The 70839-nt window shown below is 47.3% G+C and overlaps 3 protein-coding genes across 3 annotated transcripts in view; 1 reads left to right on the forward strand and 2 right to left on the reverse strand.

Annotated features, from left to right (window-relative positions):
- Positions 1-936: 936 nt before the first annotated feature.
- On the reverse strand, positions 937-8441 carry Got1l1 (glutamic-oxaloacetic transaminase 1 like 1). The gene is made up of 9 exons (XM_036166918.1): positions 8327-8441; positions 6196-6377; positions 5638-5749; positions 5315-5424; positions 5016-5108; positions 4755-4905; positions 3909-4074; positions 1829-1971; positions 937-1088 (listed from the first exon to the last, which is right to left on the reverse strand). The coding sequence occupies exons 1-9, from the start codon at positions 8439-8441 to the stop codon at positions 937-939; spliced, it is 1224 nt and encodes a 407-aa protein (XP_036022811.1).
- Positions 8442-36071: 27630 nt separating this feature from the next.
- Positions 36072-38336, reverse strand: Adrb3 (adrenoceptor beta 3). The gene is made up of 3 exons (XM_036166916.1): positions 37060-38336; positions 36590-36658; positions 36072-36226 (listed from the first exon to the last, which is right to left on the reverse strand). Exons 1-2 carry the CDS (start codon positions 38253-38255, stop codon positions 36619-36621), a joined length of 1236 nt encoding a protein of 411 aa, XP_036022809.1. The 5' UTR covers positions 38256-38336; the 3' UTR covers positions 36072-36226; positions 36590-36618.
- A 29924-nt stretch (positions 38337-68260) lies between these two features.
- Positions 68261-70839, forward strand: part of Eif4ebp1 (eukaryotic translation initiation factor 4E binding protein 1) — a 16609-nt gene continuing 14030 nt past the window's right edge. The window contains exon 1 of the mRNA XM_036166665.1: positions 68261-68451. Coding sequence (XP_036022558.1) covers positions 68310-68451 — 142 coding nt within the window. The 5' untranslated portion in view covers positions 68261-68309. The remainder of the gene's footprint in view (positions 68452-70839) is intronic.

Consider the following 70839-nt stretch of genomic DNA (forward strand, 5'->3'; position numbering starts at 1 on the left):
AGCTGCCTTGGTCATGGTGTCTGTTCACAGCAATAGAATGGTGACTGAGACAGACATTTGTTCTAGAATATTTGTCCATTGTGAGTGTGTTGCTCTCATTGGTTTAATAAAGAGTGGCCAATAGCTTGGCAGCATTTTCAGGCACAGAGGACACTGGGAAGAAGGAAGGCAGAGATGCCAGGAGATTTGTAGGGAAGCAAGATGAACATGCTATGCTGATGAGAGGCACAAAGCTACGAGTCATGTGAAAACACATAGTAAGAGCTAGTTAGTAATAAGCCTAAGCTATTGGCCAAGCTTTTATAATTAACAAAAAGTCTCCCAGTTGCTTTTTGTGAGCTGGAGGCCCAAAGAAAAGTCTGCCAACAGCCTTTCATCTTTGATCTCTTTCAAAATGAATTCTGGTAAAGTAATTTTAAATGTTTACACATGAATTTTGGATTAGCCTTTTGATTTCTCAAATATGATTGACATCTTAGGGAACGACTTGAGCACAACTTGGCTTGTGTTTCTGGAAGAGACACCAGATGAATGTATACAACTGCACTCACTTGAAACTACGTACATATATGCATACACATGTGTACGCACACACACAGCATACCTCTCAATATCTACTGACTTCTGTTCACTTTGGTACCAACCACATGGCTATGAACTGAACCATGTCCTATGAGGATAATTGTTCTTACACACACACACACACACACACACACACACACACACACACACACACACACCCATCTCCCGGGGATGGAATCCAGGGCTCCACCTATGCTTGGCATGTGCTGCACTGGAGCTCCTCCCCCACCCCAGGCCAGCACATTGCTTCATAAATAAATGAAAGGGTGAGCGTAGTAATGAATAATTAACTCAGTATTTTCTTTCAAAGATGACATGAAGCTTTCATTCCAATCAGGGGCAGCTTTGGGAAGACTACCCCTCTGAGCCCTCTGTGAGCACCACGGCCTCGTGGATGCTCTGCGTGATGTAGTCTATGTTCCTGGAATTGATGCAAGTGAAGTTGATCCGGCTGTTCTTAGGGATATAGATGTGCTTCTTCTTGATCAAGAACTCCACCTGCTGGTCTGGGACAGTCACAGGGCTCATAATCCCTTTCAAACCCAGGCAGAATTAGAGGATAAGAAGTGTCAGCATTGGACCCCAGATGTGAGGATTACATCTGTGTTGTGATTATCTCCCTGTCACCCCTGAGTCATGCAGCTCAGTATACTGGGTTGCTGTGGCTCTACTTTGTGGCTGAATTCTGTTGGTATTCTAACATGGAAGTGAGTTTTCTGTTTTATGCACCAATTCACTTCTGTGCCCAGATGCAGACACATACTCCCACCATCCTCGGTGTCTGCCATGTTGGAGCTGTGACATGCACAGGGCTCTGTGGTCCTGTCTTGCCCCTGAACAATCTTGATCTGTGTATAATAAATTCCATGTGCATATTATATTTGTTCATGTGTTTCTGGGAGAAACAGCTTTGTGTCATCCGTGTTCCCACTTTAAATTTTTAAAGAGTGCTTTTTAACCCTTGAAAACAAAAAGCATCTTGTTTTGTATGTAAGACCCATTGGGTTTTGGTTTTTGTTTTTCTAATGAATGAACCAAGTACTATCCATATACCAAAAAAAAAAAAAAAAAAAAAGTGTCAGTATCAGTGGGGGTCTAGAAAGCTCTCTGAAGCAGCCTCACTTTTCCAAGGATGTGAGGAAAGCCCAGAGCAGAGCTGCCAACTGATCATCCAGTCAGTGCTGCTCAGTGTTAAAACACAGGTCTGGGGTCAGGAAGAGGAGAGTTGTCCTGCTCTGGAACTTACAGTTGAGTCCCAGATAGCCGTGGGTCCCACTCTGTTCGGTGATGTGATTCCAGGACCCAGGGGTCCCCAGGAGCCGGAGCTTCTCCTTCACCTTCTCCTTGATCAGCATGACGTTCTCCACAACGCTTTTTAGACTCTGCTTCCTGCCAAGGCAAGACAGAAGAAACGGGACTGAGGGGTCTCCTCGCTTCCCAGTGTATCTTCCCCTCTTCCTATTTTTTCCACGCCCTGACCCATGTCAGGAAGCACATGGATGGAACCTGGGCTCCGTGGCACCCTTGGTGGGAAGGGGATTTGATTCTGCTGTAGTTTGGGTCTTAAATGTCTCCTCAAGGCCCATGTGTTGAAGGCTGTGTTACTATTGGTTGTGGGAAGAAGTTAGGTCATTGGGGTGGGGGGCCATTAGGACTCCTGCTCCTTCATTACCTCTGTTTGCTTTCTGGACATCAGAAGGTGAACATTTGTTACCCCAAATTCTACTACCACGTGTTGCTTCACTCTAGGATCCAGGGACACTATCAATTGAACTTCCAAAACTGAGAGTGAACACAAACCTTTCTTTTCTGGGGGAAGGGTGTTAATCCTATCAAGTGTTCTCAAGTGCAGTAACAGGAAGCTGAGTGACCCAGGCCCCAACGAATTTAAGCATGCAAAGTAGACTCCCAGGTTTTGCCACCTTAGTTTTAGTGTGTGTGTGTGTGTGTGTGTGTGTGTGTGTGTGTGTGTGTGTATGTGTGTGTGTGTATGTGTGTGTATGTGTGTGTGTGTGTGTGTGTGTGTGTGTGTGTGTGTGTAGGTCAGAGGACATCTTGTAGGAGTAGGTTCTTTCTTTCCACCACATGGGGCCTGGGAATCATCAGATCCTGAGGTCATCAGCCTTGGCAGCGAGTACCTTTTCCTGTGGAGCAATGTGTCAGGCCCAGATCTCTCTCTCTCTCTCTCTCTCTCTCTCTCTCTCTCTCTCTCTCTCCTCTCTCTCTCTCTCTCTCTCTCTCTCTCTCTCTCTCTCTGTGGTGATATTTTATTTGTGCACCCCAATAAAGCTTATCTGGGGATCAGAGGAAAAAGCCAGCCACTATATTAAATATAGAGGTCAGGCAGTGGTAGCACACACCTTTAATCCTAGTATTCAGGAGGCAGAGATCCATCTGGATCTCTGTAAATTCAAGGCCACACCGGGATCAGAGCCAGGCGTGGTGGCAGCACACACCTTTAATCCCACCACTAGTTAACCATAGAGGTCTGGAGGTCTGTACAGAAAGACAGGAAGTGATAGAGCTGGGCAGAAAGAGGAAGTGATGTAGCTGGGCGGAGAGAGGAAGTAAGATGGCAGGGCACAGAAAGGTACATAGGTGTGAGTATACAGGAAGTAACTCTCTTTTGGGCTGAGGATTTCCTAGGGGTAAGAATGTGGCTGACTTCTTTCTGCTTCTCTGATCTCTCAGTTTTGACTCTAATATCTGGCTCTGAGTTTTGTTTTGTTTTGTTTGGTTTGGTTTTTCGAGACAGGGTTTCTCTGTAGCTTTGGAGCCTGTCTTGGACTAGCTTTGTAGACCAGGCTGGCCTTGAACTCACAGAAATCCACCTGCCTCTGCCTCCCAAGTGCTGGGATTACAGGCGTGCGCCACCACCGCCCGGCAAGTTTTGTTTTTATTAATAAGGTCATTTAGCAACTCATCTTCTCTCTCTCTCTCTCTCTCTCTCTCTCTCTCTCTCTCTCTCTCGTGTGTGTGTGTGTGTGTGTGTGTGTGTGTGTGTGTGTTTGCTTATGTGTGTGTGCTTATGTACAAAATAAGGGGTTTCATCTCAGTGCAGTCTGGAAGTGTTCAGATAGCTAACTCATTGGCTTATCTCTAAAATAAAGGTGCCACAGTCCACTCCTGCAAGGCAGGGCAGCCCTTGGCATAGCTAGAGCCTTGACACACGGAAGGCCCTCAGTAAAACTTGATGGATGTGTGCATGAATGCAGAGGCCACATAGGAGAAAAAGAAGCACTCAGGTGGATCCCGTGAGCCAGGCAGTCTGTAGGAATGTAGGAACCCTAGTCACCCTCCCTTGCCCAGTCCCTCCCACCCCTTACCATTCTACAAGCAGAGCAGGGTTACAGAGGATGGAAGTGATAATCCGGGCACCTGTGGCCGGAGGGTTTCCCCACAGAGCCTGGACATTGTTCATCAGCTGCGAGAGGACGCACAGCAGGTCCTGGTTGCTGAGGGCTGCTACGACTAGGATCCCCACTCCTTCATCTGCAGCATTGAGAAGACAGCTTCACCCTCGGTCTCCTCCCTTATGTTCAGAATCCCACCTACAACTCTCCCTCCAACCTTGCAGGAGACACGGCTAAACTGTGGAGCCGCCAGCTCAGCCCAGCCAGGGTAGTATTTGACCGCCACAAGTCCAAGCCTTTTTGCAGAAAGAGTGTCCACAAGCAAGAGTGTGCAAGGAGGAGAGAGCTGGAAAGATTTGCCAAGTACTTCCTCCTCATCTTCCGGCTGAGGAGGCAGAAGCCTGAGAGGTTTGAAATTTTAACTAGAACAGGTATGGGTAACTTGGGTAGCTGGGTTTAGTCACAGAGCCCAATTTCTAGCTCAAGGGTGCTCTTTTCTGCTCACACTGCGGTTCTCTGGAGTACTAGCCTTCTTCTGGGGGGGGGGGGGGGGGGGGGGATAAGTGATGTCGAAACCATCTATCCTTTGGTGGAGGGATAAGGTAGGGCAGTGGAGAAAATATGAGAAAGTGTGTGTGTGTGTGTGTGTGTGTGTGTGTGTGTGTGTGTGTGTGTGTATAAGAGAAAGACAGACAGACAGAGAACATTATAAGAAGCTCATTATTTTGTAAGCTCACTAAAAAAAAGAAAATCACTTGTGTGATGGATATGACAACAGTTTTGTTCCCCATTTCTCTTACCCTTCTGCCCATACCATACCATAAATGCCAAAACTCTTGGACAGAGATTGGCTGCAGAAGAACTCAGACCCTAGGAACACGAAGTACTGTAAGAGTCTGGTGTCTTCTTCCAGGTCACCTGTGGACAGACCTTGACAGGGAACGTCAAAGAATGGGAATATATGCTTGCTCTGTGAGAGAAAAAAGAATCCAAAAGAACGAGGTTGCTGGGGAGAAGCAGATGTGACAGGGGTGGGGCGGGGGGCGGGGAGGGTGGACCATGGCAGGAAGTTGTGCTGACCTTAATGATGGATATCAGATTTGTCCACTGAGTTTGCGTGAACCTGCAGTCAATAATGTTCCCAATCACAAGGATACTGTCAGCGGGGATATGCTGTAGGAAGACACTTGTCTCATCAAGGCACCGCCTCTAACAGTGCGGCGGTGTCACCAGGCATTTAGAGGAGAAATAATCTCTTAGGTTTATTCTCACTAAAAATCCTGGCAAATCCAAGCCAAGCCAAGGCCAACGAGTCAGGGGGAAGAATAGGCATAAACCAGGTTTGTAGAGGGAGACAATTCTGAGTGGGGACCCCCTACCTCCATCAAATCGAAGAACAAGCTGGCGTCTGAGCACAGCTCCTTGGGGTTCCAGATGCAGTATTCATAAACTGTAAAGCCCATGTCCTGGAAGATGAGTCCATACTGTTCTGTGGGAACACAGACCCCAACCAGCTGGGGTCCAGGGAAATGGAGAAACAGGCAGAGATGCCAGAGGGTGGGGTAAGGATTACTGATTGACCGTAGGACAGTAACAAGGAAAGTGTGGGCATAGCTTGGCATAGCTACCATTTTTTCCCTCCTGACAGGAAGTGAGGGTAAGAGTGGAGATTACACACAGGACAGGAATTGGTGACACTCACCCTTTTGACATGAGGCAATACAAACGGTTTTCAAATTCTTACGCCACGTCCTGAGAAACTGGGCCCCAAGCTGGAAGGCCCCACTGTCACCAACAGTGTGCACACCCCCTACCTGTCAGCAAGCAACACGTGAAAGGAATATTTTAAAGGATCGGCGGCCTTACCAGCACACCCCAGACTCAGATTTCTGTCTTACTTTCGGTTCTGGGGTTGGACTGAGGGTCTTACAGCATTCCAGCCCTCTTCTACCCCCTCCCCGACAACTGAGAACCAGACCTCAGGGCCTTGTGCCTGCTAGGCAAGTGCTCTACCACTGAGCAAAATCCCCAACCCCTCTTTTTCCTTTATATTGAAATGATCTACTTATTATAGTTTTCGAACCAGCAGCGGGAGTGGGTGCAGCTGAGTGACTGAATGAGGAAGATTAAGTTCAGATCCCAGCTCGGCTTCCCAGTGCAAAAATCTACAGACTTTCAGAGTCTTGGGAATTGCCTTTGTCAAGGCGGAGGCCCCTGCATGGTCATGCAGCCCTGTATGTATCTCCTCTTGGCGCCTCACCCTTTTCTCTGCAATGGCTTGGCTGTGTTTTCCAAAGAGGAGTTCCAAGGCAGCTTGGATGAATGATTTCATGCCCATCGGGGGTAAGTATTCATAGTTCAGAGAGGGGTCCTGTGAAATCTGCAGGCGAGTCCTGCGCACCACAAGAGAAATCCAGGGACGGCCTTGTTCGGTCATGCAGACTGTGGAGAAAGATCAAGGGGAGTTCTCTATGCCTGGCCTTGGGGTCTCTGGGACAGCGGCCCATAACCCACAAGTCTTGTGTGTGTCTTAGGGCTTTGGAAAGTACCCATGAACACTTATATTTTTCTTCCTTCTTGCTTCTTTCTTTCCATAAAATAGTGATTGTGTTTAAAGATGAAACACCACCTGTAATGCAGATCTTAAAAGGTCTTCTTAATAAAAACAAACCCGGAGTCAGGTATTGGGGTGAATGCTGAAAGATCAGAGAAACAGAACAAGCCACATCCTACCTCACCTTGCCAATTCCTCAGCTGATCCTGTTTCCACAGATTGAAAGCCTCTGAATCCTCATCTGAATGGATCTCAGCTGAACTGGTGCTAAAAGCTTAAAAAAGGCTCTAGTTCCTAATCCTCACGCCTTAATATACCTTTCTGCTTTCTGCCATCACCTCCTGGGATTAAAGGCATGTGTCACCATGCCTGGCTGTTTCCAGTGTACCTTTGAACTCACAGAGATCCAGATGGATCTTTGCTTCCGGAATGTTAGGATTAAAGGTGTGTGCTATCACTGACTAAACCTATGTTTAATGTAGTGGCTGTTCTGTTCTCTGACCCCCAGATAAGTTTATTAGGGTACACAGTATATCAACCACAGCCACCACCACCACCACCAACAACAACAATAACAAGAACCTCAGCTAAGTCAGGCTTGATGGCCCAGGCTTGTCACCACAGCATTAAGGAGAGGAGGAGGCAGGAGGATTATTTTCAGGCCAGCCTGGTCCATAGCTTCAGGCCGGCCTGAGCTATATAGCAAGACATGGTCTCAAAAACCACAAACAAAACAGAATAGAACAAAGGCAGCTGAAACCTATGCATTTTAAAAGTTACAATTTACATACAAAATGAGTTTGACATTCAATAAACAAATTGAATAAAAATTAAAAAAATAAACATTAAACAAAGGTCGTCCTGGCCTTCATGATGGGGAGGCCTGATTCCATATGAGAAGGGCTCTCTGTCTGTATCTGCCCCTCTCTTTCTGTCTGCCTGTCTTCCCTTGTCCTTTCCCCTTTTGTGAAGTATCCCAGGCTGGCCTTGAACTTGCTTTGTAGCTGAGAATGACCTTAAACATCCGATCCTCCACCACTCAGGTGCTGGGGTTACAGGTGAGTTCCATACCTGGTTTGTTTGCTAGGGATTGAATGAAGGGCTTCAGGAATGCTAGGCAAATACTCTATCCATAGAAAGACATCCCCCTAGAAGGCTTAATTTCTTGATCCAACAATGAGAGCATTGGGAAGGGAGGAAGTTCAGTGGTTAAGAGCACTTATTGTCCTTGAAAAGACCTCAAGTTCAGTTCTCAGCACTTACATCACCACCTGTAAATCCAGCTCTGGGGGATGCAATGCTTCTGGCCACCTTGCATGCTTACAGAAACACATTTTCCCTCTCTTATACACATACCTACAGTTAAAAAAAGTCTTAAAACAAAACAAACAAACACACAAAAACAAAAAACCCAAAAGGATGAGAGAGAAGCAACGTGTGGTGATACCTCCAGTACTTGGGAGATGGAGGCAGGACGAGAGTCTGCTTGAGGTCATTTCCAGTTTTGTTGTGAGTTCAAGGCCAGCCTGAACATGGGCTTGTCATAAACAAGGAGAACTGGGAGGAGCGAGGGAGTATGCAGTGGCAGATACAGACACAGTGAGTGATGGAAGAAGACTTGGCTCCTCCCAAATTCCCAGAAGTCCCCAGCAAAGGGCCCAGGGATGACTTGGGACCTTCGCTGCTCTCCTAGGCTCTGGGCAGTTCTGTTAATAAACTAAAGCTTTTCCATCTGCAAGGGCATGGGCCGTCTTCATTCCTCTCCTGGGGCCGCTGCCCACTCACAGCCAGTCAAAATGTGTAGGAACCCTGAAACCCTGAAACGATTGGCCCCTACCTTTGTAGGCCAGGAACATCTTGCTAGGATAATCATCGTGCTTGTAGGTCTTTAGTAAGCTACCTTCCAGCTTCTGGGCTGGGGGTATGTCCCTGAACACAGAAAGACTACTCATAGTTGAATATAAATGTTCAACAACTGCGACCCTGCTTCAGGTCTCTTTCTCCCAGAACTTTGGCAGCTCTGATACAGACACTGGGGGTAATGGGTTGTCAGAGCAACAGAACCTTGGGACTCCCAGTCTCTGTAGTGGCAAGTTCAGGGGTCACAGGAACATTCCATGGCACTGGAGGAGAGTTCTCTGGGAGATTAGGAGGCAGGAAGGACTGATAAAGGACATAGGATTTTCCCAGGCACTTGCCCTGCCTAACTTACTGCCTTCTGTAGGCCCAAGCCACCCAACTGAAATAGCAAGTCAGTCTCTAGAAAGCAGGACAAGGCTGGTATGCCATCAATCTTAATGAATAACATTGCGTGCTTCTGTGTTAAAACCAACAGTGCGATGTCATTCATTAAGCGGTGCTGTTACCCTGTGAGAAAACCCACTATCAGAGTTTTATTAGGAGAAGGAGGGACAGAAGAGAGCATGACCAGGCCTATGGAAGACACATGCAGAGAGAGAAGGTGGGGGTTTAGGGGGGTTGGAGAGGTCGGAGGGGTGGGAGGGGTAGGGGGGAGCAGAAGAAGGGGGAGGAGTCTGTGACCCGCTTCTTATGGATTCCCCTGAACATATACTTATGGGCTTACAGAGCTAGGTCACACATGCCCATAGCTTGCGTGATCACACAGCACATGGATTACATAGGATGTAAGGCCCCTTACTTGGCTACTGAACTGCGTATGTGTGGTCATGTAGCTGGGGGAGTGGCCAGGAATTCCAACAAGGGTTCCCCCAACAGAAGCAAACATCCCATGGCACACGACAGTGCCAATCACTACTTTCTATTTCCATTTTGCAAGGGATTGGGTGAGAGCTCAAATCACACTCCGATGTGAGTGGAGAAAGTCCAATTTTCTTTTCAGTGCTGGGCATTGAACTCAGGGCCTGAAATAATTCTTCAGAGATTCTCAAGATTTAAAAGCAGTTTTCTGTAAGTGTGGCAGCTTGGGTGGAAAGGTATCCTGGCAGCCAAGGAATACCACAAAGTCACTGTAAGTGTAGTAGTTTACAACACTGCTCCAGTGAAGGAGGAGGGTTGCCAGAGGGGATGGTTTCCCCAGCAACGTTGTTACAATTTTGCTCTTCTCTGGAGAAGTGTTCCAGCTCTACTCACCTGCCCTGGAGTGTAACAACTCTGCTCTGCTAAGGGAAAGTTTCCCCAGCGAAAGTGTTACAGTTCTGCTTCGCTCTGGCTCTGGCAAAAGTTGTTACAGCTGGGTTCTGCTCCGCAGCACTGCACAACAAACTCCACTGGAGAGATTTTTTGGGAAGGAAGAATCCAAGAGGGCAGTTGCCTCAGGGTGAGAAGCAGCAGCAAACTGAACAGGGTACAGAGCTTATATAGGGTTCCTGGGGGTGGGGCAGAGCTTTCCAAGGTGGCTTGGGATTGGTGGGATTTCAAGCGCTGGCCCTGGGGGCCAGTCAGAGTCAGGGTGTTTTTTTCTCGGCCCTTTTCACCTTACATTTTCTTCCATGGCTATTCTAAATTTTTTTTAGGGAGCTAAATCTGAGTTTATGAAGAAACAGTTTTTATATACATTTAAGCATGGGCATTTGGCGAAGGAGAAGCTTAAGAAGAAGGATCAACTTTCATTGGATAAGCTGCTTTTGCAGCAGCCAGCGTGACTGCAGAGACAACTGGTCTATGTGTTGAGAATAAGTGACTCTTGGGGCTGGAGAGATGGCTCAGTGGTTAAGAGCACCGGCTGCTCTTCCAGAGGACAAGGGTTCAATTTCCAGCCCTCACATGGTAGCTCACAACTGTCTGTAACTCCAGTTCCAGGAGATCGGACACCCTCACACAGACATATATGCAAGCAAAACACCAATGCACACAGAATAAAATACACCAAGAGGAGAAAAAAAGTGACTGTTGAATACTCAGGTAGAAATGGAATGTCTGTAGCACTCACTCCACAGCTCAGTGGGGAAACATCACAGAAATGAGGGAAAGAATGTTAGAGCTGGAGGATGGGACAGGGAAGGTTGGGATGACTGACTCCCAGGCATGACAGAGCTGTGGCACACTTAAACTCACAACAGCTGTAATTCCCTGCACTAGACAGGACGTTGTGCTGGTTAGATTTTTGTCAACGTGATATACGTCCTCTGGGAAGAGGGAAATGCCTGAGAAAATGCCATCATGAGATTGCCCTGTAGGCAGGTCTGGGTGGCATTTTCCTGATTAATGATTGATGTGGGAGGGCCAGCTGACTTGGGGCAGTGCCATTACTAGGCAGGTGGTCCTGGGTTGTATGAGAAAACAGGTCTAGCCAGCATGAACAGTAAACCAGTGAGCAGCATTCCTCCATGATTTCTGCTCCGTTCCCACGTTCAGGTTTCTGCCCTGTTTGAGCTTTAGTGATGGACAGTCATCAGAAGGTGTGAGCCCAAAAGACCTTTTCCTCCCTAAGCTGCTTTTGGTCATGGTCTTTATCACAGCAAATTAGGATAGACCTGTCAATACCTTGTCATGGGAGGGTGTCTTAGTTAGGGTTTCTATTGCTGTGAAGAGACACCATGACCACAGCAACTCGTACAAAGGAAAACATTTGAGGTGGTGGCTTATAGTTTCAGAGGTTCAGTCCATTATTATCATGGTGGGGTGCATGGTGGCATGCAGGCAGAGGTGGTGCTGGAGGGGTATCTGAGAGTCCTACATGTTGAAGGCAACAGGAAGTTGCCCGAAAGTCACACTTGAGGGAAGCTTGAGCAGAAGAGACCTCCAAGCCCGCCCTCACAGTGACACACTTTCTCCAACAAGGCTGCACCTACTTCAACAAGGCCACACCTCCTAACAGGTGTGTGCCACTCTATTTGGGGGCCATTTTCTTTCAAACCACTACAGACAGGAAGTAGGTTATGAAGCCTCGTTTCTCCTGAAGACTGATACACAGTTATGGCAAGTGGGAGAAGAGAAAGACTTTTGCTTCACTAATGTGTCTATTGCTCAGATACCCATGTTTTTGTAAACAAACCCTCACCCATGCTTCTATAAATATCCCAATGAAATTCACTGATGCACACACACACACACACACACACACACACACACAGGATATGAAAGTAGAGAGGCTAATTGAGAAGAGAAAGGATATTAGTATAAGCAAGAAGGACAAGAAAGGGTAAAGGGGGTGAATTTGGCAAAATACATTATGCACATATATGAAAATGATATAATGAATCCCATTGTTATATATGATTATTATATGTTAATAAAAACATTTAAAGAGAGGACAGCATTACATGCCCTAAAGCAGCGGTTCTCAACCTTCCTAATACTGCAACCCTTTAATAAAGTTCCTCATGTTTTGTGTGACCCCCCCAACCATAAAATTATTTTCGTTGATACTTCATAACTGTAATTTTGCTACTATTACAAATTATGATGTAAATATCTGATATGCAGATGGTGTTAGGAGACCTCGGTGAAAGGGTCATTGGGTCCCCAAAGAGGGTGTGACACACAGGCTGAGAACTGTTGAGCATCTGAAGAGAGGGTCACCCACATTTATCAGAGTGTTATTCTTGGCAGTTGTGGTGATTTGATTGTAATTGGCCCCTGTAAGCTAACAGGGAGTGGCACTATTAGGAGGTGTGAACTTGTTGAAGTAGATGTGGCCTTCTTGGAGGAAGTGTGTCACTGTGGGGGTGGGTGTTGAGATCTCCTGTGCTCAAGTTACACCTAGTACAGTTCACTTCCTGTTGCCTGGAGATCAAGATATAGAACTCTCAGCTCCTTCTCCAGCACCAAGCCTGCCTGCATGCAGTCTTGTCCCTCCATGAAAACGGAATAAACCTCTGAACTGTAAGCCATCACAAGTAAACATTTTCCTTTATAAGAGTTGCTGTGGTCATGGTGGGTGTCTTTTCACAGCAGTAGAAACCCTAAGGAAGAGAGCAGTACAGCAGACAACCCAGTAAACCCATCTTTTTTTTTTTTTTTTCCAAAGATTTATTTATTTAATATGTATACATTGTTCTGCTTGCATGTATCCCTGCAGGCCAGTAGGGGGCGCCAGATCTCATTACAGATGGTTGTGAGCCACCATGTGGTTGCTGGGAATTGAACTCAGGACCTCTGGAAGAGCAGTCAGTGCTCTTAACCTCTGAGCCATCTCCCCAGCCCCAGCTCATCTTACTTTTCTCAGAAGTCTGGAGCACATACTTCTGTGTTTGTTAACCGTTTTAACCGTGGTCTCTTAGTTAGGGCTTTACTATCCTAACTGATTATCTTAACCTTTGAAATATTTATGAGAGTTTGGGGAGCAAAGCCTTGCTTTCTCAGTGACAGGGCAGATGGTAAGCTTTGTCTTTGTTCTCTTTCCCATCCCCCTTTTGCATTTAAGGCCAGACATTGCTTTGTGTTGTAGGCTATAACTGTCAACTCTCCTGCCTCCTCCTCTCCCATGCTGGTATGTACTACCATGTCTTCTCTGGAGGGGAATTCTTTTCTAAACCGAAACTTTTTAAAGATAATTTTTAGTTAATGCTCAAACAGCCTCGTATTTACCACACTGTGTATTTGGAACCTGGGTGAATATTAAAGGGTAAAGAAAATCAGGCAAAAATGATGTCGTGACTGTGGTACAGTAAAAAACTATGTGTTGTTCAAATCTTAGATGGTCTTACATGAAAAAACCTGGAGCTAGATATTGGGGTGAAAGCTGAAATATCAGAGAAGCAGAGCAAGCCACAGCCAACCTCATCTTGCCAATTCCTCAGGCCATCCTGTTCCCTCAGACTGAAAGCCTGTGGGTCCTCATACGAAAGGATCCCAGCTGAACTGCTTTAGTTCCTGTTTCCTGTGCCTTGTATACCTTTCTCCACCCAGCCATGTCACTTCCTGGGATTAAAGGTGTGTGCCACCACTGCTTGGCTCTGTTTCCAATGTGACTTTGAACTCACAGAGATCCAGATGGACCTCAGCATCCCAGTGATAGGATCAAAGGTGTGTGCCACCATTTTCTGGTCTCTATGTTTAATCTAGTGGCTGGTTCTGTCCTCTAACCTTCATGCAAGTTTATCCAGGTACACAATATATAACCACAATTGTGTTGTGTAGCATGAATCTGAAAGAGTCTTATTAATGAAATCAAACCTGAGGCCAGTTATTGGGGTGAATGCTGGAAGATCAGAGAAGCAGAACAAGCCACAGCTACCTCACCTCTCCAGTTCCTCAGCTGATCCCGTTTCCTCAGACTCGAAGCCTTTGAGTCCTCATCCAAATGGATCTCAGCTGAACTGTTACTCGAAAGCCTGAAAGCTTAACCAGTCTAAAGGTTCTAGTTTCTGGTCCTCATGCCTTATATACCTTTCTGCTTTCTGTCATCACTCCCTGGGATTAAAGCCGTGAGTCACCATGCTTGGCTGTATCCTTGAACACACAGAGATCCAGGTAGATCTCTGCCTCTGGAATGCTAGGATTAAAGGTGTGTGCTACCACTGCCTATCCTCTGTGTTTAATATTGTGGCTGTCCTGTTCTCTGACCCCAGATAAGTTTCTTAGCGTGTACAATATTTTGGGGAACACAGTACCACCACAGTGTCATTTCATAGCAGGAGTCCAGGCATGCTAATTCCAATATACTAAAAACGTGGGTTGGGTCAGTGGGCATGGTGGCATAACCTGTCACTAGGATAGAAGAGAGTTTGTCTCAAAACAAACAATAAAATAGAAACACAAGCCTGGTATCAGCTTGTGAGAGAGTGCTTGTCTAGCATGTATGAAGTCCAGTCCCTAGTATTGCATAAACCATGCACAGTGACACATGCTTGTTACTCTGGTTCTCAGGAGAGAGGGAGGCAGAAGACTTAGAAATTCGTGGTCGTTCTCTGCTACACAGACATGGACGCTGTTTTTTCTTTTTTTTAATTAAAATTTTTTTATCCATTTTACATACCAAACACAGGTCCCTCTCTTATCCCTCCCCCCACACCCCCATCACCTCCTCCAAAGGGGTAAGGGTATGTGGAGTCAGCAAAGCCTGCTCATGCAGCAGGGATAGATCCTGATCCCACTGTCAGGGACCCCTCAATTAGACCAAAATACACAACTCTCTCCCATATGCAGAGGGCCTAGTCCGGTCCCTGCAGGTTCCACAGCTGTTGGTCTAAAGTTTGTGAGTTCCTACGAGCTTGTCTTTGTAGATTTCCCTATCATGATCTTGACCCCACACCCCCTTGCTCATATAATCCCTCTTCCCTCTCTTCCACTGGACTCCTGGAGTTCAGCCTGGTGCTTGGCTGTGGATCTCTGCATCTGCTTTATCAGTTACTGGATGAAAGCTCTATGGTGACAGTTATGGTATTCACCAATCTTATCACCAGGGTAGGCCAGTTCAGGCACCCTCTCCACTATTGCTAGTAGTCTAAGCTGGGGTCATCCTTGTGGATTCCTGGGAACTTCCCTGGCACCAGGTTTCTCCCTATCCCCATGATGTCTCCCTCTATCAATATATCTCTTTCATTGCTTTCCAACTCTTTCCCTTTCCCAGCTCAGCCATCCCATTCCCTCATGTTCTCATCCCCCATTCCCTCCCCTCTATTGCTCCCCCATCCCTAGTTTACTCATGGGGATCTCCTCTGTTTCCCCCTTCCCAAGGTGATCCATGTGTCCCTCTTAGGGTCCTTCTTGTTTCCTAGCTTCTCTGGAGCTGTGGGTTGTAGTCTGATTATCCTTTGCTTTACATCTAGTATCCACCTATGAGTGAGTACATACCATGTTTGTCTTTCTGAGTCTGGGTTCCCTTAATCAGGATGATATTTTCTAGTTCCATCCATTTGCCTGCAAACCTCATGATGTCATTGTTTTTCTCTGCTGAGTAGTATTCCATTGTGTATATGTACTACATTTTCTTTATCCATTCTTCAGTTGAGGGGCATTATTTCCAGGTTTTGGTTATTATGAATAATGCTGCTATGAACATAGTTGAGCAAGTGTCCTTGTAGTATGATTGAGCATTCCTTGGGCATATGCCCATGAGTGGTATTATTGGGTCTTGAGGTAGATTGATTCCCAATTTTCTGAGAAGTTGCCATATTGATTTCCAAAGTGGCTGTACAAGCTTGCACTCCCACCAACAGTGTAGGAATGCTGCCCTTGCTCCGCATCCTCTCCAACATAAGCTGTCATTAGTGTTTTTGATCTTAGCCATTCTGACAGGTGTAAGATGGTATCGCAGAGTCCTTTTGATTTGAATTTCCCTGATGACTAAGGATGTTGAGCAATTTGGATGTTGTTTCAATAAGATGATACAAAACAACAGTTCTTGTTGCTTGAAATGCAAAGAAATCAAACGAGAGTTTCCTGTATTATAGTGTGAAGGAAAGGGAGATAGTGAGACCCATTCAGTGGGGTGCAAGATGTTGCACACCAGAAACTGCATCATGCTCCAAATACCTTCTTTCTTTTAACTCCTTCTTTCTTCCTAAGCCAGGCTCTCAATATGTGGCTGGGCTGGCTTGAAACTCACTATGTAGATCAGGCTGGCTTCAAACGAGAGAGAGAGAGAGAGAGAGAGAGAGAGAGAGAGAGAGAGAGAGAGAGAGAGAGATCCTGCCTCTGTGTCCCCAATTCTGGGACAAAAGGCGTGTGCCACTACACCTGGTGTTCTGGGTTTTTGTTTTCTTTTTTCTTCTCTCTCTCTCTCTCTCTCTCTCTCTCTCTCTCTCTCTCTCTCTGTGTGTGTGTGTGTGTGTGTGTGTGTGTGTCTCTTCCTCTCCCTCCCCCCCCCTCCTCCTCCTGCTTAAGGACGTTTTACTTGTATGTTATTTGTGCAAACTTCGTGCCTGGTGCCAGAGCGGGTGTGCAGCCAGAGAGGAGGAGGATAGTTGAGAGCTATCATGTGGATGCTGGGAATCAAACCTGAGACCTCTGGAAGAGGAGCCAGGGCTTTTAACTGCTGAGCTATCTCTCCAGTCCCTGCTCCCCTAGCCGCCCCCCCTCGCCACCCCATCTCCCCTGCCACACACCCCTCCACCCCTCCTCCGCAAACCACAGCTGAGCCGCTGCTGGCTCAGGCTGAGTACCCTTGTTAGTGAACCAGGGAACCTGCGGTTCTCCAAAGCTCGGCAGCGGAGCCACAAACATCTGCTCGCATCAGGTCCGCCCCACTGCCACGGGGAAGGGCCAGAGCCTAGCAGAGGCGGTTCTCGGGCTGGAGCGCTGTGCGCTTTGCAGCCTCAGCGGTCTGGACGCTGCGGGTGACTTAGGTGGACGTGGGCTGGACGTGGGCAGTAGCGGCGTGGAGCTGCTGCTCTTGGAAGCTGCTGGCGGTAGAGGTCCTAGGATGCTAGGGAAAGCCCATCTTCCTCAATCCACCACACTGCCCTCTCTGCTCACCCGGCTCCACCCTTCTGAGGCTTGAACTCTGAAGAAAAAGCTTTGGGAGGAGGAGTGGGAGAAGCGGGTGTTCGCGGTTGGACAGCATCTCAGCCTCAGATCGTGCTGTCTTGTAGGTGGGAACTGATTGCAGCCTTGGAGTGGCGTCTTCAGGGCTGCAGAGGCTGAGCACAGCGTCTGCAAAACTTTAAAAATGCGATCAAAAGACAAACCCGTCTCTTGGTAGCTGTTTAGGAACCAGACACAAGATGGCGCTAGAGAGCTGACAAGAAGATGCGTCAGCTCTAGGGCGGGGGTGGGTGGGTGGTATAGACAGTTTTTTTGAGTGTTTCTGGAGCTAGCGGTTCCCTTAAACTTATCCTCGAGTTCTTTATATATTCTGGATATCAGCCCTCTGTCAGATGTGGGGTTGGTGAAGACCTTTTCCCATTCTGTAGGCTGTCGCTTTGTCTTGTTGACATTGTCCTTTGCTCTACAAAAGCTTCTCAGTTTCAACAGGTCCCATTGATTGATTGTTTCTCTCAGTGTCTGTGTTACTGGTGTTATCTTTAGGAAGTGATCTCCTGTGCCAGTGCGTTCAAGAGTACTTCCTACTTTCTCTACTACCAGGTTCAGAGTAACTGGATTTATGTTGAGGTCTTTGATCCACTTGGATTTAAGTTTTGTGCACGGTGACAGATGTGGATCTATTTGCAGCCTTCTACACATTGACATCCAGTTATGACAGCACCATTTGTTGAAGATGCTTTCTTTTTTCCATTGTACATTTTTGGCTTCTTTGTCAAAAATTAGATGTTCATAAGTGTGCGGGTTAATGTCAGGGTCTTCAATTCGATTCCATTGGTTCACATGTCGGTTTTTATGCCAGTACGAAACTGTTTTTATTAAGGTAGCTCTATAGTAGAGCTTGAGGTCAGGGATCGTGATGTACAGGATTCTTTTGGCTATCCTGGGTTTTTTGTTTTTCCATATGAAGTTGAGTATTATTCTTTCCAGATCTGTGAAGAATTGTGTTGGTAATTTGATGGGGATTGCGTTGAATCTGTAGATTTTGGTAAGATCGCCATTTTTACTATGTTAATCCTGCCTATCCATGAGCATGGGAGATCTTTCCATTTTCTGACATCTTCTTCAATTTCTTTTTTCAGGGACTTAAAGTTCTTGTCATATAGGTCCTTCACATGCTTAGTTAGAGTAACCCCAAGGTATTTTATATCATTTGTGGCTATTATAAAGGGTGATGTATCTCTGATTTCCTTCTCAGCCTGTTTGTCTATTGTATATAGGAGGGCTACTGATTTTTTTTTTAGTTGATCTTGTATCCTGCTATGTTGCTGAAGGTGTTTATAAGCAGAATATATAAATAACTCAAGAAATTAGACATCAAAATGCTCAAAAGTCCAATTAAGAAATGGGCTATAGAACTAAACAGAGAATTCTCAACAGAGGAAGTTCAAATGGCTGAAAGACATTTAAGGAATTGCTCAACATCCCTAATTATCCGGGAAATGCAAGTCAAAACGACTCTGAGATACCACCTTACACCTGTCAGAATGGCTAAGATCAAAAGCACAGAAGACAGCTTATGCTGGAGAGGATGTGGAGCAAGGGGAACTCTCCTCCAATGCTGGTGGGAATGCAAGCTTGTACAGCCACTTTGGAAATCAATATGGCGCTTCCTTAGAAAACTGAGAATCCATCTCTCCCAAGACCCAGCTGTAGCACTCTTGGGCATATACCCAAGGAATGCTCAATCATACCACAAGGGCATTTGCTCAACTATGTTCATATCAGCATTGTTTGTTAGCCAGAACCTGGAAGCAACCTAGATGCCCTTCAACTGAAGAATGGATAAAGAAAATGTGGGACATATACACAATGGAGTACTACGCAGCAGAGAAAAACAATGACATCATGAGGTTTGCAGGCAAATGGACGGATCTAGAAAAAATGATCCTAAGTGAGGTAACCCCGACTTAGAAGGATGAGCATGGTATGTACTCACTCATAGGAGGATACTAGATGCTAAACAAAGATGGCTAGACTGCTACACAACTCTAGGGAGGCTACCTAGAAAACGGGACCCTAGGAAAGACACAGGGATCATCCAATGACAGAGAAATGGATGAGATCTACATGAACAACCTGGACGACAGTGGGAGTAATGAAGGGCAAGATTTGAGGGAAAGAAAGCTTAGGGGAACAGGAGATCCCAGCTGGATCAAGAACAGAAAGGGAGAACGAGGAATAACAGACCATGATAAATGAAGACCACATGAGAACATGAATAGGCAGAGTGCTCCAGAGGTCCCCAGAAATCCACAATGATATATCCTCTGTAGTCTGCTGGCAATGGTCGAGAGAAAGCCTGATCTGACCTAGTCCGGTGATCAGATGGCCAAACACCCTAACGGTCATGCTGGAACTCTCATCCAATAACTGATGGAAGTGGATGCAGAGATCCTTGGCCAGGCCCCAGGTGGAACTCCATGAGTCCAATTGTCGAGAAAGAGGAGGGACTGTAAGAGTGTGAATTGTTGAGACCAAGATTGGAAAAGCACAGGGACAAATTATGAACCAATGGCTGTGGAGCCCCCAGCTGGATCAGGCCCTCTGGATAAGTGAGCCAATTGAATAGCTTGAACTGTTTGGGAGGCACCCAGGCTGTGGGACCGGGACCTGTCCTTAGTGCATGAGCTGGCTGTTTGGAACCTTGGGCTTACACAGGGATACTTTGCTCAGCCTGGAAGGAGGGGACAGGACCTGCCTGTACTGAATCCACCAGGTTTAAATGAATCCCCAGGGGAGTCTTGGCCCTGGAGGAGATGGGAATGGAGGGGAGGGGATGGGGGGAATGTGGGAGTGGGGGCGGGAGGGGGGAGGGCAGGGGAACCCATGGCTGATGTGTAAAATTAAAACACAAATATAATAAGTTTTTTAAAAAAGGAGAGAGAAAAAAACAAACAAAAAAACTTATTCTCACGGCCGCACAGACATTCATTTGGAGGACTTTGTACATGCTCCCCACAAACTTTCCACACACCCCTCAAGACCTTGGGATCCTTGAAAATGACCTTGAGAAGGCAGGAGGAAAAAAACGACTTCCTTAGATTGCTTTGGAGTTTGGACCCAGTGCTTTGGGAGGAGTGGATGTCAGAGCTCTGGGTGAGGGTCAGGTGGCCACACCTGTGACAGAAGAGGAACGGGGACACCCAAGAAACCGTGGAGCCGAAGACAGGGGCCGCACTGTGAGAACACTTGCCGTACCAGGAAACTAACACCTCGCTTCTCTCTGGGCCCCAAGTTTTAAATTAAAGAATGGAGAATTTGGCTTTTACAGTAGATCAGCAGAGTGACAGGGATTCCAGCGCTTGGGAAACTGAGGCTGGAGGGTCTTGAGTCCCCCAAGCCCCTGCCTCAGAAGGCCCCCAAACAGTAGAATACACATGACAAACGCTACTGTCATAACATTTTAGACATTTTATTAGCATATGCTAATGGTATAAAGTAATGGGTTCCAATATGACTTTTCATACATGTTCATGGATTATATCTACTCTCTGTTACTGTCCATGTCCTCTCTCCCACTGGCTTTCTCCTCTTTCCCATTGTCACCTATTTTAATGTCTGAATTAAAATTTATTTATTTCCCCCATTATGCTGTAAGTCTGTATTTAAGGCCTCCTCCCTCCTTCAATAAATGACGTTCGACATTCCAAAAAGAAGAAGAAGAAGAAGAAGAAGAAGAAGAAGAAGAAGAAGAAGAAGAAGAAGAAGAAGAAGAAGTCAGGATCATGATGGGGAAACCCACAGAGACAGCTGACCGGTGCTAGTTGGAGCTCACTACTCTGGACTGACAGCTCAGGAACCTGCATGGGACTGAACTAGGCCCACTGAATGTGGGTGACAGCTATGTGACTCAATCTGTTTGTGGGGTCCCTGGCAGCAGGACCAGGACTTATCCCAGATGCATGAACTGGCTTTTTGGAGCCCACTCCCTGTGGTGGGATACCTTGCTCAGCCTTGATACAATGGAGAGGGGCTAGGCTCTCCTTCAACTTGGTATGCCAGACTTTGTTGACTACCATGGAAGGCCTTACCCACTCTGAGGATTGGATGGGGGCAGAGTGGGAGGAGGTGAGGAGGGGGGAGAAGGGGAGGGATGGGGAACTGGGGTTGGTATGTAAAATGGAAAAAAGTTTAATAAATAAACATTTAATAATAAAAAAAGAACTCCAAAAAAAGAATAATTTCACTAAAATAAAAAATTATTTTTTTTATTTTCTATGTATGGGTGTTTCTCCTGCATGTATGTCTGTGCACCGCACCGCATGCATGCTTGGTGCCGGAGAAGTTTGGAAGAGGGACTCAGATCCCCAAAACTGGAGTTCAAGACAGTGTGAGCTGCTATGTGGTGCTGGCAATCAAGCCAGAGACCTCTGGAAGAGCAGCCCATGTTCCTAACCACCGAGCCATCTCTTCAACTTGTCTTTGAAACTTTTAACCTAAAACCTAGATTCCACTTATGGAAGAGAACACGAAATGCTTGTCTTTCAGAGTTTAGAATGGAGTCCCGACAGGTGGTGGTGGTGATGGTGGTGCATGCCTTTAATCCCAGCACTCAGGAGGCAGAGGCAGATGGCAGGTGGATCTCTCTGAGTTCGAGGCCAGAGAACTCTGTGAGTTCTGGGCTACAGAGTGAGTTCCAGGAAAGGCGCAAAGCTACACAGAGAAACCCTGCCTAAAAATAAATAAATAAATAAAAAATAAATAAATAAATGAATGAAAGAAAGAAATAGAAAAAAGAATGGAGTCCTTACTTCCACACAGTTACTTGAAAATGACTGAATTTCATTTGTCTTTATGGCTGAATAAAACTCCATTGTGTGTATTAAAATATCTTGCATGTATGTATCTATCAGGGGCGGGATTGGGTGGGTATGGTGTTGCTCTGAACCCCAGAATAGCCAGAAACTCACTATGTCATTCAGGCTTGAACTTATGGGAATCCTTCTCTACCTCCCAAATATAGGATTAAGGTATGAGCTGAGCAGCCACACCCCATAGCTAGCACATCTGGCTCATCTTTAAAAAAAAAAAAAATGGCTGCAGCTTCCCAGGCATTACATCCTTGTTATTCTGAAGAAGAAAGAGTGTCTCTTCCGTTTCTTCTTTAGGATGAGGGAAGTTCCCTTCTCTGAAGCCCATGAACTCACTTGGTGCTTCTGGGACACTCTGTCAGTCCATTTTGAACTGCACAGCTAAGGATTTCCCTAAAGACACCCCAGGAGGGGATGCTGGGAAGAACTCAGCGGGCATGGACTAGATCACCCATCCTTGACTCCTGAAAACCATTCTGTGCTTGCGTGTACTGGGCTTGGAAGCCAGGGATCTGCACATGCAAACTGTGTTCTACCACCGAGGCACACCAGCAAAGCCACCTTTGTTGCTATTTTGTAGTGATTTTGTTTTGTTGTTTTGTTTTGTTTTTTCTTTTTTTGGTGGTGGCAGGGTGGGGGGGGAGGCTTGTGCTTCAAGCAGCAATGGAAATCAGGGCTTTTTCTGGACTACCCCATGCTGGGTTGGGCCAAGGTGCCCTGTGGATGAGGGAGACATACTATGCAGAAGCTGTGGCTTGGAGTGATGAAAAGTTACTCATACCATGCAGACACATGTTCATGTATAAAGTTTATTATTAAGGGGGGGAGAAGGGGAGAGAGGGAGGGAGGGATGGAGAGGAGGGAAAGAAAGAGGTGCAGCTACCTCTGGTGGAGGCTGGGAAGTTTGGGGGTGGGGGGAGCAAAGGGAGAGGAGTTTTTTTTTTCTTTTTCTTTCTTTCTTTCTTTTTTTTTTTTTTTTTTGAGCTGAGGATCGAACCCAGGGCCTTGAGCTTGCTAGCGCTCTACCGCTGAGCTAAATCCCCAACCCGAGTTTTTTTCCTAAAGAGGACTTTATATAGGATGATGTCAGGATGCTGGGTGGGTCCCCAAGGGGCAGTTCAGAATACTAACACCCCAGGCTGCAGAGTGTCCAGGAGGTAGCTGGGGACTGGTATTGATAAGATGTGAAGAGGAGGCATAGAAGCAAACAAAACAAAACAAAACCCCAAAACCACTCCCCTCAAACTAACACAGCTCTCACCTCAAAGGGAATGAGAGGTAATTTATTCTGGAGCCAAATTTCAGTGACAAAGGGCTGGGAAACACCAAGCTAGATTACTTTAGGTTCTGTGGTCCCATGTGGGGCGTTTACCCACCAATCCCACAGTTCCCCAGAGTTTTCTTGAGTATGAGCAGCAGGAAATATTAGATAGAAGAATTTAGATTGTTCTGTATGTCAAATGTGTTGCTCTGATTGGTTAAAATAAACAAAGTGCTGAATGGCCAGTGGCCAGGCAGGAAGGATAGGGTAGGCAGGACAAGGAGGAGGAGAACTGTGGGAAGTGGAAGGCTGGGTGGAGAGACAGCTGCCACCATGACAAGAAAGATGTAAGGTACTGGTAAGCCACGAGCCAGGTGGCAAAGTATAGATGAATAAAAATGGGTTAATTTAAGATAGAAGAAGTAGGTAACAACAAACCTGCCATGGCCATACAGTTTGTAAACAATATAAGTCTCTGTGTGCTTACTTGGTTGGGTCTGAGTGATTGTGGGACTGGTGGGTAAGAGAGCTTTGTCTTGACTGTGGGCCAGTCAGGAAAACTCTACCTACAGATTAGTTCAGGTTCTGTGGTCCCATGTGGGGCATTTACCCACCAACCCCACAGTTCCCCAGAGATTTCTTGAGTGAGAGCAGCAGGAAATATTAGACAGAAGGATTTAGATTGTGGAGATAAACATTGAAAATACAGGATAGCCTCGAGAGGGCCTGGAACCTATTCCAAGAATCCCTGACTGTCTCTGCCCTAAGGTATTTATAGAAATGCCAAGGGAGCAAAAGACACCCACCCCAAGCACAGTCAAATGCAGACCATCTCAGATACCTGCACTCAAGCCTGTGGTCCAATCATCCTCTCTATGCAGACCTGCTGGGTGAAGCCACAAGGAACTTGAAAACAGGCTCCCACAGTCCCATGTGGAAACAGTCATGAAGTTTATAAATCAAGGCAACTTAAAAATACCTTGTTGGGGGTGGGGGCTAAAGAGATGGCTAGGCCATTAAGAGCACTGGCTGCTCTTCCAGAGGACTTGGGTTCAATTCCCAGCACTCACATGGCAGCACACAACTGTCTGTAGCTCCAGTTCCAGCGGATCTGATACCTTCACACCAATGCACATAAAATAAATTTAAATAAATTATTAAAAATACCTTGTTGGGTACTTCAGAGAAGCTGTTATAGCAAGATGGGGGAGTTCTCCTATGGGCCTCAGATGCTATCTGATGACATTTTAGCCTTTGGGCTGGTGGAAGCTAATAGCCTACTAAGTTAATAGATTCTAAAAGGTCTTTACTAGTCACAGAATGTGGGCAAAGAATGGCTATATAGGAGCTAAAGCCAATCCAAGAGAAGGTAGGTAAGTTCTGAATCTGCAACATTCTAACCTCTCCATATCACTGCAGTTCCAATCAGTTGCCCAGTCTTTGCAGACACAGCTTCTTCCCAGGAATTCTCATTCACAGAGGGGAAGCTGGCTTGTGTCAGGGACTTATGTCTGGTACTTGGTTAGCCAGTAATTGCGAAAGTGTGTTTGGAGCCTGTCTTCTTTTCTATTGCTGGGACAAACACCATGACCAAGACAAAGTCATAAAAGAAAGCATTTAATTGGGCTTAAGGTTTCAGGCCATGATGATAGAGCTAAGACATGGCAGCAGCAACAGCTGAGAGCTCACGTCTTTTTATTTTATTTTATTTTTTTAAAGATTTATTTATTTATTAAGTTTACAGTGTTCTGCCTGCATGTATCCCTGCAGGCCAGAAGAGGGCACCAGATCTCATTACAGATGGTTGTGAGCCACCATGTGGTTGCTGGGAATTGAACTCAGGACCTCTGGAAGAGCAGTCAGTGCTCTTAACCTCTGAGCCATCTCTCCAGCCTGAGAGCTCACATCTTGATCCCCAAGAATGGTAGGGGGCTTTTGAAACCTCAAAGCCCATCTCCAGTGACATACTGTCTCCAATGATGCCACACATCTTAATCTTTCTCAATAGATGCCATTCAAACTTATGAGCCTGGCGGGGGGGGGGGGCCGTTCTCATCCAAACTATCACAGAGCCCAAACTTCTATCTCTACCAGACAGGATACAAATGTGGGTATATTATGTATCTGTCCTTAATAGCTCAGGGCTATTGAGCCGGGTTAGTCTCGTGTGTGGACATTCCTTATGCACTGCTCTTGCATGACCTTGGGAATGATACTGTCAGGGTCATTCAATCCTACCCTCTCATTCACATGTTTCTCAGGATGTTATCTGAGTTCATATTTCCTCATTGCTGCAGGCACTGGCCGCCATGCTGGCAACTGTATGATTAGTGTGCCTGCCTGAAACCTCCGGAAACACCCTTTGCCTACCGGCGGCCATCACACACTTTTGCCCTTGGGTTCCCTCTGCGTGTTCCTCTGCTTCTTCAGGGGCTTGTGGCAGAAGTGGAGGGGAACCAGAATTTAGCAAGAAGGGCAAGAGGGGACTGGACGAATTCAGTTAAGAAACGAGGAAAGCCTGAGCTCAAGTGAGGTTAAAATTGCCAGATGTCCTCCATAAAAATACCAGGCACTGGCCCAAGCTTGGGGGAAGGGTGTTGGTAGACAGCAGCGGTATTGAAAGTATTTGCTTAAGTTAAACAATATTCTATATGCCAATATAATCCACTTACTTTGTTCAACTTCCAAACCTCTTTTTTAACTGTTTTTCCACTTATTGAAAATAGATTCTTTTCTCAGTCAATATATTGTGATTATAGCTTCTCTGCCCTCTCCTCCTCCTAGTTCCTTCCCACCTACCCTCCCCTCTGGATCCACTCCCTTTCTGTCTCTCATTAGCAAAGAACAGGCTTCTAAGAGAAAGCAACTAAAACAGGACAAAATGGAATATAGTAAGATAAAACAACCATCACATTGAGGCTGTACAAGGCACTCCAACTCAAGGAAAAGGACCCCAAGAGCAGACCCAAGAATCAGAGACCCACTTGTTTGCACACTAAGGAGTCCCATAAAAACACTAAGCGGAAAGCTATAATATATTTGAAGAGGACCTGAGCAGACCCAGGCAGGCCCTGTGCTTGCTACTTCAGTCTCTGTGAGCTCCTATGCGCCTTGCTCAGCTGATGCTGAGGATCTTGTTCCCTGGTGTCCACCATTCCTTCTAGCTTATTCACAGTATCTTATATACCAATATAATCCACTTATTTTGTTCAACTTCTGGACCTCTTTCCTTTTTCCTTTTAAAAGTAATGTACTTTTTATGTGCATTGGTGTCTTGCCTGCATGTATGTCTGTGTGAGGGTGTCAGGTCCCCTGGAACTGGAGTGACAGACAATGGTGAGCTCCCATGTGGGTTCTGGGAATCGAACCTGGGTCCTCTGGAAGAACATTCAGTGCTCTTAACTGCCCAGCTGTCTCTCTAGCCCCCTATAACTCTTTTCAAAAAATTATTTTATTATTAATTAATTAATTAATTAATTGTGTGTAAATGTATGACATGTGTGGATGTCCACAGAAGTCAAAAGACGGTATAAAATTCCCTGGAGCTGGAATCAGAGGTGGTCGTGAGTCAACTGAGTGGATGCTGGGAACCTATCTCAGGTCCTCTTCGTTCCAGAGACATCTCCTCCTCCTCTTTTTCTTTTAAGAATGGACTGCCTTAATGATTTTTTTTAAAGCATTTACTTACTGTGTGTGCATGCACACACACACACAATATGGCACAGACATGGAAGTCAGAGCACAACATGCAGAAATAGGTTTTCCTTCCACCATGTGGGTCTCGGATTGAACTAAGATTATCAGACATGGAGGCTAGTGTCCTGACCCACTGGACCAATGCTCTGGCTCTACATATGTTTCTATTATAACAAGAAATGTTCATGAGAAACAAAGGCATGATTTTAAACAGCTCCCTTGTGTAAGGTCAGACACTCCACTAGCAGATACCCAAGGTCAACACCAAATGCCCAGCAGCTCTGCCAGGGCATGGGCGGGAGAGTGGCTCAGGGGCACCGCTAAGGGTTTCTTTTTTAGTCTTATTTATTTATTTATTACGTATACAGTGTCCTGTCTGCATATATCCCTGCAGACCAGAAGAGGGCACCAGATTTCATTACAGATGGTTGTAAGCCACCACGAATTGAACTCAGGACCTTTGGAAGATCGAGCAGTGCTCTTAACCTCTGAACCATCTCTCCAGCCCCTTCTTTTTTAGTTTTTAAATTAGGTTTATTCACTTTTATCTTTCCTGCATGTATGTATGTGTACCCTGTGTATGCCTGGTACCCACAGAGTCCAGTAGAAAGCATTAGATCTCCTGGAACCTGGAGTTATGGATGGATGTGAACTACTACCATCAGGTGGGTACTGGGAATTGAACGTGGATCCTCTGCAATGGCAGCAACTGCCGAGGCACCTCTCGAGCCCCAGTGCTGAGATTTTGGAGGTTTTTTTGTTTGTGTGGTGCTGGGGACGGCACCCCTGGCCTCACAGGTGCAGCATGGGGTCTCCCATTCTTCCATAGAGCTCCACCTCAGCCTTGAGCTCCCAGAGTCCCAAGGAAGCCGGAACAGTGATGTTCATCAGCTGGGTATGTTTCTACCTCGTCAGAGTGGTGGGAAGTTTCCCCCACTGAGAGAGCAGCTGTCTGCTTAGCTCACTCTCCTGGTGGTTATGAGAGAGCTTTCCAGCGTGACGTTCGGACTTGGAACCTGAGAGGCAGGTCTCCAGCACATGAGCCTGCTACCAGAAGAGCAACCAGAGATGTGAGGATGGCAGGGAGCAGCTGAAAAACTGCCCATTCCCATTTCTTTCCTTGCTCCTGGGAAGAAGTGCCCCCCCCCCCGCCCCCTTGGTCCATTCTGAGAACATTAACAGCAGAAGCAACATTTCATCTAGTCTCTGCTAAGGAGACTCGGGGAGCCATGTCTGCGGTGCTTCATGTTATGAAACGTGGCTCACATACACTCGGCCAGGATCTTCCATGAACTGCACCTGACGTCATAATATATTATTATTTTAAAAAAGAAATGAGGCTGGGCAGTGGTGGCGCATGCTTTTAATCCCAGCACTCGGGAGGCAGAGGCAGGCGGATCTCTGTGAGTTCGAGGGCAGCCTGGTCTACAGAGCGAGTTCCAGGAAAGGCGCAAAGCTGCACAGAGAAACCTTGTCTCAAAAACCAAGAAAAAAAAAAAAAAAAAAAGAAAAGAAAAGAAAGAAAGAAAGAAAGAAAGAAAGAAAGAAAGAAAGAAAGAAAAATGAAAACGGTGGCCAGTGGATATGGACCTCTAATGGACCTCTAGTTCCCGGAATAGATAAAGTGTGTGAGAACCAAAGAATCATGGGATGACCTTCCAAGTCCATTGGTCCACTGGTTTGGTTCTGATGGGTCACCAAGCCCTGCCTGGTGCTAGATAGATGGTTAAGCAGTAACGAGCACTTGCTGCTCTTCCAAAGGACCTGGGTTTGGGGCCCAGGAGTCACATCAGGTGGCTCAAGATCATCTGTAACTCCAGCTCCAAGGGGATCCGATACACTCTTCTGGCCTTCTCCAGCACCCTTATACATGTAGCCAGCGTGTATCCACACAGCCACACATACACAAAGAATAAAGTATAAACAAAAAACACACCTTGAAAAAAATAACACACTTTGAGCCCGAGATTGTAGAAGAGTGAAAAAGTGCTTGGCTTTCATTAAACAACCAGTAAAAATGCTGCTAGAGGGGCTGGAGAGATGGCTCAGTGGTTAAGAGAACTGACTGCTCTTCCAGAGGTCCTGAGTTCAATTCCCAGCAACCACATGGTGGCGCATAGCCATCCGCAATGAGATCTGGCGCCCTCTTCTGGTCTGCAGGTGTACATGAAGACAGAATGCTGCATACACAATATATAAATAAATCTTTAAAAAAAATGCTGCTAGAGAAGGGTCACTTGAAAGAGTAGCAGGGAGACCATGCTTGTTTTCTGTTCTGAGTAACTGGAGGCAGGAGCTGATGCAGAGGCCATGGAGGAGTGCTGCTTACTGGCTTGCTTGCTCCTCATGGCTTGCTCAGCCTGCTTTCTTATAGAACCCAGGACCAGCAGCCTGGGGGTGGCACTATCCACAGTGGGTTGGGTCCTCCCACATCATTTGTTAAGAAAATGCCCTAAAACTGGATCTTAGGGAGGTGTTTTGTCAATTTTGGTTCCCTCCTCTCAGATGATTCCAGCTTGTGTCAAGTTGACATAAAATGAGGCGCCACACAGGTATAGTTAGAGATGCTGAAATTATAGATTAGGATGTTGTCCTAAATGCAACGACAGGTGTCTATATAAGGAGAAGACGCACAGGGACACCAGAGAAGCCTCGAAAAGATGGAGGTAGATACTAGAGTGACAAGGCACAATTCCAAGGATGTCAAGCATTGTCCAGGTCCTCAGAAGTCAGCAGGGTGTGGAGGAGACTCTCCCCAAATATCTCCAATAGGGACCAGCTCTGTAAATCTCAGCTTCAGGATTCTGGCCTCCAGGATGGCAGGAGAATCTGTTACTGCAGTTTCATTCCACTAAGGTCATGATACATTTGTTTTGTTTTTAAAATAAGAAAGAGTCTTTCTGGGCTGGAGAGATGGTTCAGAGGTTAAGAGCACTGACTGTTCTTCCAGAGGTCCTGAGTTCAATTCCCAGCAACCACATGGTGGCTCACAACCATCTGTAATGAGATCTGGTGCCTCTTCTGTATACTAAATAAATAAATCTTAAAAAAAAAAAAAGAAAGAAAGAAAAGAAAAGAGTCTTTCTATGGAGGTCCTGAAGGTCTGGAACTTACTGTGTAGCTTAGGTTGGCTTCAAATTTGCAATCGTCCTGAGTTAACCTCTCCTTGCAGCCACAGCAAACTAATACAGTGACAATTTCTCCATTAGAATCTGTGAAGGAGCAGGAGTTGGTGGTCTGTAAGTCAACAAGAACTCAGATACCAGCTCCTGTATAGCCGAAGTGCTCAAAGAGGTTCTAAAACAGTTGTTCTTGACCTTCCTAATGCTGGGACTCTTTTATACACTTCCTCATGTTGTGGTGACCTCAACCATAAAACTTTATTTGTTGCTACTTCCCACCTATAATTTTGCAGCTGTTATGAATTGTATTGTGAATACCGATATGTATGATATCTGATATATAACCTTCAAAGGGGTCATGACCCACAGGTTAAGAACAGATGTTGAAGCAAGGCTGTTTACGGCTAGATTCACAAAAGCTGCAGCCATCATAGCACTCAGAGAGCTCTTTGTGGACCTCTCGAAAGGTCTGCACCACATATCCAACGGTCTTTTTCCACTTTCCCCGTACTATTATTTTTGTTTGGGTCAAATAAATGAACTTAAAATAGCTGTGGCTTAAACAATATAGACATTTTTTATGTCATTTAAAAGCCTTAAATGTAAGTGCTCTGGGGCTGAAATGGGGCTCTCACTGCTGGGGGCTCTTACTGCTGGTTGCCCAGGCTCCAACTGTCTGGTTCTGCCATTTATAATTGGCTGCAATTTTATGACTCATGATGTCTATTTCAGGTCTTCCATTACACCTGAAGTTGAATTTGGAATGACCCATCTATGAGCCCAACAATATCAAAGGCTTTCAGCAAAGAAGAGGACCCTAAAACGAGACCAGCTGCCTGGAAGAAGCAGGAAATTCTAGAAGAGGTTTAGACTAAATGAGTTACTTGGAAAGGACACTCTCCAACCTGTCTAACTGCCTGCAGGTTTCCAGTTTTCATGAGCTATCATCACCCATGGTGGCATGGGCCCTGGTGATGCAGCTCTCTCTGAGTTATTTCTACTCCTCCAGGTAACCCCCTCACCCATAGTCCTGTAACCTCAACAGAACTCATGGTTCACCAAATGGACTTTGGTGGTGTCTGTACTTTGGCATGTTACATGTAGGTTCTTTATCTGGGGTGAGCAGGTGTGTGTGTTGTGTCTCCCCAGGAAGAGTCCTGTCACACAGGAGCATGGCAACAGGTAGGCAGACATGGCACTGGAGCAATATCTAAGAGCTTACATCCTGATCTGCAGGCAGGAGGTAGAGAGAGAGAGTGAGACTGGGCCTCATGTAAAGCCCACTTTGTGACACACCTTTTCCAACAAGGCCACACCTCCTAGTCCTTCCTTAACAGTTCATGAACTGGGAAATAAACTTTCAAATATATGAGCCTACGGGGGCCATTCTCATTCAAACCGGTATACCAGAGATGGAAGGTGACTCCCTATTGATGAAGACACCATGCACTTTAGAAGCAGGGTCTAGAAACCCCTGAACTGGAACTGATCTGAATGCCCCTTTCCTGAAGACTAGCTTTCATGGCACCAGAAGGCACTATGTAAACTTCCAAAGGAGGGAGACATTCAACAGTCCTACCCAGCTATGGTACCTATAAACCACATCAACAAGCAGCTTGCATGATAACACTCCAGGTGTAGTAGTGGCACACATATCTTGGTGGTAACCAACGGCTCACTAATTGGACTTAAAACCCAGTCAACAAGAGGCAGACCATTCTGGTACTGGAAACCTAGGTAAGTTACTCAGTTCTAGTGAAGTCATGGTTATCGAAGGAGAGTCTACAACCACTAATAAAGTAAACCAGCACAATCCCTAACAAGGATCTGTAAACATTTATCCAGATAAGTGCAATCTTCACCCCTCATCACGGAAACTTCTCTTTGCAGTAGTGGGAGACCACTACAGAAAACCACTCCAATCAATATGTAGAGTTGTGGAGCCCAGTCCCAATTGTTACATCTTCAAAAATAACTCCCACACCAAAGGCTCAGGGAACGTTGTGGAAGAGGGGGTGGGAAGATTGTAAGAGCCAGAGGATCAGGGAGTTGGCTGAGAGATGGTGTCTGTAGTAACGTCAGAAGCTACACCTGTTAACATGACTTCCCAAACCTGAGCTGAACAAGGATGACATCAACAAATGTGTAAAACTGAATGGGGAAAAGCCTGTGAGGCCTCACTCCTACACAAGGAACTATAGGCAACCAAGGCAAGCTGGGAATTAGAAAGGTGGCCTTCTCCAGGGATGGGCACATCAATTGGTTTTCCAGTGCCAAATGGTCAGCCCTGGAAACATACACACAAGTAACATTATAGAGACTGAACAGGATTATTTAGGAATATGTATGTATACACATATACACATAGGTATGCAGTGAAGAAAGAGATCACGAATTTGAAGGAGACTGGGGAGTGTACGGGAGGATTTGGAAGGAGGAAAGGGAGGGGAGAAATGTAATTAAATTGTAATATCAAAAGTAAACAAAATAAAAGTCCCTGAGGAAGGACTGGCAGTTAGTGTTGCTAGGGGAGGCAGGGTAATTTTCTCCAGTGATGTAGCCACAGATAATTTACTCATGTAAATAATCTCCCACCCGGGGCTGGAGAGAAGGCTCAGAGGTTAAGAGCACTGACTGCTCTTCCAGAGGTCCTGAGTTCAATTCCCAGCACCCACATGGTGGCTCACAACCATCTGTAATGAGATCTGGCGCCCCCTTCTGGCCTGCAGTCATATATGCTGTACACATAATAAATAAATAAATCTTAAAAAAAAAAAACTTCCACCCAAGCTCGTTCAAGGAACTCATTGAAACTCAGTGAGTCACAAATCCCCCCACCCAACTCCGACAAACAAGCACTCAGAGACAAGAAGAAGGGAGAGAGTTGCTGTAGAGAAGGGGGACTGCGGGCACAGGGTGGAGGGATGAGGGAGGGCTGTGGGGGTGGAAAGGGATAAAATCCATCATATGCATGGGGGGTACTTTCAAAGAATGAAAACATTGTAAACCTCCAAATTTAATGAGAGAGATAGAGATAGAGAGAGAGAGATAGATAGAGAACAAAAACTGAGAAGGCTTAGCCCCAGACACTATGTAATTCCTGTATATATAATTTGTCATTTGTTAGCATAACATGTAAAGTGCACTTTTACTTTTTTTTTTTCCTGGCTCTGAAGCTTGTTTGACTGAAGAAATTTTGGCTACCCAACTCACTACTCTAATACACACACACACACACACACACACACACACACACACATGTATTTTTTAGACAGGGTTTTAGGTATCTGTCTTAGGCTGATCTCCTACTCACTAGGTATCAGAAGATGACTTTGAACTCCCGATCCTCCTGCCTCTAACTCCTCAGTGCTGGGATTACAGACGTGCATCACCATGTACAGTTTTTGTGGTGTTGGGAATCAAACCTGGGGTGTCAGGCAAGCTAGGCAAGCACCCTAGTAACAGAGCTACCTCCCCAGTACTAGAAAAAACTTGGGTTCCTTATCCATTTTTATCAAAGGATTGAACTAAATTATTTCTTTTCTTTTTTGAGATGATTTCTTGCTGTGAAACCAAGGCTGGGCTGGAATTTGAGACCCTTCGGAGCACTGAGATCACACACCTGTGTAATTACATGCCGGTGTCACCAAACCTAGTTGAATGAAGGTATTTATAGGAGTCTTTCAGCTTTGAAAACTGTTAAACTAGACAGCCGAACATATGTTGCATATTACCACTAGGGGGCGCCTAACATTTCTAGTGTCTGTGCAACAAGGCTAAGGTTTAAAAGGCCTGGAATGCCATCCTAACACAGGATATGGTGGTGCACATCTCTAATCTTTGGACTAGGGTGGCTGGGATGGGAAGACGATGAGTTCCAGAAGGGCTACAGAGCTAGACCCTCAAAGAGAGAAAGAGAGAGAGAGAGAGAGAGAGAGAGAGAGAGAGAGAGAGAGAGAGACACACACACACACACACACACACACACACACACACACAGACACACACACACACACACACACACACACAGATTCCAGACACCCTCGCTTCCCTTCAAAAGGGTTTATTTTCTTTGGCAGGGGTGGGTTGTGGGTGGGTGGGGGAGCGGTCTCTACTCCACAGGTTTGAAGAATTAAGTCAGTATGGAATTAGTCCAGTAACTGCCCATGAGGCCCACAGCCTATACTTACCCATCCCTGGTTAGAAGAAAAGAGTTCCAGAAAACCTTTCTCCAATTCAGCTTGTTCCTTTGCAGTTTCACCCAAGAGGTCGCCGGTTCAGCTCAGCTCCCTTTTCTTTGTCATTTCTGCCCCACACTCTCTTCTACTCCCAGACTCTTGGAGGTCAGGGCTTCTAGAACTCTCCACTTCTCACTGATCTGTCAGTCTTCACATCTTTAGGCTTATAGCCATTTGTCTTCCCCAGTTCAAGCATCCAGGCTTGTGCTTGCAAAAGCAGTTTGCCTCCCGTTCAAGGATGTAAATCTCCTTCAGCTTGACACCTGGCTGGAGAAGGGGCTAGAGAGACTGTCTCTTCAGCTGTCAGATCCACTGGTGACAATCCGCAGATGGAATCCACAGCCTGGTTCAAGTCTAAACACTCCAAAGGAGGCCGAGAGCTGACACATGGGTATGTGTCCAGCAAGACCCAAGCGGTATGAGCTCCTGGACACTTTTCAAGGATAATTCTATAAGCCAAATACCCCTCCCCCCCAAATTACCATCTCCTTTGCCTGGGCAACCTTCCTCAGAGATGTTGGAGAAAATATCCAGAGATGCAGAGAAGAGGCCTTCTGATCCCCAGGCTCAACCAAGACTTCCTTCCTTTCAAAGGGCCATAGTTCAAAAGCAGAATCCCTGCCAAGAAACTGTCCACATTCAGACACCAGAGATCGAATACTGCATTGAGTTGGAAAGGAGAAAGTCATCTTTGGTATGCAAACATCCTGAGAAATAAGACCTGAGCTCTAGGAAGAAAGGGAGAGGCACAGACGTGGTCTGGCTCACAGGGAACACCCATATGTGGAAATGCATGTCGCTTATCCTGTGGGTAATGTGAGGTTTTGCATCTCTAGGGCCCCCAAACGCAGCCACTACCCAGCACGCTATGCCACAGGCATGCTAAACATTTGCTGATTAACTGGCTAGGCTGAAAATCAGCCTGCTCACGGTCTTTGCTCATGGAGTTAGAGAGGAGCCCACACAGTCAGTGAGCATTCTAGTAACTTCCATAGGACTTTTTTTTTCCCCATGAGAAACCTGTCAGATAAGAATTATAAAAACTGAAATGAGGAAAAAAATAGTATGAACAGATAGTTGTAATTCCAGTTCTGCTTCTAGAGGATAAGAATTGCTTCAACCCAGGAAGGAAGTGGAAAGATAGAGGATACGGAAACATGTACTTGTGTACATATATTGTATACACATCTATTAATATAACATAGGACATATTGCTCCTTCCCAAACCGGTGCTCTGTACTTCTAGATACACAAAGCACAGAAACAGAGTATTTGCTTGTGTCAACGAGCCCTTACTAACCCACACTAGTTTGTGGTATGGGAGTGTCCTGGTCCTGGACGCAGTGAGCCCCCTCATCTAGTAAAACAGATGAATCATGCGTGACTACATTACTTCTTGCAACTAGATCCCCAGGAGTTTCAGAAAGGGTAGGGAGGAGAGAGAATCAAAGACTTGACAGTCCCATTTACACAGACAGACTTTTGGGTTTTGTCTGATGAGGATTAGGAAGAAAGGGGTGAGGATTACTCCTGATTTATAGCCCCTGACAAAAGGCAGCTCTGAGCAGGGAAGCCAGCAAGCAGATTATGAAAAGAAAACAAATGGAGAGAAGAGAGAGCGAAGGACAAACTACATCCAGTAATATTTATTAATTTGATTTTAAATGGAAAAGGGACCCATTCCAGTGGTTCATCTTCCTATGAACCCTGGCTTTCCCACAAACCTTGACGTCCTGACTATGAGGTAGATCAGAGCTGTTTTGTGCCATTTGTGAGAGATGGTCTAAGATGGTGCTTACAGAGCCATAGTGAGGAGCCAGGGACAAAAATCTCAAACTGTTGTTTTGTCTGGCTTCCTGCCCTCAAACTAACCAGAGACACAGAGCCTAGAAAACCAGAAGCCGCTTCGTGGGGTCAGGGAAGCAGAAAGGAGGTAGGTAGGTAGGTAGGTAGGGGTGCTTTCTGCGCCCAAAGCACACAGCACACACACAAGCAGGGTGATGGGCATCCCTTCAAAGTCATAGAGCTTCTTCGGGGCCGCGGGGCACAGGTGGCTTGACATCTCAGCTGCTGAGGTAGTGGTGTGAAGTTCAAGGTGGGTCTTAGAAAAGTGAGGCCCATTTGGCAAGAGTTCCCCTTCACATCTCGAAGTCTCTTCAGCAGGCTCTCAAGAGCTGGTTTTCTGCACGGGGACTCACTCTGAGTAGAAATTAGAGGTTTTATCAAAATTCTGCATCCATAGAGTCGTTTCTTGTTTTCCTGGCAAAAACAAAACAAAACAACCCCCACCCCCACCCCACCCTGACAAAACCAAAACCAAAAAACTCCCAGAAGTCCTGCAAAATGGAGATATTTCTTGGGGTAACTGGTCAAGGCGTCTGGAACCAAGCACCGGAGGCAAGCGGGCAGTGGCTCAGGAACCCTGCAAAGCATTTTTACTTTCCAAAGGCATAGGGACCATCCAGCACCCCTCCTGAAATCCCACCCCATAGCTCCAACCCTGTCCCTGAGGCGCGCAGGGAGATGTGGTGGGGTGGGGGTGCAGCTCAAATTTCAACTCACAGGTTTCTGGCTGGCTCTCGGGGGGTCCTTCATGTGGGGAATGGCCGCTCACCTTCATAGCCATCAAACCTTTGAGAGAAACTAGAACTGAGGTCCAGGGGTTGGGAACGCCACTATTCTCTAAGGAAGTCCTAGCCAGGTGTAGAGATGGCTAGAACCCGGGAATCTGAAGAATGTAACTAGAAAACCCAAACCAGAGGCGACCAGAGAGGTCAGAAACCTGCTGTCAGAGCAGCAATTGCTTGTGGGGCTCACCTGGTCTTAGGGTGAGCAACCAGTCCGCCCCTTTGCCTCAGCCCCAGGGATGGGATCCGAGAAAGGGAAGGACCCTAGATTGCATTTTAGTTCTTACTCATGTCCTCTCTAGGTAAAAGGCCCTTCCACCCCCGCCCTCAACCCCCAAACTCAAAAGCGGAGACAGAAGGTGTCCCCACCCGCAGCCCCCCGGTTCTCTGCCTGTGTCCCCCTACCTGTTGAGCGGCCGGCTCTGCCTGGATTCGGCTGAGCTGGCTCCAGCCGCTGTGGCTCCCGTGGCGGGACTGGCTGGGAAGGGGACCGCGCGTGGCTCCTCCGGCCCGCGGCCGCCGCAGCCGCACAGCAGACGGCGGAAAGCGTCGCGGAAGTCCGGGCTGCGGCAGTAGATGAGCGGGTTGAAGGCGGAGTTGGCATAGCCCAGCCAGTTGAGGGCGATGAAAACCCCGCTGGGAACTAGAGAGGGCCCCGCGAGGGCGCGCAGCACGTTCGCCAGGAAGAAGGGCAGCCAGCACAGAGTGAAGATGCCCATGATGAGACCCAAGGTGCGCAGGGCGCGGTGCTCCCGGAGCGGCAGGAGGCGCGCGGGCCGCCGGCCGCACGAGGGCACTCCATCCGGGGCCGCGCCTGTCCCGCGGGGGCCAGGGGACGGAGACCGCGATGGAGCCTGCGGAGACTCCTCGGGCGGGAAGCGGCCCAGCTCCCGGCGCAGCAAACGCCGTTGGCGCTTCGCCACGACGAACACTCGCGCGTAGACGAAGAGCATCACCAGGAGCGGAAGGTAGAAGGAGACGGAGGAGGAGAGCAGCGCGTAGGGCATGTTGGAGGCGAAGGAACAGCAGCGCGGGTTGGAGTGACACTCCTGCGCCTCGGCGTCCGCCCCCACGCGCCACCACTGGCTCATGATGGGCGCAAAGGACACGGTGGCGGACACGATCCACACCAGGACCACCGCCGCCCGGGCTCGCCGCTTGGTAACCAGCGTGCCGTAACGCAGAGGGTTGGTGACAGCCAGGTAGCGGTCCACAGCCAGGGCGCACAGGGTCTCGATGCTGGCGGTTACACAGAGCACGTCCACCGACGTCCACAGCTCGCACCCAGTTGCGCCCAAGGGCCAATGGCCAGTCAGCGCCAACGTGGCCCCCGGTGGCATTACGAGGAGTCCCACTACCAAGTCAGCCGTGGCCAGCGAAGTCACGAACACGTTGGTTATGGTCTGGAGTCTCGGCGTGCGGGCTATGGCTACGATTACCAGCAGGTTGCCTCCCACCGTGGCTAGCGCCAACAACGTCCCAGCCAATGCCGCTGCCCATGGCACCCCTGGCAACCCACTCGTGTTGGCTGCACTGGGGTCCAGTGTGGGGGCATCTGACCACAAAGCCATAGAGCCGTTCTTGTTTGGCCACAGAGTCATTTTGTGTCTCGCTCGGGGTGGGAGAGTTTCCCCTGACCCCCTGGCTCAGGGAAGGGGAAGGTAGGACTTGGGAGCGACTCCTCCAGCCTGGGCCATCTTCCCTAGTTGCAGGGGTAAGTCTGTCAGCTTCCCTCCATCTCACCCCCCACACCCTAGATCCCAGGAGGAGTGGCTGCTTTTTAAAGGCACAGCGTCTAATAGTCGGGAGCTGAGAGGCCTCTGGTGGGAATTGGAGGGTAGAGAGGGAGGTCCTGCGGTCCTGCCATGGCATTCCCTCAGCACCGGTTTCCTGGAGCTTGGCAGCTCTTTCCTGGCAGGACCTGCAGCAACCCCGCAAAGGAAAGCGGAACCTCCCACCCTACCCTTTGCCCAACAAAGAAGGGGACCCTCTCCCAAGACAACAAAAAACATCCAAGGTAGCCCCTCTTCTACCTGGATGCCCATAAGGTATCCTCTTTGAGATAGGATCTCCATATATTGCTCAGAATGGTCCAGACCTCCAGATCCTTCTGCCTCAGCCTCCCCAGTGCTAGGATTACAATCCTGAGTGCCACCACTCCCAACTCTAAGGTCTGGTCTGTGAAGCAACAGCAAGTGGATGGTGTCCTTTTGCCTCCCAGTGGATGAGGTCTGTCCCCCGTCGTCTCTTCCCTCAGTTTTACTCACCCTCTGTTCCTGTCCGCTTTTTTAGTTCTTTTTTTCTTCTCGTCAGTTCCTGGAACATTACCTTGTTTCAGGAGTCACTTTCCTTTCTTTGACTTGGCTTCATGGAGCTTGGGGTGTTGAGGGCTTCCGGTTTCCACCTCCCTCCTGCACCGCCCCTTCCATGCACCTTTCTCCTAGAAAACTTCTAGATAAGCCCCCCTCATGTTCTGTAATAGTAATAAAGACACACCAAAAATGAAGACCGAGGGCTGAAGGTGTAGCTCAGGGGTAGAGTGCATACTTAGCTTGCCTGAGGCTCAGCATTGAAAGGAAGAGATAGAAGGGGGAGGGGAGAGGGAGGCGGGGAGAGAGTGACAGAGAGACAGACAGACTGGGTTTGAGCTAAAATTTGTCTAGTGTTCTCAACCTGTGGGTCACAACCCCCACAGGGGCTGCATAGCAGATATCCTACACATTGGATATCTTGCATATGAGATATTTACATTCTGATTCATTACAGTAGCAAAATTATAGTTATGAAGTAGCAACACAGTAATTTCATGGTTGGGGGGTCCCCACAACTTGAGGAACTGTGTTAAAGGGTCACAACATGAGGAAGGTTGAGAACCACTGAGCACCACCCTCAGTTCTCAAAAAAAAAAATTATTTTTTGTCACCTTTCCCATGGCAATGAGTTTTCATCAACTTCTTGGAGATTTATTCCTAAGTAACTGTAATTGAGGGATTCCTTTGTGTGCACATGACTGTGTGGGTGCACCACATCATGTTCCTCTACCATTTTCCACTTTATTACCTTGAGGCAGGGTCTCTCACTCAGCCAGGGCGCTCTTGTTTTGGCTAGGATGGCCGATCCTGAGCGTTTGAGATTCACCTGTCTCTGCTTCCCAAGGCTGGGGTTGTGGGCACGTGCAGCCATGCTCAACTCTTTCCTTGGGTGCTGGGGATTTGAACTCAGGTCCTCAGGCTTGCAGAGCAAACCCTCTTACCTACTGAGCCATCTCCCTAGGTCCTTACATGGTTTTGCTGGAATGTGTAGAAGGGTAAGCGTGGTATTTAATGCCTCTAAAGTCTCTTATGCTGTACTTTCCCTAACTGAAGACCAGCGCCTCCCATTCTCTCCTCTCACCCAGACTTACAGGGCCTAACTCTGCCTTCCAGACTCCCAGTCTTTAAAAGGGTCCCTTCCAGACTGGGGATGAAAGGCTTAGAAATAAGCTTCTGGGGGTTAGGGAGATGGCTCCCTCAGTGAAGGGCTTGCCTTGCAAACAGAAGGACCTGAGTTTGACGATTCCCAGGACCCATGAGTAGAGAAATCTGGAGTGATGGCCTGCTCAAGTAATCCCAGAGTTGGCCTATCAAGACTGGAAACAATGGGACAAAAGAGAAAAAAAAAAAAATACAGTGGAAAATGCCTCCAGGGTGACCCCCTGGCGTGTTCTTTTGAGCAGCTCTATATTTCAAAAGCACACTGTATAGTCACTGGTCTAGGCAATCCCTCTGGGAGGCTGAACCAGGGGCTGGGAGTCAGAATGGTTGGAAGGGGACGAAAGAACCTAAAATTATCCCTGAGGAAAAAGGACCAGCTGGGCTCCCAGGAACCCAGCAGCTCACTCACCCATGAGCAGGACTGTCAGGGGCTCTCAAGCAAATGCTTTCCCTGTCGCATGGAGTAACCCATGCAGCCTTCCTAGCTCCCCTCTGCTGCCCCTGGCCCTGCCCCAGCTTGCCACGGTGGTGCAGGCTGCATTTGGCTGTGGCTTCTTGCTGATCATCAGGGTGATTGCACCCAAGTCGTGTTTTGCAACACCCCAGAGCGCTGCCAGTTATCACAAAGGGGTGTCATAAGATTCTCCACGGGCAATCTCTAAAACAAATACACGCCATTTGGCAATTTCTTTCTTTCTTTTTTTGTTTTCTTCAAGACATCAGAGTAGGTTGGGGAATGAGAGTTGTCCTAAGACATACTCAAAGGCTGTCATTGCTTTAGTGAATGACCTTGCTCTATGAAGAAAGCATGCAAAATATTTACACTTATTTTGTTGTTGTTTTTTGCTTTTCAAGTCAGGGTTTCTCTGTAGCTTTGGAGCCTGTCCTAGACTAGCTCTGTAGCCCAGGCTGGCCTCGAACTCACAGAGATCCACCTGCCTCTGCCTCCCGAGTGCTGGGATTATAGGCGTGCGCCACTGCCACCCAGCAAAAGATGCCCATTTTCAGTGTGAATGGATATAATACACAAAACTAGTTGTCTACTAATGGATGCCCGATTTACATCCTGTCTTTATTAATAGGTGATATTACAGTGTATAATTAGTACCCTGGTCCTTTCATATCTGTGTAAATGTATTTGTAGACTTTTCTATAAACAGAACTGTTATATATAAATAAGGCATACACATTTGTAGTTTTGGAAATGATTGCTACATTTCTCTCCCCCGACAATATGTCTGTTTCCACCCTCACTATCACTTTTGGTGGCCAGCTGGGGGTTGCAAGCCAGTGGCCTGCTGCTCTGGAAGCCATCCTAATGGATGGGCCTTGGGGAATTAGCATTGCCTGTTCTGTAGAGGTCGTCCAACTCTGGATAGACACATACATTGCCCAGAGAAAGAGAGCATTGCTCAGGCCCTCAGTCCCCATGACCTTTGTTTTATGCCCTTGGAAGCAATCAGTGAGTGTGGGCCCCTAAGATGCTGAGGGTGGACCACTAGGTCTCTGGCTATGTTTTAGAAGCTCCAAGGATGTGGGTTCTATCTGGAAGAAGAGCAGTCTGTGGTGAGCGGAGCCGGCAGAGGCAGCAGCCACTTGATGAACAGAAGTTCTAAGAGCAGGGGGTTTGCCCCTCCTGGAGAGCAGGAGCTGTGGTCCCATGAACATCAAGACTGGGTGCTTGTTTACATGTCACAGCAGGAAGAAATCAGGGAGGGCTTGTGTGACTGTGGCCTTGTATCTTGTCTGAAACCACATGTGTTAGAGGTGGGTGTCTATAGTACATATATGTATGTTTTCTATTTTGGATGCTGGCGATTGAACCCAAGGCCTCATTCCCATTAACTAACTCTAAGATCTAACTCTAAGATCTGCTTCTAGCCACAAAGAAGTGTCTACATTCTACCAGTCATAATCTACCCATTTTGTTTTAAGGTTCTTGGAAGCAGATGGGTGTGGTGGATTGTAATTCTTCCACTTGGGAGGCTAAAGCAAGAAGATCCTAAGTTGTAGGCTAGCCTGGGTTACGTATGTAGTGATACTCTGTCTCAACACAAAAGTAGATGAAGAGGTTCTTGGATGCAGGCAAGACTGAGTGGCCATCTCCTCCTCCCTTTAGTTACCATTCTCCTCTATATCCTTCAGTGACTACTTACTTATTATTATTTTTTTTGAGACAGGGTTTCTCTGTGTAGTTTTGGTGCCTGTCCTGGAGCTCACCCTGTAGACCAGGCTGGCCTCAAACTCACAGAGATCCACCTACCTCTGCCTCCCGAGCGCTGGGATTAAAGGCGTGCGCCACCACTGCCCAGCTGTGACTACTCATTTTTAGGGATCTGATGAACGAACACGTGGCTTCTGAATGGTGGTTTTTGTGTTTATTGTTTCTCATTCTGTAACAGTCTAAGGGCTTAGGAACAGAAGTGGTTTATGAACAACAGCTAGGGCCTAGGGATATAACGTTCACAGAGGTCCGGGTTCCATCTATTTCATAAACCAGAAATGGCAGCACATACCTGCAATCCCAGAGTCCAGAGGTCAGATGCTTAGGGTGTTCTTGGCAACACACCATGTTTGATGCCAGTCTCAGATACTTGAGGCTTAATATTAAAAAAAAAAAAAGTTCTCTAAATAGTTTTCCTTCCCCCTCTTTTTTTACCAGTGCTGGAGACTCACACATGCTAGGCAAGCCTTCTACCACTGGGCTATATCCCCAGTCTTCATTTTCCTTTTTAGTTTTTACACAGGGTCTCATGAAGCAGCCGAGGTTGGCCTTGCAGTCACCTTATACCTTAGGCTGGCCCTGAAATGGCAATCTTCCTGACAAGGTCTCATCAGTCGCCGAGATTACAGGTTATCACACTTGGCTCTAAAACAGGTATTAAAGATCAGATTCAATACCAACACCTTACAGAGTTAAATGCAGAGGCCCAAGGAAGAAACCCAGGCACACTCACAATCCCATGCAGAGGCCAGCTCCTAACAGATCCACATACAGAGCGGGAGCAGGCTCTTTTGCTGGAGTAACTGGTCCTCGTTCCCAGCCAGACTGTCCCAGTCATACCTTCTGCTCTGTCCTGTATGGGTCCAGTGGATTACCATCTCCCCTGAGTCAGGGAGGTGAACCAACACTATGAAGAATCCCTAAGAGAAGACGTTTTGTGTCCTTTATCACATGGCAAAGCCAACTCTGTACACATCTGCATGAAGGAGAGGCAGAGAAAAGGTCTCTATTCTTAGGAAACAAAAGGTACATGTTCAAGAGATGGCCTGGGACCAGGACTTTCTATTATAAGGGAAATGGGTTGATGGAGTTTTCTACCAGTGCTTTATGTTTTATTTTTGATTTAACTTAATTTTTGCATGCTGGGGATGGGCCCAGAGACTTAACGAGCATGCTAAGTAGGAGGCCCATTGCCAAGCTACATCTCAGCTCTGTTTCTTCTCTTTTAGGTCCTGTTCATCGGAGGAAGAAGGGACCAAGAGTTGGCCCTTGTAGGCATGGAGAGATGGCTCAGTGGTTAAAAGCACTTGCTCCTCTTCCAAAGGACCCGAGTTCAATTCCCAGCACCCACGCCAGTTAGTTCACAGCTGCAAGCAGTTTCAGCTCCAGAGGACCCAATATCTTCATCCGGCCTCCATGCGCAGACACACACAAATAATAAAATAAAAATGAACTGGCCCTTCAATTCCTGAATGGGAAGACAAATCCTCGCTTTTATCACTGAAGAATCACCAAACCCAACAACTATCAGAGAAGTTTCCCCTAAAACCTGGAAATGGTCTACAGCCCAGACAGGACTCTTTAGGTCGCTGTCCAGGAAGGAAGGAGGGAACCAAACCAGCGTGGGAGAAGAACTTATAGAGAGATGCCAGTCTCCTATAGAGGAATGTTTCATCACCTTTCCAGCTGTGGCTTAGCTTGTGGGAAGAGAAGACAGCGAGGAGAGGGCAGATCAGCCATGATACTTGGGCCTTTTGTCCCATACCTCCCTCTTTGAGGGAAGGCTCAAACAAGGGCAGAATCTCTCTGGTTGGAGGCTGGAAGCGCGGAAGGAAGCAGCTTGGCTGCACCATGCCTAATAGACTGCATCTCCTTCTCCACCCACGGAGACAGTGTTAGGGGAAGGTGGTGGCCTGAGCTTAGAGGGGCAGAGGGCAAATAATGGGGAAGATCACTCCTCCAGATAAGGCAGGGTGAACCTTCCTGGGGAACAAAGGCTCATCAGGGAAGATGCCCAACATCCAGATTGCCAGCAGGAGATGCTGGGGCAGAGGGAGAAAGACATGTTTCCCGGTTTTCAAAGAAGCCATGGGGAGGGAGGGAGAAGTGTCACCTTTCCCCCCCTCAAGAAGAGACAGGGCATCCTGCTTTCTAGTTGAGAGAGGACACCCTTCTCTTCTGGAAATAAACAGAAAATGGAAGGAAGATGGATTTCCTTAGGTCATCCAGCCTGATCAATACAAGAAGAACTTTCTGGTGTGGGTGTGGCCACCTGGACTTCCAGCTTCCTGTCACCTTCATACACTGTCCCCAGGCACCTACCTGTCGGGTATAGTTTCATTAGGATAAGGAGGTAGATGAACAGGACCCAGCGCCTGCCCCTCACAAGAGGAGCGGGCTTTTACTTTGTTCTCCTAAAGGAGTCCCACTTGTCTTGGTGGTCATCTTTGGGAAGGGTGGCTTTGTCCTGTGGTAGAGAAGGGAGGAAAGTATGTCTAGGAGTCATCAAGGTGACATATTTGAGGAGACCTGCTGTGATAGTTTGAGTGTAATTGGCTCCCATAAGCCCACAGGGAGTGGCACTATTAGGAGGTGTGGCCTTGTTGGAAGAAGTGCATCACTGTGGAGGTGGGCTTTGAGGTATGTGTATGCCCAAGGCACGCCCAGTGTCTCAGACCACTCCCCGTTGCCTGTGAGATCAAGATGTAGCTCCTTCTCCATTCTCAGCTCCTTCTCCAGCACCATGTCTGCCTGCACGCCACCGTGTCCTGCATGATGACAATGGACTAAACCTCTGAAACTGTAAGCCACTCCAATTAAATGTTTTTCCGTTATAAGCGTTGCCATGGTCATGGTGTCCGTGCACAGCAATAGAGACCCTGACTGAGACACATGCTGTGCCTTGACCCAGTACTTCATGAACAGATAGGCTTTCCCCCTTGTAGCAACAGTCCATTTAACCTCTGTTTCCCCCACCATGGATGTCAAGCAAAAAAGAGATGGCACTAACAATAGTCACATACCCTGCCTCTCTTCCAGTCAAGCTTGTCCCCACTGTCTCTAGGAAACATGGCTTCATGGCTGCGCCGTAAGCTATTGGCAGCAGAAGGCAGAGAGTGTAGTGTTTTCCTTGTATAAACAGTGCTGTTCAGATTTACTGAGGGGACTGGTGCAGGGTCAAAGAAAAATGGGGTGACAGAGCCAGGGAGGAAAGCCAATTCTCGAAGGTCTGAGCCAAGAGACTTTCTCTTCTTGCTCTATGGACAGGGCTTGGGAATGTGTGCAGGGTTGGGGAGCTGGAGGCAGAAGGTGGGGTATGTAAAAGAAGTCATCAACATTAGCCTCTGCTTCCTCAGGTTTGGTTGCTCCCTGGTTCCTTGAAGGAGACAAAAGGGCAGATCCAGTAGTGAAGTGGGGCATTGAGAGTGGGAAGATGAGGAGCTTGGGTTGAAGCTCAGGGTTAGAGCTTTAGTGTTGCTGGAGCTATCTCCTGTCCCGCCCTGGCCCGCAGCCACTTGGACCCAAATAAACACAGAGATGCTTATATTATTTAAACTGTTGGGCCTAACAGCTCAGGCTTCTTGCTATCCAGTTCTTATATCTTAAATTAACCCATATTTCTATCAATCTATAAGTTGACATGTGGCTATGGCTTACTGGTACTTTTCACATCATGCTTCCTCTGTCTCTGGCTGGCGACTCCTGACCCAACCTTCCTGTTCCTGGAATTCTCTTCCCTGCTTATCCTACCTATACTATACTTCCTGCCTGGCAACACATTCACGGCATCCCCAGCACTTTAGCCAAGGGTTCACAGAGTCTGGGTTCGAGCACCGGCATCCCAAGACAAACCAAACCAAACACAAAGACTGGGAAAAGGAAGCGTAGAATTCTGAGTGGAGGCAAATCCGAGAGGACTAGGCTTCCCCAGAGATCAAGGGTGGCCTTCCTCATAGGGACAGTCGATCTGCTAGACCAGATGAGTAGTCCTGGAAATGGGGGGCGGGTGTGGAGAGGCAAAGAGATGAGCATGTAAACCATACTGGGAATGCCGATTCTGTCCTGAGACGTGGGACAGCAGGAGGCATCTCTCACTTTCTCAAGTGATTTTCTCTTTTTGCTAGCCAGACCCCATTAAAATTTTCAAATGATGTCACGGACATGGGCGACCAAGGGCTCCTGTGGCTCCCAGGAGCCCCATTACTGGCAAGCATATCAAGATGAAATGGCATTAAGAAGGAGAAAAGTCCTAGCTAGGGCTGTGTGGGCTGCCTCCATTTCCTCACCCTCTCTCAGGAAGGAGAAGGAAGAGCCACCAACCCACTGGAGTCTGTCTCATGGGTAGCAAAGTTAGGGTTTGGGGACAAGAAGGAGCCATTGTCCTAGAGAACCCAAAAGGGCTGGTGACTTTCTCTTTGGAAGGACATACATTCTGCAGAGGTGTCCAGAGAGGCAGAGAACGTCTGTGAGAATGCTCCCCCATTCAAGCACACACAGAGATAAGCACAGCTGTGCCCAGAGCACAAACACTCCCCATATAAATCCCATACCAGGGCTGGAGAGATGGCTCAGAGGTTAAGAGCGCTGTTTGCCCTTCCAAAGGTCCTGAGTTCAATTCCCAGCAACCACATGGTGGCTCACAACCATCTGTAATGAGATCTGGTGCCCTCTTCTGGCCTGTGGGGATATGTGCAGACAGAACACTGTATACATGATAAATAAATAAATCTTAAAAAAAAAAATCCCATACCAGAGGCACACACACTGACATGTGCACGCTCAGTGAAAACTCTTACAGACTCAGGATTGGGGATTTAGCTCAGTGATAGAGCACCTGTGGCCACCATTACAATCACAGCCAAGCAAACCCAAACCAAGCCCAACACAAGCACAGGTACAAGCCGACACCCCCGTGCAAAAGTCCAGAGACTGTACCCCATACAGGCATGCCTTATCCATTGAGCTGGGAATAAAATACCAAAGCTTGGGGCTGCAAAAATCTCCAACCCTGTGTGGAAGCAGAAGGAGGTCAGGGGCCAGCACACTTGGCTGCGTCTCTCAGCACTCATCTCTCAGTAGTGGTGCTGACTATACAGGACTTCAGGTCTTGAGTCTGTCATGGGAAAGTCCTTTGAAAGCATGAGAAGCAGATCCTAAATTAAATCCAGCACAAGCACTGCTTGCTCAGAGGGGACAAGTTACTAGCTGGCTCTGTTGCGTTACCATTCATCCCAAGGAAACCTTTTTTTCTTTTCTTTTTTGGTTTCTCAAGACAGGGTTTCTCTGCGTAGCCCTGGCTGTCCTGGAACTCCACAGAGGTCCATCTACCTCTGCATCCTGTGTGCTGGGATTAAAGGCTTGTGCCACCATCCACCACCATCCAGCTTCTTCTATTTTTTTTTTTTTTCAAGAGTATGGCTGAGAGCTGGGCAGTGGTGTGCACATCTTTAATCCCAGCACTCCACTCGGGAGGCAGAGGCAGGCAGATCCCTGAGTTGGAGGCCAGCCTGGTCTGTACAGCAAGTTCCAGGGCAGCCAGGGCTACATAGAGAAACCCTGTCTCAACAACAATGACGATGACATAACAAAACAGACAAACAAGAGTATGTCTGAGAGAGAAAGCCTCTAGACTGAACCATTTGTGTATTCATTCATCAGTCTGAGCAGATGGGAAGCAACTGTGAGCTGGGTGGGCATCAGGGTAGATGCTTGAGATGCTAAGAGGTACCAGACTCAAGGAGATGAAGGAAGCTATTTCCTACAGCACAAGGGCAGAGGAGAGAGTGAGCATCTATAGGGGCAAGACTCCAATGAAGGAGGAGTCACTGATTCCGTAAGTGTCACAAAGAAGGGCCTTGCAGATGAAGGTTTAATGGAGTGATAAGGCTTGAGAGAGCGCAGGAAAGATGTCACATCCCGAACAGTGGGAGTGGATGAGCAAAAGTGTGTGAGGTTACAGGAGGCTGCAGCTCCTGTAAGCTGCCTAGTGTAATACCAGCACCTTGGGAAGGGTACCCACTGATACTGAGTGCTCTCAGGATGCATGCCTTACCTCCATCCATTCGGTCTTCCTTACATTCAGATGCAGACACTAAGGCTCATTATGGTTCACACTCCTCTGGCTTGGAGGCTGGGGTTGGCTCACACGGATAAAATGCTTGTTGTGCAAGCGTGAGGACCAGACTTTGGATCCTCAACACCCATGCAAACACAACGCTGGTGCAGCAGCTTTCCTGTGATCCCAGTGCTAGGGAGGTGGAGACAGGGAATCTGCAGAGCAAGCTGGCTAACTAGACTAGTGAAACTGTTGAGCTCTGGATTCAAGTGAGAGACCCTGTCTCAGTATGTAAGGTGCAAAGCAATTCAGGAAGATATCCGACATCAGTTTGGTCTCCACATGCATGTACATGTGTGTGTATCTACATAGATTGAACATACATACATACATGTATATATAGCATGCATGCATATACACACCCAAATCACCAAATGTAATGTCTTTCCTCAGGTTTTTCTTTCTCTCTCTGTTCTTGTCTTATCTCTCTCTCCTTTTTTGTTTTTGTTTTGTGTTTGTTTTTCAAGACAGGGTTTCTCTGTGTAGCTTTGCGCCTTTTCCTGGAACTCACTTGGTAGCCCAGGCTGGCCTCAAACTCACAGAGATCCGCCTGGCTCTGCCTCCCAAGTGCTGGGATTAAAGGCGTGCACCACCACCGCCCGCCAGTAGGTTACATTTTTGGATAAAAGATTTTACAAGGACTCTTCCTGAGAAGAGTTTGCCTAGAGGTAAAAACCCATGAGGACCTTAGATGATTTGGGAGAACAATGGAGAAATGTTCTTGTCCAGCCAACTGTGTGTTATATTTGGAGTAATGGGCCTTTTGATAAAGGAAGCCTTTTTGGGTTGATGTCCTGTATGGTAAGCATAAGCTGAGGTGCAGTTAATTGGCCCAGGTCCCTGAATGGAGCTTTGAGGCAAGGACCATTTTTTGGTAAATGAAGGCATCACACTGAAAGCTGGGAGTCCTGAGAGCTGACCAGTCACAGCTGTGATTTCAGTATAGGTTGAAGTAATAGACCCTCTGCAGAGTGGAGTGGAGCTTTGGTAGGGTCAGAAGGGTTCTTCAGATAAACAGAAACAGTAGAAGAAATATGGTAAATACACAGTAATGGATTGATGATATAGTAATAAAAAGAATGCATAAACAATGGTACATATAAATAGTGTAATTGTATACTATATATGGCATAGGGAGGAAGGGGGAGAGAGAGACATACACACAGAGATTTATAATAAGAATTGGCTGTTATAATTATGGAGGCCAAGAAGTCTTATCACCTCCCAAATTAAAGCTAATGTGGTATAATTCAGACTGAGTCTGAAGATCCCCAGAACCAGGAGATCCAATATATGAGGTCAGCTCAAGCAAAAATTAAACTTGATTCTTCTCTGCCTTTTTGGTTTATTTTGGCCCTCAAGAGCTTAGATGATGCCCCTACCACTGCAATGATGAGGGCAGATTTTCTTCACTTCCTCTACTTATTAAATGCTCCTATCCATTGGAAACTGCCTCCTGTAGTTAGAGTTTTCCTGTCTGGCCCAGTCAGGACAAATCTCTCTTACCTGCCAGTCCCATAGTCGCTCAGACCCAACCAAGAAAGCACACAAAGACTCACATTGTTTAGAAACTGCATGGCCGATGGCAGGCTGCTTGTTATCTACTTCTTCTCTCTTAAATTAACCCATTTCTGCTTATCTATACTTTGCCACATGGCTTGTGGCTTACCAGTGTCTTTACATGTTGCTTCTCATGGCGGTGGCTGGCAGTGTTTCTCTCCCGCCTTCTACTTCCCCTCTTCTCTCTTGTCCCGCCTATACTTCCTGCCTAGCCACTGGCCAAACAGCATTTTATTTGTACAGAGCGATATCCACAACAGCCTCCCTATTCAGATGTAATGTCTTACCAGATACCTGGTGTCCTAGTTTCTTTCCTATTGCGGTGGCAAAACATGATGACCAAGGTAACTTATAAAAAAGAGTATTTAATTGGGGGGGGGGCTCATGGTTCCAGAGGGTTAGCATCCATGACCATCATAGTGGTGAGCATGGCAGCAGTAAGGCAGGCAGGCAGGGTTGCAGGGTGCTGGTACAGTAGCTGAGAGCTTACATCTGATTCACATGGCAGAGAAAGAGAGAGAGAGAGACAGAGAGACAGACAGAGACAGAAACAGTAACTGGGAATGGCATGGGCTATTGAAACTACAAAGTCCGTACCCAAGTGACACACCACACATCCCTTTCAACAAGGCCACACCACTTAACCTTTCACAAGCAGTCCCATCAACTAGGGACCAAGTATTCAAATGCACGAGCCTATGGGAGCCATTCACATTCAAACTACCACATGTGGGCATCCCTTAGCTGAGTTACGTAATAGTGACAAATGCAATTACTCACCACAACAAGCAGTCTTGCCCAGCACCCTGCTTTTGTGTGTTGAAGATTTCAAGGGGCATCTACGGCATGTCCTGATATCTCAGGGTCATGACTTTTGATTGGGATCCTTTCTATTACACGAAGCTTTAGAACCAGAAAACTGGACACTAAAATTGCATCACGGCACACTTGCAGCCATGGGAATGTTCTTAAGTCACTAGCATTTTTCCTTGAAATAATGGACATAGGGAATGATCATCAAGGGACAGAGACTTGAATAGGCACGTATCCAAAGAAAATATATAAATGGCCAACACACACATGAAGACATGTCGAATATCACCAGTTACCAGAGGAAGGGAAATCAAAATCAGACTGAGGATGACTTTATGCCTAAATTAAAAACAAAAAAATGAGTATTCACAAAAAAAGTTAAAGACTGCATTTTGCCCTGATCTCACAACCCCACTTCAAGCTGTACAACCAAGAGAAGTGGAAAGGGACCCAAGCAGAAGCCTACACACCAAACCCCCACAAAGCTTGGTGGGTGTGTACAAATGGGTTCTCAGCTCTAAAATGAATGAGCCTCTGACACATTGCTACAGCGTGGACAGATCTTGAAGACATTACGCTAGAGAAAATAAGTCAGACGTGAGTAGACAAATCTTGTGTGAGAACCCTTACATGAAGTAATCAGAATAGGCAAACTCACAGAGACAGAAAGTAGGTGAGAGTTAATCAGGGGCCGAAGGGAGAAGAGGGAAGTGTTGCCCAACCCTAGTGGGAGCAGAATTTCTATTTGGGGTCATGAAAAACATTTAAAAATAAATAGTAACAATGATTGCACAATCCTGTGTTTGTAATTAATGCCTCGGAGCTGTCCATTTAAAAATTGTCGAAACAGCCAGTGTGGTGGCAGATGCCTGCAATCCTGTCTTGGGATGTTGACGTGGGAGGGCCATGAGTTCTTGACTCGCCTGGGATACAGAGTGAGACTCTGTCTCAAAAGTTACTTGAGATAAAAATGTAAACACATAAGGAATGAAAATAAACTGGCTAAAATGAAATTATGTTTGCCACCACTAAAGACTCTTTCATGCAAGTGGTATAAAGGGGGAATGAGAAATAATGGGACAAGAAGGATTAAGTGAGGAGGGGGAGGGGAGAGGATGAGTATGGGGGAGGAATAACTACTGTAAAGAGCTTAGGTGGAAACCTGATACTGTAGAAGTTTCCTAAAATACATGTGCACTTATACACATATATGAAAAAGAGTTGAAATTGAGTTGCCCTATAATGTGGGTACAATGCCCCTCACAGAGACCATAGACCAGCAAACAAATAAAAAGCCCAGCGCCAGGAGTGGGTTTCCTGTTTTGGAATTGGTCTGTTAGGTCCTCTGGCCTCCCCAGTATTCAAGCTACTGCAATTGGTTGTCCTTCAGAACGTGACAGTAAGGCCTCATTGCTGATGATACCACATATTTGAGTCATAGAACATGTAGATATCAAGCTGGTACTAACATGGAAGCTTCATCCTATTGGCTAGATTTCATAGTGCTGGAAGGTTCAATGAATGCTACCAGCAGAGAAAAGTACTATCAATCTTACCCGGCTATGAACCCTCCAAACTACAATGATGATTGGTCAAGATATGCCCACTGCTCTAATAGAAGCATAAATGCTACAAGAATAACTTTATTAGTCAGTGGTCTCTTAAAGGTGTGGAACTAGCTGGCTGGTGGCGGTGCACACCTTTAATCCCAGCACTTGGGTGGCAGAGGCAGGAAGATCTCTGTGAGTTTGAGGCCAGCCTGGTCTACAGAGTGAGTTCCAGCTATACAGAGAAACTCTGTCTCGAAAAACAAAACAAAACAAAAAAAGGTGTAGAACTTTTAAAATGAATGAGTGTGTGTGTGTGTGTGTCTGCCTGTGTGTGTGTGTGTGTGTGTGTGTGTGTGTGTGTGTGTGTGTGTCTGTGTGTGTAGGTTGTCTGTCTGTCTGTGTATAAAGGAGACTTATTTAGATTGGATTATAGGATATGGTCTGGGTTGTTCAACTATAGCCATCTCACACTGGAGAGGTCAAGAATCCGGGAGTTTCTCAGTTCTTCAGGCTAGATGTCTCAGCAGTTCCAATCTACTACTGATGATCTAGAGGACTGCTGGATCTTCAATCTACATCAGAAGTCCAAAGAAGCTGGTTATAATATTGGTGAAGGAATTGTCTTAGTTAGAGTTTCTATCGCTGTGAAGAGGCATCATGACCAGTGCAACTCTTATAAAGGGAAACATTTAACTGGGGATCGCTTACAGTTCAGAGGTTTAGTCCATTGTCATCATAGTAGGAAGCATGGTGGCATGCAGGCAGACATGGTGCTGGAGAGGTAGCTGAAAGTTCTACATCTGGATCCTCAGGCAGCAGGAAGAAAGAGCCACTGGGACTGGCTTGAGCATTTGAAACCTCAAAGCCCACCGCCAGTGGCACACTTCCTCCAACAAGGCCACACCTCCTAATAGTGTCACTCTCTATGAGGCTAGGGGGGCCATTTTCATTCAGACCACCACAGGAATGCTGCAAGAATAGAACAGATTAACTTGCCAGTGACAGTGAGGGTAAGCAGGCCAAAAGCAGTTTTCTTCTTCTATGCCTTTTTTGGTGGGCTGCCACCAGAAGGTACTGCCCACATTTAGTGTGGGTCTTCCTGCATGTGGTGCTTTGAGGGAGAATGGCCCTCAGAGGCTCATATATTTGAATGTTTAGTCACCAGGGAGTGGAATTGCTTGAGAAGGATTAGGAGGTTTAGGAGGTAGGCCTTGTTGGAGGAAGTGGGTCACTGGGGGTGTGGGCTTTGAGGTTTCAAAAGCCCATGATAGGCCCAGTCTCTCTCTCTCTCTCTCTCTCTCTGGTTGCTTCCTGAGGATCAAGATGTAAAGCTCTCAGCTACTCCTCCAGCACCACGCCTTTCTGCTTCCCACCAAGTTGATCATGGGCTTACCCCTAAAACTGTAAGCAAGCCCTCAATTAAATGCTTCTGTCTTAGTTTCTATTGCTTCAATGAAACACCATGACCAAAAAGCAAGGAAGGGTTTATTTGGCTTACACTTCCACATTCCTGTTTATCACTGGAGGAAGTCAAGACAGGAACTCAAACAGGGCTGGATCCTGGAGGCAGGAGTTGATGCAGAGACCATGCAGGAGTGTTGCTAACTGGCTTGTTTCACACGGCTTGCTCAGCCTGGTTTCTTGTAGCATCCAGGACCACTAGCTGAGGGGTGGCACCACTCACCATGGGCTGAGCCCTCCCTCATAAATCACTAATAGAGAAAATGCCTTATAGCTGGATCTCATGGAGGCATTTCCTCAGCTGAGGCTCCTTCCTCTGATGACTCTAGCTTGTGTCAAGTTGACACACAAAACCAGCCAGCACTGCTTCCTTTTACCAGTTGCCTTGGTCATGGTGTCTCTTCAGCAATAGAACAGTAACTAAGGCACTGCTTAAAACAATTCAAGAGAATTCCTGACAGGAGTGTCTAGAAGCTTGTGTTTTAGTAGATTCCAGATGCAGTCCAACTGACAGCCAAGATTAGCTATCGCCAATCCGAACCACTTTCTGATTGAATTTAAGGCCTGACCTGCAAGATGGAACTCAAGTTTGGCGCTGCTATCAGGACCAAAATCCTGTGGGTCATAGCAGTCATAGGCCCCAGGAGAGAACCTAGTGCTATAATTTTACTAGGTGGACACAAACCATATGAAATCCCTGAACAATGAAACAGAGGGGGAAAAACCTGCGAAACTATTCCAAGGCATCTCAAGAACACTGATTGTATATTAGATAGTTTAAAAAGTTAGCACTAGGCGGGAGAGATGTGATGTCTCAATGGTTAAGTACACTGACTGTTCTTTCAGAGGAACCAGGCTCAATTCCCAGCATCCATATAGTGGCTTACAGGAGAGCAAATACCCACCTCTGGGCTCTACCTACACCAGGCACACTTATGGTGTACAGAAGTACATGCAACTAAAACACCTGTAAACAAAAAATAAAATATCATTTTTTTTTTTTTTGTGGTGGTGCTGGACACTAAACCCAATCCCTAGCATATACTAAGCATGTAGTACCACAGCGAAATCAACCACGTCCACCCTGGGTTGATTTATTAGGGGTGATGTTACTGAGTTTATAATTTCAATGGTCAACCTTTAAGTGATAGAGGTTGTCGACATATTGAATGGTAAGATCACAGATCCCATTCGAAATAATACAGAATGAAGTTGTCCATATATTGGTCATAGATGTAACTGGCTTGTTAAATAAGAAACACAGAACGGATTGCAGAGTTAAAAACCATGAGGTCAGAGCAAGAGCGGAAAACCTTACCCTTCACTGCTTCTGCTGTCCTTCCTCTCCGCAAGAGACTTACTTCTCTGCGTCCTGTCTATTTAAAAACTTTCTGTTCTCCTCTCTCATTGGTTATAAACCCAGCCACATGACCTCCTCGTCACTGCCTGTTTGTACATACCTCCAGGTCTTCTATGGTTGGTATTGAGATTAAAGGCGTGTGTCGCCATGCTGGCTGTATCCTTGAACACACAGAGATCCACCTAGCTCTGCCTCCCAAGTGCTGGGATTAAAGGCGTGCCCCACTACTGCTCGGCTTCTGCTCTGGCTTGCTCTGACCTCATGGCAACTTTATTGACATACAAATAAAATCACATTTCAATACAAATAAATTATCACTATATTTCCCCTTTTCTATTTTAATAAAAAGAAAAAAGGAAAAAGTTATAACTTATATAAGAAAAACTATATACAAAAGTACAATAACTATATATACCATATATACAAACAATAAATACCTAAACAATGTCTAGTCCATTTGTATTTGACAAATTCAGAGAAAATAATTCCATTATCTATCCTATTTTGGTAAGTCCAGAATGTACCTGATTCACTTTTTATCCTAACTTATATAGCTAACAGAACTGTCTTATAACATCTTTCAAATTTATACACTTACAGCTCTTAGTGAGTTTTTTCTGAAATCCTTAACAAAGATAATTATAACTATAACTAACTGATCTTCAACTCCCTCAGAGACCCAAGAAGGAAATAATACTACCTAATAAAAATAAAAACAAGAAGTGCATGCAAGCAGCTTCCCAAAAAAAATGTGAGTTGACAGAAACAGCCAGCTGCCTGGACAGTCACCTGAGGTTTCTCCGCAGTATTGGTCATGGGAGGAGAAATTCTATCCTCTCTGCTTTTGTGTGTGTTGGGGACAGCCCATAATAAAAAGCAAATGCAAAGTTTCCAGTATTATGTTGTTGAGACTAAATGAAAATGAAGAGGCATTTTTACTTACAGCTTTCTGTAAGAAGAGCAAGATGTGGGTGGTATGGATCCCTCCAGCCTGGATGAGCAGAAGGCAGGATTCCTTTGAAACAGAAAAAAAAGAGCAGGTACAGGATGAAAAGATGGGTGAAGGCAGCCGTAATGGTGTAACGAGAGAGGTGAACACGCAGCTTACTGTCAATATTCCTGCAAGGCTTGAAGGCTCCTAAGACAGATCTGAGCCCACCAGACATCCCTGGGCCTGACCCTCTTATGTTCACTTTGATGTTTGTTGACTACTCAACTTTCTGTAGACCAGGGGAGAGCCTGTCTGGGTTGCTATGGTTTGAATATGAAATGTGCCCCCTGAGCCAGGGTGTTAAGAACTTGGTACCTAGTTTGTTGATAGCTCAACTTTCTGTAGAGCAGTGGGGAGCCTGTCTGGGTTGCTCTGGTTTGGGTGTGAAATGTGCCCCCTGAGCCAGGGTGTTAAGAACACGGTCCCCAGCCTGTGGCACTACCAGGATGTTCTAGAACCTTGAAGAAGTGGGGACTTGTTGGAAGAAGCTGTCAGTGGGGACATACCCTTGAAGAGGACATTAGGCCCCTGGCTCCTTCATGTTCCCTTTAGCTGCCTGGCCACCACAGGGTGACTAGGCAATCCCTTCTGAATGCTTCCATCGTGATATAATGCCTCACTACAGGCCTAAAGCCATACGGCCCCACAGCCATGGCTGAATCCCCTCAAACACTGAGAAAAAACAAACTTCATTCTCACAAGCTTGATTCTCTTTATTTTGTCAGCGCCACCAAAAGCTAGTACAGGGGCTAACTCAGGCGGCTGGTGGAGGCTTCTTGGGGAAGTCCTCAGCTTCTCAGGTGGTGAATCAGATGTGCTCCCCTTAGCCGCAGGAGGCCCACCGTTCTGAGTGCTCCGTGTGGAGGTCCGGAGGCAGCCGGCAGACATCTGCCTTCTGCCACTGGAAGCAGAAAAGAGCGAGTCTAAAGTCCTAGGAATGCCGTGGATTAAGTAGGCAGTTGCTATTTTTTGGCTTGCTTCCCAGAATTCTTCATGACTATATCCTTCCTACCTTCTACTTCCTAGTGGGGTGGGGAAGAGAGATAAATAGATAAATAGATAGATAGGTAGGTAGGTAGATAGACAGATAGAGAGACAGATAGATAGGTAGGTAGGTAGATGGATCTTTCCTAACAGTCCTGTTTCAACCTCTTCCCACATTTCATGCTAGCAGACCAGTACATCCAATCCTTCCTCTCCTGGGAGAGATCTTCCCCAGGGACCACTGTCCTTTCTTGGTAAAGCAGAGCCTGGCATCTGGGAGAGGTCAGCCAGAGGATGCACAGGGCAGCTGCCTAATGTTAGTAACTACTTAAATGTTTGTCAGGAGCCTTTTATGGGCTTCCCCAAAAGGATGTGTGTGTGTGTGTGTGTGTGTGTGTGTGTGTGTGTGTGTGTGTGTGTGTGTGGCAGGCCAGCCTGGGGACCTTGCAGGGCAATGGAGATTTGTTCAAGAGAAACATGAACGAAGGCCTATGATGAGATGGCCCACTCAGCTCTCAAGCCATGCCGGGTCAAGACAGCCACAATTTCTGTGAGGGTTTGCACGATCAACCACGGATCATTTCAGGCTAATTTTGGCCTTAGTTTGGTTTTCTACTCACACACATCCAACCTCAGGTTCATAAGCAATGGCAATGCTGTGATGCCACCAGAGGCCAATACGGTGGGTAAAGACTTTTCCTGGGGAGACACGAACAAACCCCCAGTAAGGCACCAAAGACACACCAGAAATGATTCTACCTGTGATTTGCTGGGTGAACACAAGAGTTTCTTGAGTTACTTCCAGGAGCACGGCGGGGGTGGGGGTGGGGGGGTGAGGTGGGGGGGGGGGGGGGGGGTGGTGTTACTTACATGTTTATGGTAATCCAAAGGCAGTTCACCTCGGTAGGAGTGACCACTTACAATTGCTTGCAAGACTTTCAAGCTGTTCTGCGTGCAAGTTCACACGTACCCACATATGCATGCACATGCACATGCTCACACGCCCTCCCCTCTAGCTATTGGTTACTATTTTTATTGCCTCCGCAGTGGGTGGGTGGCAAGAAGCTGTTCACTATCTGTGTATCTTCAGCCTCCTGGGTTGGCTTCCCGACTCTTAGGAGCAGCTCTCCTCCCACTTGGAGGGTTTTGATGAGGAGGAAATAACAACACAACCAGCAGTAGCCCGGAGAATGCATCAGAGGAAGGACTCCAGGGTGATGTGGAGAGTGACGGGATTCCTGGCTTTGTAGGGAGCAGGAAGGGTGTTGGACCCCATGCACACCACCTAGGATAGAAAACTCCTACTCCACACTAGGGGTTCTCTTCAGCCACCTAGCTGGGTCCCCTCTATAGGCTGCAGAAGGAAATCCTCATAGCATAACCCCCCCCCCCCTTTTTTTTTTTTTTTAAAAAGGCAGGCTCTTACAATGTAGCCTGGACTTGCCTCAGATTCCTTACGTAGCCCAGTCTTCTCCAGCATAAGCTTTTCAGTTTCTTCCACCTCCCTAACATAAAAACAAAACGCGCCATCTCCGCAAATGTCTGCAGCCCACAGCACACTCTCTGGTGTCTCTGCCTTACATCACAGTCACCTTTCCAATTCTCTCCCTCCTCCCTCCCCCTTCCCCGCCCAAGCCTGTATACCCTTTAATGAGCTACTACTGAGTTCTGAAAGAGAAAACATCACCACATAGGGGTGGAGACATCACCTCACTGGCTCCAAAGCAGTGAGTTGCTAGGGAGGGACGTTCGAATGGCGACAGGTTTCTCCGTCTTGATCTAGATGATGGGCTTAGCCTCCAAGTGCTGGGCAGAGATGAAGCTTTTTTAAAAAAAAAAAAAAAATTTATTTATTTATTATATATACAGAAGAGGGTGCCAGATCTCATTACAGATGGTTGTGAGCCACCATGTGGTTGCTGGGAATTGAACTCAGGACCTCTCAAAGAGCAGTTGGTTCTCTTAACCTCTCTGAGCCATCTCTCCAGCCCCGAGATGAAGCTTTTGATGTCTCAAGGTTGGTGTTTGCTGATGATAAGATGCCCAATGGGACCAGGAAGCCTGTGGGCATGTCTATGAGGGAATTTTCTCCTGCGGCTCACTGCAAAGTCAGGGAGTGGTTTGCAACTTTGTTTCTTTCCTTGCTCCCTAGAAAAAGGTGGTCCAAGCCCAAGCTGGCTGGGCCACAGTTTACTCAGAAGAGGATAGATTAGCTTGATATGACCCCAGCTCCAGTGCACATGGCCTTGAGTTGAGCTCTTTATCAGAATTCCAGACCTCTGTCAGCTAGGCGTGGTGGTGCACGCCTTTAGTCCCAGCGTTAAAGGTAGAGGCAGTCAGATCTCCAAGAGTTCAAGGCCAGCCTGCTCTACAAATTGAGTTCCAGGACAGCTAAGGGCTACACAGATAAACCCTGTCTCAAAAATCTAAACCAAACAAACAACTTCCTCCACACAAAAACCCAAAACAAACCCAACAAGACAAAATAACCCCCCTCCCAAAACAAACAAACAAACAAACAAACAAACAAACAAAAAACCCCAGACCTCACTCCCCGTCCTCAGCAAAGCTAAGCTTCCAGCCTGAAAAGCAAGGTGAGCTTTCTTCTCACCTTGTTTATCTCACTTGAGTCCTGTTGTATTTAGGGAGCTTTAGTGATGTTCAGCCAGGCCCAGACTTGGACCACAGATGAGCTCGGTTCAGCTAAGTTCAGGCTGCCTCTTTCCTCTGCTTCTTTCCCTGTGTGGGTTTTTCTACACTATCTCTTCTTCCCTTTTGTGTTTGGTTACTCCTCTCTGCCACGCCCTGTGGGCTCAGTGCCGGGTTTCTCTAGCTCTCGGGGTGTTTCCTCAATTGCCCCCCTGGTCAGGGATTTTTCTAGTTGCTTGGATTCCTAGCCACCAAGAAGCTAGGAAAGTTCTGTTTATTTCTAATCCAGCTTCTCCTCAAGGGACTTCCAAATTAGCGGAGAGCTAATCAGGTGTTTTGCATCTGAGTTCAGGAGAGAAGGTAGTTGAGTGTCTTCCTTTTAGTACTGACTCGGTCTTGTTTGGTATGGTACTAGTGGCCTTGTAGAATGACCAACTGGAAGATGTTCTTGTGTTCTGGAGGAGCTGAACGAATTTGGTGTCTATTTTTTTTCTTTGAGCATTTGATAGAATGTTCCAGTGTGAAGCCAGGTGTGGTGGCTCACACCTCTAACCCCGGGACTTGGGAACAGAGAGATGAGGATTACCGCAAGTCTGAGTTCAGCTTGCTCCACATAGTGGGTTTCAGGCCAGCCAGGCCTACAGAGTGAGACCCTGTCCTGTTTCAAAACAGAACAAACAGAATTTCCCAGTGGAATCATCAGGGCTGCGTGTTCTCCCTTTGGGGGAAGTATCTTTCATTTTAATCACAATTGCCTTGACCACCAACTCTCACAAAGGCCGTGGCTGAGTTACAGGTTCATACTGCCCATAGTTATCGGACCCTGCATCCTTCTTTATGTGGGAGAGAGGGAGGCTTGTGGGTGGGATCCAAGGTCACAGGCTCTTTATCAGCATACATGGAAGGAGCCTACTGTCATTCAGGATGCTCCATCTAGCTTTCTTTGCTACTGGCTTAAGAAAAAGAAAAGATGCTGTTCAGTTTGTCAGACAGTTATCTTCATGTTCCCGCTCTCTCATCAGAAATAAGATGCTCGCCCTTGTACAACACCTGCTTAGGAAGATTCCTCAAGTCCTTCCTAAGCCAAAGTGAAAACCAGAAAGGGCAGAGGGCAAAGGCAAAACTACTAACTCAGAGCCACGGGGCAGGAGGACACGGCTCTGGCAACCAGATCTGCCAAGGAAGAGGCAACCTTAAGGCTGATGAGCCTGACCGCTGGGCACTGGGAGGAGAAAGTAGGCCAAAGGATAACAGAGAAATTAGGTCCCTTTCCTACTGGTCAATTTAAGAAATGCCTTTATGTATTTATTTCATTGATTTCTATTTTTTTATGTGCATGTGTGCTTTGCCTGCATGCATGTCTGTGCAACTATGGGTGTGCCTCAAAGGTCAGCAAAGGATGTCGGATTCCCTGGAACTGGAGTTCAGGATGGTTGTGAGCCATGCTCTAGGTCCCGGGAACTGAACCTGAGTCCTCAACAAGAACATCAAGTGCTCTTAGCTGCCGGCTGAGCCATCACGCCAACCCCTGAACTGATTTGATTGTAAAGAAACTTCTTTTGACTTGGAGTGATGTGTGGTGCATGCATGCCTGTAACACTCAGGAGGTGGAGGTGGGAAGATCAGGAGTTCCAGGTCATCCTCCCTGCTTCAAAAAGAGTTCAAGGCCAGTCTAGGTCTATGTAAGTCAGAGGTTAAACAAAGCAAAATGTAGAGCAAACAGCAGGGCGCTAGAGGGCGCCCTGGCCCCGGAGCTGAAAGGCTACAAAGCAACCCGGGGCATCACTCTTTCTTTGATGATGGCCTCTTGGGTTCCTTTTACACTTCCCACGCTCCACTGTGGCTTCAGAAAAGCAGTTTCCAGCCAAGCCCCTTCCCAGCACAGGTCTTTCTTTCTTTTTTATTTATTTACAGGCTTTCTCATGTGCACGTGCTAACCTCTGACCCAGGACTTAGAGACCAGGCCATCTTCTAGAAGGGCGAGGCCCCCAGGACACTTACACATGTAATAAATGTCTCCTTTTGCCATATTTTATGCCTCAGATGAGGGAGACGTCGGGGTTCAGGAAGCTGTCCAGGCCCGAGTACTGGAAGGCAGGTTTCTGCATTGCTTTTTACAGTCCCTGTAAGTCCCCCATGGCCCCACGCAGGCTATTGTTTTATACAGGCAACTCAAGTCACCCTTTTTTCAAAGTGATTTGTGAAGTGCACAGAAATAGAAAGTGGATTTGAACCCATGACCTTTCTGTCTATAAACTCCTGGAATTAACACTTTACCATCAGCCTGGAGACCTATGCCATTACCAACAGTGCTGGTTATGTTAGATGACAGGAAGCTGGAAGGAGGAGAGCTGGGATTCAGGGTGAGTCAGATGGAGAGAAGACAAAGGCAGCCACACTGAAGCCTCACCAGGCTCCTGGGCAGAGGACCAGTGCCATTACCCAGACAACGAACCCATTCTAGGCACCTGTGTAGAACTGAATGTTCAAGTCTTAAATCCCAATGTGATAATATTGAGAGGGATGACCTTTGGAGAGTAATAGATTTAGAAGGTCATCAGGTCGCCCCACAGGGGGATTAGTCTCTTTATAAGGTGACGAAGAGACACCAGAGCTTACATCCTCTGTCTGCTGACGGAGGACCCAGCAGGAAGGTAACCATCCAATAATTAGTAAGAAAGGCTTCAGTGGGCACCAAACCAGCTGGCAACTTCATCTGGCACATTCTAGTCTCCAGACTGGGAGAAAAAAATTCAGTGTCTGGTGTTTAAGCTCCAGTTGTGGTAATTTGTCCTAGTGAACAAGCTAACACTGTTCCTTCGCCCACTGCTTTCTTTGCTGTTCTCTGGGGGTCGCTTTAACTCCACACTAAATCCTACTCCAGCATGTTGTGGTGATTCATGCCTGTAACTCAGGAGGAAGAGCAGGGGTTCAAGGTCAGCTTCTGTTGCACTGCAGTTCAGGGCCAGTCTGTGGGCTCTATGAAAGCCTATCTTGTAACTGGAGGTGGAGCTTTCTGGACTGTATCCCTGATTATACTCAGTGGCCGCTTCCCAAATTTTTACTCAGAGGCTTATATTAATTATAAATGCTTGGCTGGTAGCTCAGGCTTGTTGCTAGCTAGCTGTTATATTTAAATTAACCCATATTTCTTATCTATGCTTTGCCACATGGTTTGTGGCTTGTTACCTCATTTTCTACATGTCTTGCTTCCCTGGCGCCTGGCTGGCTTCTGCCCTGACTCCACCCTTCTTCATCTCTGTCTTCACTTTGATTGTACTGCCTAACCTTATTCTGCCTCGCCATTGGCCACACAGCTTTATTATCAACCAATGTGAACAATACATATTCAGAGTGTGCAGGATCCCATAGCACTATCTCAAGAAACCAAAATAACAAAACCTACTCCCAGCTAAAGCTATCACCTATTTCACAGGCTCCTTGGTTACTATTCAGCATTCCATAATGTAGAACTCACTGGAGTGGTGGTTAAGTCTATGTCTTCACACTAAGGAAAACCTTGGGTTTTGATCATGGGTAGACTAACCCACATCCTCAACTCACATCTTATTTTCCTTCTTCTGTGTGAAATGAGGGTAATGTTGACTTGAGCAGTTGTGGTGCCCTTGTAAGGGCTTTGTCAGCTTCAAGACTTTCACAGTGTGCAGGCTGAAGGACTTCAGAAAAGGCTCCTTTCTTTTCTCGGTTACATGTGGTGTCACGATGCCAAAGCCATGATTATAGTTTGCATCATGCTCAAAGAGAAAGCAGAGAGAAACAAATTTGCCTGAGTGGCAGTGGCAACCCTTACATAGATTCCCATTGACCTCAGGTAGGTGCTGTGAGAGCCACAGAGAGTGACCAAACACATGCTCCCTGTCCCTAGGAACAGCTCTATGATATCATGAAACACATGTTTGTCTTTGTCCAGTTTCCTATCATACAGTTCCTTAAAGCCCTGGAGTCTAGGAGTAATAAATTTGGCTTCTGTATGCAAGGTCACTATTGGCTTGATTAAGGCTCATTACACAAATGGAATGCATGCCTGGTGCTATTAACTGGGCCCAGAACCTGTGGCTGAGTAGGTCATAGGACCTAGGGGAAAACTTACTATTACTATTCTGTTAAATGAACATAGCATTAAACTACCACTAAATATGTATCTCTAGGCCAGCCAAGGCTGTATAGGGTGGCTTTCTCTCAAAAACAGCAGCAGCAACAACAATAAGATAGACAGACAGACAGACAGACAGGTAATAGAGAGTGCAGAGTGCAGAGTGCTTGGCTCTAAATGGGCCGTCTGTATCATACTTATTTCCCCAGAGTCTCAGGGATCATCATGGAGAGAGGATGGGAAGACCGAAAGAACCAGACATAGGGGACAACTGCTGTGAAACAGCATTTTCTGGACACCACAGGCCTATGCTCATACTGGTAGTACTCCGTGGGTTTAAAAAAGAAAACAGAAATTTGGGAGAGAAATTCATGGTGGGGATGTGGGAGGACTTGAAGGGGAGGGGCTAGTGGTGGGTTTGATCAAAAACATATTATATGCATATGTAACATTAAAAAAAAACCTATTAGCTCAGTCAGGGCATGTCTCTAGATAGCTTTAGGATAGGGTCACTCCCAAGACTCAGACATGATCAGAAGGCTGAGACTTCTAGCTCCATCTTCAACTTACAGGAAGGGACAAAGGCTAGAGATTTACTTGACTATCTACGGCCTATGCTGGAATCACTCATGCCTGGGTAAGGAAGCCTCCACAGCCTCCCAAAAGGACAGAAGGGAGGGGAAGGAGAATCCTGGTATCTGAACATGTCGTGCCTGGAAGGTGGCACGACCAGATGCTGTGTGACTTCCTGGGGGAGATGTGAACATCTATTCACAAATGGCAGGCCACAGGAATGGTTCCACCTATGTCTACCATCACAAAGCAGTGGGTTTCTTAAGGTTACTTACAGGAGCATGGATGACTCAGAGGCAAGCGTGCCACCAAAAAGCCCATCCCAGTATGATGACTCATGAAGGTTCCATCCCTTGAGATCCATGAATAACTTGCAGGTTGCTCTACCACAGACTTCCCTCTCCCAAGCTACTGCTTACTGTTTAGATAACCTTGAGGAGGGGCTGCCTTTGTCTTGTGACTTTCTAACTTTAGTCTTTTGAAATTTCCCGAGTCCAGCAAGTTTGATTTAGTTTCTGAGTTATACGAGGCTCCCTTCTCCCTCCAGCAAAGAGTGCATCAACTGGAGGCAAAGTGTGACATAACCAGAAAGGTGGGAAATTTTCTCCCATGCCTGGCCCTGGGCATCTTCCAGTCGGGCTGTTTACTGCAGACTTGGAATGTTCTTTATAATGAACCAGGGAGTGTAACTGAAGCTCTTTCCTGAGATCTAGGAACTGCTATGGCAACTTATTCAAGCCGGAGGCGCTGAGTGGTGGGAATTCAATGGATAACCAGCCCTTCCAAACACTCAGGAAACTGTCTCCTCTTGTGACTGGCATCTGAAAGCTGTGACTACAACCTCAAGTCGGCAGGTCTGACATTGTATGTAGGGAGGCAGGGTCAGACTAGATCCTGAAGAGTCTGTGTGGTGGGATCGCTTGGCTCCTGTAAGAAATCTTCACTTCCACATCTGATGTGAGAAGTGTTGGCTTGACCATGTCTGTGAGGGGGTCTTTCTCCCCGAAATCCCCTTTGAGACAGGTGATATGGCCCAGGCTGCACATGCTGTGCTATGTAGCCCAGGATAACCTTAAACTACTGGTTTTCCTGCTTCCACCTCCTGAGTACTGGGAGAACCCACGTCAGCCACCATGCCAGCTTCTTACAGCCATTAAAAGTTCTTTTACACTTATTTATTTTGTGCATGTAAACACATGTTACGGTGCTCACATAGAGGGAAGAGGACGTTTTGTGGGAATTTGTTCTCTCCTTCCACCACGTGGGTTCTGGGATGGAATTCAGGTTGTTAGATTTGGCAACGAGTACCTTTATCTGCTTGGCCATCTCAACCCCTACATTCTTTTATATTCAGTTAAAAGACATGATATGAACGAGTTCCTGCTCTGAAAGAGGCAGAAATCACTGTAGGCAAAATGGGTCTGCAAGAAACAGAATTCAGCAGGGAATTTGTAAAAAAGCAATAAAATGGCAGTGCTCGGTGTCCTTGGAGGGCACGAGGCCCAGGAGAGAAGGAAACTGAAGACCTGAGAGCTACTTAATGGAGCCGCTAAGGCTGGGGCCTCAGGCCCAGGGCCCTCTTAGTTGTGGCTGAAGGCTTGTTGGCAATCATCTTTATCTCCTAAACCTCCCCAAGTGCCTTATCCTGAGGGGTGGCTGTCTTAGCCAGTGTTCTGTTGCTGTGAAGAGACACCATGACCACAGCAACTCTTATAAAAGAAAGCATTTGGATGAGGCTCACTTACCGTTTCAGAGGTTTAGTCCGTTATCACTGTGGCAGGAAGCACGGCATGGGGCAGGCAGACATGATGGTGGAGAAGTAGCTGAGAGCTCTACATCTGGATCCACAGGCAGCAGGGAGAGAGAGACAGAGAGAGAGAGAGAGAGAGAGAGAGAGAGAGAGAGAGAGAGAGAGAGAGAGAGAGAGAGACTCGGCCTGACTTGCGCTTCTGCAACCTCAAAGCCCATTCCCAGTGACACACTTCCTCCAACAAGGCTATACCTACTCCATCAAGGCCACACCTCCTAATGCTTCTCAAGGAGTCCCACTCTCTGATGACTGATCATTCCAACACATGAGCCTATGGGGCCATTCTTCTCCAAACCACCACGGTAGCTGTCTTTGTGCAAGGGACTATGGGGCTTCTGATGAGGATCCAAGAGGGCCCAAGCTTAGCCGTCTCCAGTCTTTCAGTTCCTTTGTGGACATTAGAGGTGCTTCTTCCCTACTTCTTTTTAAAACTGAGACAGGGTCTTATCTATAGATCCATAGCAGAGGATGGCCTTGAACATCTGTCTGATCCTCCTAGCTTCACTGCCTGAGTGCTGGGATTACGAGCTTGTAAAGTCCGACCACATTCAGGTTTTGTGTGATGCCTGTGATTTAACGCAGAACTTAGTACACACTAGCTAAGTTGTCTCCCAACTAGATGCATTCCAACAAACTCCCCCCCACCCCAATCTCCTCATTGTCTGGCCTCAATTTTTCAGTAATCCTCTTGCCTTAGATTCTTCAGTATTAGGACTATGTGAGCTAGCCACGCCCAGCTCAAGCGTTCTGGTTTTTTTTTTGGAGACAGGGTCCTGCTGTGTATGTAGCATAGGCTAGAACGCTTGATTCTCCTGCCTCAGCCTCCCAATTGCTGGGACAAGAGTGTGGTACCATACCAGACTTGCATGTTGAGCTGTATAAGCAGGGCCCTCCCTGGAATCTTGGTTCCGGGAAATTTAGGGTCACTAGTGGAACCAAACGAGGCAAAAGTAAAACTCCTTTCAAAATGCTTCTCCCAAAGGGAGGAAGGTGGCCCAGTGTGTTCTCAAGTGTGGAGAGAGACAGACTCGCATTTATTCAACAGTATTACCTCAGCTGTGTGATCTTGTGCAGAACCCTGTCCTTTTCTGAACTTCAGTTTTCTGCTGTTTATGGTGGTTGTTGTTTGCTTGCTCTGTTTTGTGGAGACGGAGTCTCACTAAGTCGCCTGGGCTGTTCTGTCACGCGTGATTCTCCTAGGGCTTCAGCCTTCCCAGCGCTGGGATTCCTGGCATTCCCTACCACATGGAGATTCACACAGGGCTCTCTATCCTGCTAGACGTGACGATCCTCCTTGACTTTCCCCGTCCCCTCCTACCAGACAAAGTGCTGGAGTAGACTCCAATTCGAGGACTGTTGGGGAAACTTCTTGGACCAATTGTCCAGTCCTTCCCAGCCCATCCTCTACGGAGGTCCGATCCTGCCCATTCCACATCAGATTTATATTCAGTTCCCAGCAGGCTGGCTAGTTCCCACTTACTCTCCCACCATACCTTTCAAGGCCAGGAATGTGCAGTGTTCAGCCACTGCTCTGACTCCTACCGCACAGTGGAAACTAAAGAAACGGTAAGAAGGGCGAAGAATCAGCCCACCCTTTCTTTCTTCTCAGAGGAAAGGCTAGGGATCGCGGGATCACATCCTAATATAGAAAGCAGGCCGTCTAGGGCGCTGAGTACACCGCCACCAAATCGGAGAGCTTCTCCCCCTTCACCCCTACATAGTTCTTCCCAGTGCCTCCGGGAGGGACCCCGCCACCCAAGGGGCCAACCCTGGGGCTCCCGCCCTGGAGAGGGCAGAAACGGTCTAGGTCAGCAACTGGGAGCCACTTGCAGACAGCGGGCCAGAGCTGGGTGGGGCCGGGCGGACCGCAAGGCTCAGGAGGCGTGGAGCCCAGGCGGAAGGGGCGGGCCGGGCACGAGAAGGGCTGGGCCGAGGTGTCGCGGGGCTGCTGGAGGGTCGTGGGTGGCACAGAGGAGACATGTCGGGGGGCAGCAGCTGCAGCCAGACTCCCAGCCGGGCCATCCCCACTCGCCGCGTAGCCCTCGGCGACGGCGTGCAGCTCCCGCCCGGGGACTACAGCACCACCCCCGGCGGCACGCTCTTCAGCACCACCCCGGGAGGTAGGCGCGGGCCGGGGTCCCAGGCGACCTTCGGGGCAGGAGGGCACGCGGGCACCCGGGATCGCACGTGCGACGGGGGGTGGCGGCGCTCGAGGGTTCCGTAGCTGGATAGAACGGACGAGGGGCTTCGGAAAGGCTCAGGAGGGTCACCGCCGTCTGGGTTGCCCGCCTTCTGGGTGTAGTGGAGCGTGGTCTGGACACCGGGCTGCACACACACTGCCCGCTTTAGCTTTTTGCTGGGAGAGACAGCAGAGCGCCCGAGTACACAGATAGGCACTCTGCCAGGATCACCATGTGCGCAAGTGCGGCCTCTGTGGGTGTCAGGGCAGTTCTAGGGTGGGACAGGATGGGGGGTCTGGGTGGCTCTCGGAGCAGGGTAAGGGACCTGGCCTGGAGATTAAGTTTAGTTGATCTCCCTGGTAATAAATGACGCCTGCACACTTTTATTTTTACCTTCCCGGGGCAACCCTCGTTTTGCGTTGGACACTTGCTCATTAATGGAAGCTGGGCGGCGTTGAGGGTGCTCCCTGCCCCAGAATCACGTCTGGGCTACCTGTGGCATGAAGCCGATTTACAGAGTGAGGTCTCTAGGCAGGGGCCTGGCGCCGCGTCCGGGGTTGTGCAGAACAACACGTTCCTCGGGTCTAGGGGGCAGGGCACAGCGCTGAATTCGCTCAAGTGGAGGAGGAAGAGGAAGCTGAGTTGGCGCGGGAGGGGGCCGGCCTCCGGGAACCGGGCATTCCCAGCTTGCCCCGGAGCCCTAGTATAGGCGCTGATGAAACCTACAGGCCCGTTTGCATGATGAAATCCTCGTGGCTCACTACTTCCCTCCCATCCCTGAGCTGCTCCCACCCACTTTGCGCTTCTTCCCTCCCTGGTCTCCTCCCCTAAGCTTCTCCTCTTACAACTCACAAAAACAGGAGAGTTTCTGGCGCCACGCTGAACCTTGGGCTACGGCCGGCGCGGCCAGGCCACGTGCCTGTTTTCTCAGGCAGCTGTCCCTACACCAGGGTGCTCAGCCAGATCCCAGAACCAAGGCACCCACGAAGGGATCTTGGAGAGTTGTGGCCTCTGGGGCTTCCGAACACCAAGGCCCGGCTCCTTGAGCATGCGTCTGTTGTGCATTGTCACGCTGTGTTCCTAGACTCTGCAAGAAATAGCAACCAGGTAGAATCGGGGGAAGGCGTTGCCCCTTTCATTAGAAATGGCCCAAGGAGAAGGTCTCTGCAGGCTTTTGGCCTCCCTTTCCCGGAGTTCTCCATCCCTTCCTGGTCTCTTCTAGTTCACGATCTCACACTCGGTCTTTTTGCAGAACTTTGTGTTGAGCACAGACTTTGAAGACCGTTGAGTCCTTTTTAGGTGAGGTGTGAATCTGGGCTTTTTTTTTTTTTTTTTTTTAAATTTTAAATTTTGTTTTTTAAATAGGCACTGAGGCAGGCCTAAAGGCTCAGGGAAACTTTTTTTTTTGCCCCCCTGCCTCCTTTTTCTGGATGGACAGGTTAGCTGAGTATCAATAGCCAACAGTACTGTTTGTAAGGAAGATCCACTTCTCAAGGTTGGCAAACTGTGACGTCCCCAAAGCCAACTGGCTCTCGTCAGGGTTCTTTTGCGGGGTACACAGTCCATAGCTTGAGGAAAGAATTGCTCATTTCTGCCAAAGCCAACAAGCCTGTTCTTTAGCTGAGGAGTTGGATCTTCTTTCAAAGGCCATTCCTTCCAGGCCACCTCTGCTAAAGTGCGGAAGGTTGTTGACCCCGAGTGTTTCTCATTACTTAGACCCCCCCCCCCCAGTTAAATACGGGATTGGAGTTCAGAGGTCTACAGAGTGAGATCCAGGACAGCTAGGGCCACACAGAGATTCATCTGCCTCTGCCTTCCGAGTGCTGGGACTAACGAGGGACTGGCCATCCAGTCTTTCTTACTGTCTCGGCTGTCGAAAACCTTTTGGATTATAATGGCTCTGACCTATTCTTCCTTGCAAATCCATCTAATGTTTGAATTTTCCTACATATATCAGGGGCTGGCTAGGAGATGATAAAGATCAAGTTAATTGCCTTGAGATTTGCTCTGTCCTCCGGATGTGTAGGAGTATATAGCCGATAAGCTTGGAGCAGGACTGAGACCTTTGCCTAACCGTTTTATGTGTGATTGGGCCGCATTCCATTTTGAGGACTCAGGAATTTCAGCGGAAAGGGACCCGAGGCACCTGTGCACATGTTATTTGCCTTTTCAGATCTTCAGGAGTCTTGCGAAGCAGATTTCATCCATGCATAAAGTCAGGCTTTCCTACCCACCTTGGCTTGTGACTGACTTGTTGGGGCAGTAAGTCCCTCCAGCTGAGGCTTTGAAGCAATTGTCTCTGGAGGCAAGGACACAACAGGTGGCCCA

Source organism: Onychomys torridus, chromosome 17, assembly GCF_903995425.1.
Source record: "Onychomys torridus chromosome 17, mOncTor1.1, whole genome shotgun sequence".
In the NCBI taxonomy this organism is placed as follows: domain Eukaryota; kingdom Metazoa; phylum Chordata; class Mammalia; order Rodentia; family Cricetidae; genus Onychomys; species Onychomys torridus.

What these genes read in the sequence shown, in the direction of transcription:
- Got1l1 (XM_036166918.1), bottom strand. Translation starts at nt 8,441, where the DNA reads ATGAGTAGTCTTTCTGTGTTCAGGGACATACCCCCAGCCCAGAAGCTG. An exon ending in CAAGAGTTTTGGCATTTATG is followed by an intron (nt 4,075 to 4,754) that starts GTATGGTATGGG and finishes TCAATGCTGCAG; the next exon opens with ATGAAGGAGTGGGGATCCTA. An exon ending in CCTGCTCTGCTTGTAGAATG is followed by an intron (nt 1,972 to 3,908) that starts GTAAGGGGTGGG and finishes TTGCCTTGGCAG; the next exon opens with GAAGCAGAGTCTAAAAAGCG.
- Adrb3 (XM_036166916.1), bottom strand. Translation starts at nt 38,255, where the DNA reads ATGACTCTGTGGCCAAACAAGAACGGCTCTATGGCTTTGTGGTCAGAT. An exon ending in CAGAGCCGGCCGCTCAACAG is followed by an intron (nt 36,659 to 37,059) that starts GTAGGGGGACAC and finishes TTTCTCTCAAAG; the next exon opens with GTTTGATGGCTATGAAGGTG.